The 60,948-nt window shown below is 44.0% G+C and overlaps 1 protein-coding gene across 1 annotated transcript; it reads right to left on the bottom strand.

The window, feature by feature from the left end:
• Positions 1-2,408: 2,408 nt before the first annotated feature.
• Positions 2,409-16,982, bottom strand: FAM180A (family with sequence similarity 180 member A). The gene is made up of 3 exons (XM_028746903.2): positions 16,712-16,982; positions 4,152-4,252; positions 2,409-2,842 (listed from the first exon to the last, which is right to left on the bottom strand). The coding sequence occupies exons 1-3, from the start codon at positions 16,785-16,787 to the stop codon at positions 2,486-2,488; spliced, it is 534 nt and encodes a 177-aa protein (XP_028602736.1). The 5' UTR covers positions 16,788-16,982; the 3' UTR covers positions 2,409-2,485.
• Between the last annotated feature and the right edge of the window lie 43,966 nt (positions 16,983-60,948).

Genomic DNA, 60,948 nt, shown 5'->3' with positions numbered 1-60,948 from the left:
TCTGAAAGAAATAAAGTATTTAACTGTTTTATTTTATTCCAGAATTGGATGCAAATTGCAGGCACAGTTCCCACTTCTGAAGGAACAAATACTGCCAAATTTCTGACAGGTAGCTACAGCACTTCTCCTACAAGGTCAGACTTCCATTATCAGGTGGGAAAACAAAAAAATTGATTGGGGCAATCCATTTGAGAAATGGGGATACAAGGACAGTTAAGCAACCTGTCAAAGTTCAGACAGATAGGTCCAGGGGCTATCATACTAGGTGATTTTATCTTGTTATAACAAAATGGAAAAGTCAGCTTTTTTCCTCCCCACTCCCCACTTCCTAGAAGTATCCCTCTTGAAGAAAAAGAGAGGGCATTATGATTTCTGATGGTTTGTTAGGAAAAGGGATTATTTTCTTAGACCCCAGTAGTCTAACTCTACTGCTTATGCCCTGTTCTTGCAGCCAGAATATGGAGGAGAAAGGCAGACCGCATGTTTACTTCAACATTCCTCCTCCAAATCACTGACAGTGAAGTGCGCTGGGAAAATAATTCACTGATTAAAAGATAATCAAAATGTCCATCAAAATGAAAGATCCCCCATCTCCCCTCTCCTATATATTCCCTCTCCTCTCAAGTGCTAGACATTTTACCATTCAACTTGATTTCATTTTTCAGGAAAGGAAGGTCATGCACAGAACTTTTGGGGCATGGGGGAACCGAGGCAACAGAACTACTTCCCTGGGGATTCCCTAATTCACCTGTTAATAGCCTGATGTAACTCAGGAGCATGATATTGTGACCTGAATCACACCAATTTGCCTCATTACCTGAGGTGCACACAGAGCCAATGCATAACCCTGCTGAAAAGCTAATGAATTCATCAATGAGAATTTTATTGAATGGGTATTTTCTCCACTGTGGATCCCAAACATTCACCAGTTTTCAAGTCAGGGAAAAAAAAAACAAGGCTGCCATTCTATGCACACTTATGAGGGGCAAAGACCCATAAAATACAACAGGATGATCCTGAATAGACATGCTTAAAAATGTCCTGCAATGCTGCTTGCACAAACAACTCTGAGGCCTTTTGACCCTGGATGTATGTGTATCAAAGCAACTGCCACACTTTGTATGAACATTCACATAAACCTAGAGGGAGTAACAAGAGGGAATATCAAAGAACCAATGATTCATTCACTTAGAGTAAAATGAAGGTACCCTAAAAGTTAGGATCAGATTAACTGAACTCGATGTATAAGTCTATGGACATTAATTTTCCCTATACAGATTTTGCATGGTTTATACTGATTCCACTCGCCAATGAGTGGGAGAGAAAATGGTGTTTTGGGCTTTGTGGCTACCATAGTATCTGAAAGCAAAGGTGCATGTTGCTTCCCAGAGAAATATCCTTGGTTCTTTATATAAATTAATGTCAGCTGGGATGGACAGATGGATTGCATCTGTCCATTTTGGTTTCACCCACTTTCTCACCCAATTTCAAGGGCAGTTTGGTGCATCATTTCAGAAAATGTGAACCAGGTAGGCTTGCATTAAAATAAGAAACAAACTGAAGCAGGCCTAGCCTGGGATGGGACTCCAGGATGTTAGCACTCTACAGAGAAGTAATATGTGAATAAGGTTGGGGAGGGAACAAGGAAACAGGGCAATATTCCCTTCTCTCCTGTGCCCTCCCCATTTGGTCACTGATTGTCAGACAAAGAAAATGAAAACAACAAAAAATTCCTTCCAGTAGCACCTTAAAGACCAACTAAGTTAGTTCTTGGTATGAAGTATCTTCAGATACTTCTTCAGATATTGGTATCTGAAGAAGTGTACATGCACACGAAAGCTCATACCAAGAACTAACTTAGTTGGTCTTTAAGGTGCTACTGGAAGGAATTTTTTTTTGTTTTGACTATGGCAGACCAACACGGCTACCTATCTGTAAAAGAAAATGAAGTGTGTCTGGGGGTTGAGGTCAGCTTGCAAGGAGAGTTTTGGGAGTCAGCAGGCTGGCAGGACTGAGATGGTGTTTTGAGTCCTCAGACTGGCTCTGCAAAAAAAGAAGAAGAAGTAAGGTGGCTCATTTTTCCTTCTGGGAGAACTCCATTTTTCAAATGGTTTAATTTCCAAACTAATCTGAGCAGAGCTTTGGGGAAATCACTTATCTCCATGAAAGGCTGTGGAAAACTCTGCATTCACTGTGCTTCATACAAAATTCGGATTATTTAAAGGAGAAAAGAATAAGAAAGGAGGATTCTTAACTCATTGGTTCCATTTCAGAAGCAGGCACAGGCACTTTGTAACTCCTAAAATCCAGGGAGAAATTCAGACAAGGAGAAATTTCAGAAGCACGTAAAAGATTTTTCAACAGGTGCCCTCTAGGAGGAGCTAGAGAATAAAGAATCTTTCCACGCCTGCAGTCCTAAACTTTTTATATATACAAAAACAAGGCAAAGAGGCAGATGTGCTTCCTATTAAAGTATATTTCTGGACTACAAAGTCCGTTGAGATGAGGACGTCTGGCTGGTTGAGAATGTCAAGTCGTGCTTCAGGGCCTTGTAGAGACCCACAAAGGATTCTGCCCACGTGTCTTTCTGGTGACCTTGGGACTGAGCTGCCCTATAGGCTGTGTAGACCATGGTCAACACTGTCCTCTCGAAATCTTCTTTCTTTAGCACCCCAGGGTGGCCCAGCAGCCTGGCATTCAGTCGGCGAATGTCCGTGATGCTTTTAGGGATGACGTCATTGCAGAGAGTGTCAAATGCAGTCGCCTTCCTCATCGAAGCCAGCTCCTCATCTTTGACAGAGATCTTCAGGTCGTCGTTGATCTGCAGCTCACTTAGAAGAAGCTGGGGCAGAAACACACAGAGGAGGAATGAGGCGAAGTTGTCCCAAAAGATGGCAGGGCAACCGTATTTTGGAGTGGTACCTTCCAAACAAAACTCAGCTCATTTTGCTGTTTGGGAGAACCCAGCCAGCCTCCCACAGGAACAATGCATAACATTTAGGTTAAATTTAGATTGTTTTTATTGGAACATAAAGCAGGCAAAGGGGCTGATTAGTTTAAAAATAAAATGGCAGGAGGCAGGTCAGCAGCCCTTACAGCTGTAGTCCATCACTCAGCTGTGTCTGAGACCACGTTCTTCTGAAGCCAGCATCTAACCCACCATCTACTTGGTCTACGATTTCTGTTAAAATATTGCTCTGGGGCAGGGCCACGGAACCTGTGGCTTTCCACATGTTGTTGGACTTCAATTCCCATCAGCCCCTGCCAGCATAGCCAATAGCCAGGGATGCGTACCCATCAACATCTTGGAATCCCACTGTATTTGATTATATATTGTTCTTATATTCAACTACTAAAATATTCAAAACAACAACAACAACATCTTGGAATCCCAAGACGTGTGTCTTCCCACCCATGCTCCTGTATGAGTCACAGCACCCAAAATGGTTGCCGTGCTCTTGCGTGAGAAAATGGGATGTCCTGTTTTTTCTGGGACATTTGCAGGCTGTGCGGGATGATGGCTCCCCATTCCTGCTTTATGGTGACAACTTTAAGCATGTTTATTGGATTCAGCAATGAAGCTACGGATTGACAGTGACAACTCTACGCTTCTGTGATTCCTTGATTCTATATTTGATGTGGGAGAGAGCCTTTCCATATGCCTACTGTGATTAGGGAATCACAGTAAACTGATTCTTCCCTAATGCCCTAATGCCCGTAACTTTATTTCAGCGGCGTGGATGGCTGCTCTTAAACATGAGAGCAAAAGCCCACAAATAAATGCCATGACATCTCTCCGCCAGTAGCATAGAGCATAGTAGGGCAGAGGCAGTCACCTGCCCTCTGAACAGGTGAATCACGGCTGGTTACTGAGAGGAGGAGGATGGGTGAGACAGCAGGAAGGCAGCATGCTGCAAACACACTGGCGGGAGCACCAGGTTGGCTTTGCCAGTGCATTTGTGCTGTGCCACCTGCCCTGCCACCTCGCCCCTCCCCTTCATAAACAGCAGTGAGTCAACAAGTGTTTCTGTCCCACCAGGCTATTCAACACCACTCTGCATCAAGCTCCTTATTCTCTGTGCTGCCTTGAAGATATTGCTATATCTGGTATATTTCTACACAGAAAGATAGTTCTCTGGTGTATACTGAACCTCAAACAGAAGGTCCACATCATCCTGAGACTTCTGAAGCACTGGGTTGAGGAGAGCTGCCGAAGATCTCTTCACTCGCTGAGCGGATGGGAAGAGCATCGCTGGGGAGGAAGGGAGAGATAAGAAAGAAGCTGTTGCGCTCACTGTGCAGCTGCCCCTGCTACCCACCCCAGCCTGTCAGGGCTGCTGTTTTTCAGAGCTGCTGCTCATCGGGCAGAAATGCAGCCTTTCATTTAAACCATACCTTTTGAACTTCTGCCCGGCACTGATAATTATAATAAATCTGGTATCTGAGCTCTGAAAAGCCTTGGCTCAAACTGAAATAATTACTCCCTTTTAAAACATTCTGTTCCTTCCTTCTAACACCATATTCCAATACTTTTCTTCTTGTTCCAATGGGGAAGATTATTCAGTCTGAGGCCCAAATTCCCCTCTGAGCACAAGGCATTATGGGAGTTCAAGGACACATTCCTGCCAGGCAAAAACACTTGGGGTGTGTAACAAGAGGCATAGAGGGGTGTGCTTGAGGAGAGGGGGTGTGGCAGGTGGAGAATTCTGAGGGCCAGATGGAGAAGGCAGGGGGCCGCATTCAATCCATCCAGGCCTGAGGTTCCTCTGTGGGAATTTTCCAATGTTATCCTGATGACAGTGAAGAGTCTGAGGAGAAGCAGCAGCAAAACCCCACACCCACTGATGGAGGTTCTGATTCTGAATCTGAAACTGACTCAGATGGTTCAGAGGATTTCAAGAGTGCTAAGGCCTCTCTGCGACCCTCTGAAGGCTTTGATCGAGAATTGGAGGAACCACTGTTCACTACAGGCCACTTTTCTCCTAAGAAAGAAGAGGAGAGCCTTGAAGACTTACATCTAATTTGCAGGTCTGAAAGAGCCACAAAAGGTAGACCTCCAAAGAGATTTGCTGATGAATTTGCTAAAGCAGCTAAAGCTGTAACTGCTGTTAATAGCTCCAAGAAGGTATTTGAACCTTCAAACTTCCAAGAGATCCAGGCTTTGGACTCGAAGGATGCTGAGCCATGGTTAACTGCTAATGGGAGCACAGTAAGAACATATGAACATAATGTTCTGCTGGATCAGGCCAATGGCCCATCTAGTCTAGCATCTTGTGGCCAACCAGATACTTGTAGGAAGCCCACATGCAGGACCCGAGCGAAAGAGCACTCCATCTTCCACCCAGCGGTTTCAAACAGCTGGCATTCAGAAGCATGACTGCCTTTAAACATGGAGGCAGAGCGTGGCCATCAGAACTACTGGTTAACAACAACCTTATCCTCCATGAATTTCCCCAATCCTCTTTTAGAGCCATCCAAATTGATGGCCATCTCTCTCTCCTGTGGGAGATAAAGATTTTGCTCATTGTTTCAACCCTTTGGACCCACACTATGGGGGTGAGATCTTTAAATCAGAAGTCCTTTTTTATTATTCTTTATATATCTGGTTGGCCACTGAGAAAACAGGGTGCTGGACTGGAAAGAATTGAGGCTGGTCAATGTCCATCCGTCCCCCACACCGTGTCATCCTCACAATGGCCCTGTGAGGAAGGGGTTGCAATCCAGGCCTCCATTCCTCCTCCTCCTCCTCCTCCTCCTCCATTCCTTTTAGGTTCTGCTCTCCTTTGCATTCCCTTCCCTCCTGCCTGAGCTGCAGCACCTTCCGCACAATGTTCTGCCTTGAAATCTTGAAGTGTTAATTGCTTAGTAATTAAAACTTCAATCACCCAGCAGTTACAATGTTTATTTGCTAAACAACCGCTGGCAGGGATCCAGGCTACAATGATCAAATTAATAACTTTTAAAGCACCGTTCTTTGGGGAACATAGCTCATGGAAAGGTCTGTTCCCGAGGGATAGATGAATTAATCCATTGCAAAACAACTAAGGGCTCACACAGATTTCCTTTCATGCCACCGTTTCCAGACCCTCCAAGTGTCTCTATTTTCCAGGGACAGTCCCTGATTTACAGTAGCCATCCCAGTTTCTGATTTGATCCTGGAATTGTTGGGTATTCCCTGGCTCTCTAATTATTTATGGCTTTTATTTTATTGCTGCTGGTGATCTTGAAAACCTCACGTCCTTCCATCCCAGGCCACTGGGCACGCTAAGACTTCTATCTCCTCCCATTTATGCATGTGGTTTCTTGTTTCGTTAGCTTGCTCTTCCTTAGGCTTTACTCAGTAAATGCATCATCACCAATTGCCAGTGATTCATTTTGCAAATCGTGCTAAAACAAAAAGGGTCTTGAGATGGAGAAAGATGTACCGACAATATTCGGTGCAGTGTTTACAAAACCACACAGAAACTTTTCTGCTGACTCGGCTTCCCCCTACACCAACGCAGAGCTGTGACACTTGTTCCGTATCAGAGAATAGGATGGCAGGATTAATGCGATTTGCCATCTCCATCTTCTCCCCCTGGAGGAGTTTATGTAAAACAATTATTTCATCTCAACATGCACTAATTTATTTTAATGATGCCTCCGACTCACATCATGTACAGTAATTGTGACTGCTTGGGAGACAGGAGATCCCTGATCCAGCATAGGACTGGATTTCAAAATACACCGAATTAGGAAACTCTCAGCCCAATTAATGCTCTGCTTTGCTTTGGACCACATCAATGAGTCCAAGAGGGGGGGGTCTTGCTGTCTGGGCAGCCCAGGACCTCCACACATGATGCCCAAGATTGCGTCCCAGATAGGTCACTTCAGTGCTGGTCACTTTAGTGCTGCTATTGCAGCAAAATAAATGTAGGAGGCAGCAGTTACTTTGACTTGCAATGGCTTTCTGGGATCTCCAGCATATAGACTTTCCCATCACCAGCTGCTAATCCCTATGTTAATTGGGGAGGGCAGGGACTGAACCTGGCTGTGCCCCACTGCTTCCTGGTGGTTTTCTTACTGTTCTAATATTTTAACCAGATGTGTGACCCTCCAGGTGTTGTTGAACAACCTCCTTCAGTCATGCTATCTGGAACTGATGGGGTTTGGAGTTCAAGAGCATCCAGATATCCATAGGTTCCACATCCTTACTATAAGGAATGTCTGCCTGTAGGCAGATCGAACAAGCCCGCTAAAGTAGGGATGGGGAACCAGTGGTTACCCTTACACTGGTGGACTAGAACTTCCATCAATCCCATCCAACATGGCCAATGACCAGGGCTGATAGGATTTAGAGTCAGGTGTGGCTTGCACAATAAGTTAGACCAGCTCTGCTGGTTCTGGTTTGTTTCTTTTTACTATGGAAGGAGGTGGTCAGTGGGTGAAGGCATGGTGGGTGCTTTCAATTCGGAAACAAGCCAGCACTTCATCCTGCTGCAGCCACTGCCAGCCCGCTGCTGTGCTGTGCACCGTGTGAATCCTCAAATGGCCCTGGGAAATTGCTTAATTCAAAGTGCATTGGCTTTGCTGCCTGCCAGGCACACAGCGAAAGAAGACAAGCAGTGGGAAACCAGCATGGAAGAGGATAACTGGCCACTCTTCCTGGTGGGCATCACATGGAGATGCTGGTTGCATCAGACAGTACTTTCAGGTGGGGACTGTTGACATGGCCTCCACTATTTGTGTTGGCACGGTGACAGAATCTGACCATTGCAAATTCCAATGCGAACTGCTTTTAACTGCACCTCCTGAAGGAGAATATAAGCATCCACTGGATTTTCCACATCTCTAAATGTTGCAGTATGGCATCCCAAAATACATCCATCCCCCCTTTTTTTTCAGTATTTAAGGAATTTTTATTAAAGCAAGAATCTTATAATCCAAATTATGGTTCTTTGCTCAGCTATCAATTCCTACTGTTAAAGGACAGTTGCTTTTCACTCCCATGGGGAAGATAAATCTACCTTCCACTCTCGGCACTAGGTCGTCAGCACCCTGACCGTGATCTCACTGGTATTATGTCATAGATTATAGGCATTTTCCTGGGGTGCCTCTAGACTGTCACTATTCTGCAGGAAGGATTCATCCACACACCAAAATTTTAGTTTTCCACATTCAAAATAGATCAAATTGCTCTCTTGCTCTAGCACAACAAATCCACTTTCAAAAAGAATCAGGCTTCTTTGCAGTTTGGAGAGTGACAGGGGCATGCACTGAAAAGTGTGGAATGACTGAATGACCAGCAGGCATAAACACCTTGCAAGCAAATCAAAATGAATGAAGGACAAATGCTCATTGCTATATAACCACTCAGCAAACAAATCAGAACAAATGCTCAATAAATACTGCATATAATCTCATCTCTGCTTAAGCTTTGCACAAGCAAATCGGAATGAATGCTCAATGAACAGGGTGTCTGGAGCGGGAAGCTAGTCATATATTTTAAAAAGGCCATTGTTTTGCTTAGAAGTTAATGCTTCTAAGAAACAGAATGCAAGCACTGGTCCTGACTAGCAAAAATGTGTTTATATGTCTGCTGATGCTGCCAGGGCAGGATTTTGGGGGCACAAGCCCAGGAACCCAGTCAGCAGAATGGGCAAGAGGGTCCGCTGAATGCAACAGGACTTGTGTGCCACATTTTGAAGGAAGTGATGAAATGCAGCAGTGGCCAGGGACTATGGGAGCTGTAGTCCAGCACAATCTGGAGGGCCATAGTTTCCCCATCCCTAATCTAAAGAGAGGCCATTAAGCCCAGAGTCTCAAATTACCTACTGTATTTTTTGCTCTATAATATGCACTTTTTCCCTCCTAAAAAGTAAGGGGAAATGTGTGTGCGTCTTATGGAGTGAATGCAGGCTGTGCAACAATCACTGAAGCCAGAAGAGCAAGAGGGATCGGTGCGCAGCGATCCCTCTTGCTCTTCTGACTTTAGGGATAGCCACGCAAAGCCTCTTGAGCACAGCCGGAGCGCTCCTCCCTCTTCACTCAAGAGGCTTTGCGTTGCTTTCTTGTTTCTTGTTTTCCTCCTCTAAAAACTAGGTGTGTCTTATGGTTGGGTGCGTCTTATAGAGCAAAAAATACGGTAAGTACACCTAAGTTGCTATTAGATGAAGTGATCATGCAATATCCTTTCAAAGGACGGAGAATGGAAGAGGGAGGGAGAGAATTATCCCACATACTTCCCAAATTCAACCACAGCTGCAATTTGTAGAATGCTTTGAAATCTGAAGATGCAGATTTAAAGATGAGGCCCCAACTCCACTCACCTGGGCATAAACCCGACTGAATTACGTAGGATTGTGCTGCAAATCCTTTGAAACAGCACAGATGTATGCAAAATTGTTTCGCTGTAAAGAATTCATTCCAAGCAGGAGGAAACACTTGACGTCATGGGGCAGTTTGGCTCAGCAGATGAGCCCCACCGTCATGGAATTAAGGGTGGGGTGCCCCCATTTTCCAGGAAGTCTAGAAAGGAAAACCAGACTCCACCAAATGATCTCTTCAGAGAACATGACATAAAGCCAGACTCCAGACAGAGAACAAGCATCTCTCCAAATCTCATTACAATGTTCTCTGCTCTTTTCCTCTTAAAGAAGGTGAGGCCCTGGCAATGAGCCTAATGGCTAAGAGCCCTCAGGCTCTCGTGCGTCTGGCAAAAATTGCCCTTAGGTGGGTTTGAGAAAGGGAGTGGTCAGCAGGCTAGGCTATTGCGGGTGGAATCACTCCCTCTTCTCCCTCTAGAAGGAGGAGCAGCAGATTTTATGCTGCAAAAGGAGTCTACTGTCTCCTGCTTATATGAATTCAGCTCTTTCATAATCTTAGAAAGCAGTACTCTTATTTAAAAATGAATCGGAATAATAGCTGGTCTGTGGAACTTCACTGAGTGCCAATTCTAGCTAGGCATGATTTGTTTTTATTCTTGGGGCAGAGCTGTGGAAAAGATAATCATAACCTCAGGCAAGCCAAAAGTGTGACCCTGTAGACAAGAAGCTTCTGTAAGTGTCTGTGAATATTTGCATTTATGTGGAATTAGAGGTATTGGGTTTGATCCAGACTGATCTGGGGTTAGATCCAGACTAAAAGTGCAGGCCTAACTCTGTCCACTCAGAGGTATTTCCTACTGAATTCAGTGGGATGGGTGATCTTATTCCCAGGTGCTTTTAAAGCAGAGATTGGATGGCCATCTGTCATGGATGCTTTAGTTGAGATTTCTGCATTGCAGGGGGTTGGGCTAGATGACCCTCAGGGTCCTCAACAACTCTAAACATTTATGATTCTATAGTTCAGGTAGGGATGAGTAAATCTGACAATCATCTTGCCACATAAAGATGGGCAAATCTGGCAATTTAGGTTGCTCCCTGTCTCTTCTTTTTCCAATCTTAAATTCAATCCTCCACATTTCCACATCAGTTTGCAATTAAAAAAAAGCCTTTGTGAAAATTCATCTGCACTTTAGTGCAAACCTAGTCCAAATATACACTGCTTTGACTGCATTTTTGCCTAATGTAACCTTTTTGCAAAGCTTCAGGATACTTGAACCAGCCGAATGGTTGGTTGGGATAGAGATGGCCTGAGAAAAAACAGCTTGAGATTTTATTCCTTTTCCTAGGGACACTGAGAAGGAGGCTAAAACCTTGACATTTGGCAACCCTCGCCAGGATTGGCAGACAAGTCGTTCCAAAAATATCTACCACATCTCTGTGGTTATTTCATGCTGCACTTATTTACAATGAACCCTAAATGTTAATAATTAGCTGGCTTTGCCGTGTGCAAGCAACCCATTTTTTCAGATGTCGCTGACCGCATAGTCCTCATTCCATGGAGAATGCTGCATATGGCTCATTACAGACATCTGTCCTTAATATATCCTGCCCTGATTCAACTGACAATGGATAATTATTGTTCGTTTACAGCTTCTTGGGGAGGGGGGGAGCCACACAGAGGAAGAAATACATTTTTTTAAGTGTTCAGATTAGTGCTGCACCAAATTTTGGCCACTAAAAATATGGGGGATAATAATATCCCACCCATCCCTTCCCCACACTGCACTGCAACCAAGCCATGGTGTCTCATTGATTCAGCAACAAGCTTGGAATAAAGAAGGACACTGCACTTTGAGAAGGACGTAGAGCAGGGGCTGATGGGAGAGGTAATCCAATAACATCTGGGGGTCACAAGCTCCCCATATTTGATGTAGAAAAAGTGGTCCAAAGAAGGTCAGCAAAGATGGAAATTGGAAAGTAAGTCTTGTGAAGAAAAGAGGTAAAGGAACTCAGTATGTTTAACCTGGAGAAGTGGAGCAGGGTAAGGCAGAACTGTTAGAATTCCTGCTCCATGATTGCAGTCATGGGATTGTTGTCTTTCACATGACTGTATATGTTTTGACTCCACAGAGTGGGAAGTGACGGAGACAGGATACTTGTGTTACTGTGTTCTGTGAAGTGGGACAATTGTCCTTTGTTCTTTCTCTAGCTGTCTGATGCTAGAGAGAGAGGGAACCATGTTGCAGTGCTCTCTGTGTGTTTATATGTAAATAAAGTAGATTAGCCAAAATGCTGAGTTGCTGAGGTCTGTCATGCAATGCTGTGAAGACTCTACGGATCCCTAAGTGTGCCGGTGTCGGTTGGCATCGGTCGCTGTGATTTTTGGGCTGAAGAAAGCTTTTGAAGCTCCTGAACGAAAGACCAGGAAGGAGAGAACATGCCAGTTGGGCATATGTCTCTGCCAGGGTCCTACTTGAGTGTAGGCACTTTGGATACCTGAATCATAGAATCATAGAGTTGGAAGGGATCCCTAAGGATCTAGTCCCAACCCTCCAAAGGATTACACCTAGAAAGAGGGCAAAGACTTGTTTGTTCTCCGTTGCCCCAAGGAACAGAGCGTGATCTAAGGAGCTTAAATTCCAGGATGACAGATTTCAGCTGAACAATAAGATAACAGCAAAAAGCAGTATGGACAATGGAATCAATTACTCACTGGTAGGGATGGGGGGGTTGCATTGAAAGGGGAACCTGCCAAATTTCTCAGAAACAATGTGTGAACACAGCTATGCCAGATCTGCATTCTCTGAGACACAGCTATCCTTTAAAGTTCACGGGGGAAAGTGCATACAAAAATGTTTATATTAGGAGAAATTTGCATGGAAAAGGTGAAGGATTTTCATAAGGACTAAATCTGCCCCCCACCCACCCCACAAAGTGATATGGAAGTGCGGAGAACTGAATTTTGAGATTGGAATAATGAAAAACCGAGGGGGAAATGAAGTTGACAGAGTCGCCCATCTCTAGCTAGCGAGTGAGTGAGTGTGTGGACTCTCTCACTGGAGGTCTTCAAGTGGAATGGCGCTGGGCAGCGGCTGTGGTCCTCTAGATGTTATTGGACTCCAACTTTCACAAGTCCTAACCATCACAACCAATGGACAAGAATGATGGAAGTTGCCATCTTGTGACACCTAAAGGGTGTCATCTCTCTATCTCTGGGTTTCCCGCAACAAGCAGGGAGTTGGACTAGTTGACCTACGATACCCCATAAAACTGTATAATTCTATGGACAGATTTGTTTCAAAATATCCAAATCAGGCAAAGGCTTTCTCTCTTTTAATTTTAAAAAAATTACAAATTAAACTTGTCCTGTAAGCCAAAGTTCTCTCAAAAACCTGTGGATTTTGGGGCAGTCCCAACAATCTTGGCTAAGAAGTGTTTTTCTTCTCCATTACAGACAGTGCAATCAAAGCAAAGACAGACCCAGTGCCAAATAACAGCGGAGAGATCAAACAGGTTAGGACATTATTACAGACTTCTTTTTGTTCATTTTAGCCACAATGACCTCGAAGTAACCCATGAACTTAACTTTCCCTATTTCCTAGGGGTGCTTAAAGGACTCCTGGTAAAATGCCATCTGGAATATGCTAATTTACAAGCATAGATGCCTTTGGGCACCTTAAGGAAACTGGGGTCTCTGTGGCCTTGAAGTTTGCAGCGTGATCAGTTGCCCTGTAAGCAACATTTTACTTTAAAAAGTGGGGAAGGGCAAGAAAATTGGGTCCTGGCCACCCCTTAACAATGCCCCAACTATTAATCACCAGCAAAACGAACCAGATATTGCCATATTCCATACCAAGCTCTAAACATTTCCAGGGAGCTTTTTCGAACGCGGTGGAACATTTTGATCCCAGCAGAAACGAAAAGGGAAACTCCCGTTAGTTAAATATCCAGTTCTCTAAGGGGGATCTGAGGACACAGAAGCACATCCAGCTGAAACTCATCTGCTTCCCAATCTACGTCTCCGGATGTGCCTTTTCATGCAGACGGGGTCAGGCATTCCTATTTGGGGCCATTGGTTCTTGCACATGAGTAGAGATGGATCCGGCCCCCTGTATATGAGCAAGATGATTATTGCAAGTGCTCGTCTGCCTGCCTCCATAAGCAGTGCAACACACAAATAAGTTACCATGCTTTTTTTAAAAAATGATGCTCACAAATCCTCAATAACCCTAAGAAATGAACGTGTACAGTACCCCAACACTGGGAGTGATATGGAGTGACAATTGAAGGGGTCCTGCTAATATTCCTTAGAGACAAGCAAGTCAAAAGGGAGGCTTTTAGCCCCTGCCACTGAACGAGAGGCCCATTGTGCTTGCCAGATGGTGGCACAGTGGTTAAAGTGTTGAACTAGGACTTGGGAGACCAGGGTTCAAATTACCACACTGCCAAGAAGCTCGCTGGGTGACCCTGGGCCTGTCACTCTCAGGCTAACCTACCTCACAGGGTTGTTGTGAGGATAAAATGGGGAGGAAGAAAATTAAGCATTCCCCCTTGAGCTTTTTGGAGAAAAGGTGAGATATGAATGTATTAAAAATAAAAAATAAAGAATATAGTTTAGCACCATGCAGGAGGGCAACTGCCAAGTGCACCACAACTCTTGTGAAGGCCACTTATGCCATCACTGCTGTGTACTCAGGAAGGGAAGTGGAATCTCAGTTCCAGGGGCCAAATGTGGCCCTTGGGAGTCCCCCCAGCTCACACACATCACTGCCCCGAGTCTGCATCCTCCTTGAGATTGTGGAGAGCGGTTGGCCTGACCAGCCCGTGACTCCGGATTCTGATCCTGCTTTTGGCTTAACTGGGTGGCATACCCTCCAACATCTTGCTGATCAAAACCAGGATGCTCATATTTTTTTTGCCCCCCTAGTTCTTGCAGGAGCCAGCTGACTTGCACCAGAGCGCTGGACCAAAAACCTGGGACATTCCGGGATCCAATCAGAAGCCAGGATGGCTTCTGTAATTCTGAGATGTCCGGCTCAAGTTGAGATGGTTGAGGGGTACGGGATGGTGTGGTGGGTGGGTGTGGAAACCAGCCTGTGATACAAAGGGGAAACTGACCTTTGTCACCCTGCCCACTTTTGCATCTGGCCCCACCCACCACTGGCATGGTTCCCTGGAAAAATACCCAGAAAGGAATGCAGCCCTTAGGCTGAAAATGGTTTCCCATCCCTGCACTCAAGTGTGAGAGCCCCAACTGCTGGATCTCCTTCCTCCGTTCAGAATTCCTTGGCACAAAAACTGGCTGTCTACCAGTGAGTCACCAGAAGAGCCATTGATGGAGCCAAAGCTAACCAGGCTAGCCCCCAGCAGGCTCTCCAAATTGGTTCATGGCCACCCAACTGGCGTGGAGAACCTGACTCATGTGTGTTAAGCAGCATGGCTCCTGCATATCACTTATTCACCTTCTACACATGTGTCTGGCCTGACTGATTTCTGGATAACCTAGAAAGGAATGTAGATCTCTGGGTTGCTACAGATTTATTTTTTTACAGGTATGTGATGGTAACAACCCAGGCTGAACCTGGATTAAGTAAAAAGTTCTCATTCCAACATCTCCACTTTTAATAGTAAAAAAGTTTTATCCATTTTTAAACTCCCATTGGCTTTTAAAATTCCCAGAAGGAGTCCAGAAGCTTTCTATGCTATAGTTGATCATTTTAAGGTGTGACGTATCTGTGCCATGAGAAATTGTTATGTGGTAGATGAATGGACGCACAGAGGCAGGGCTGGGGAGGTTGCACACCATAACCATTTTGGCTACCTGGAGCAAATGTCTTTGGCACTATGCTATCACCTTCAGAAGTAAGTCAACTTTTCTTATTGGAACTGATAGCAACAAGCAACACAGCAGGATAAGCTTTGAGAAGCATTGAATGATTCTGTTGGTTTGCAGGCATACAATGCATTCTGTACCACCACTTTGCATGTAAGCATTCTGGGGCAGATTCATGTCCCACCTGATCCCAGTTATACAGGACTGCAGGACTGCAGCAGCATCCTAATAATATGTCAATCAACCTTCCCCCCCACTACTCCATGCAGTATGTTCTGCAAATAATGGTCATTTGCGACTGAGGCAGGTGGGAGTTTTAGTCCACAGTATCTGGAGGGCACCAGGTTGAGAAAAATGGAAGGCCATGTCAGGGGAGTTGTATGGCTCTATCCCAATTTAGCCTTGCCTTTTTTCTGCGCTCACACCTAGGTGGTTACATCTCCACTTTCAATAGTGAAAAAGTATTATCCATTTTTAAACTCCATTTTAAAATTCCCAGAAGAACTCCAGAAGCTTTCTGGAGTCCTCCTTTGGGACAGCCCAAGTATATCAGCAAGTGAATGTATTAGATGGAGTACAAGGTTTGCCACACCAGCACAGTGTTTGCAACCAGAACCCGCAACAGGAGCCAATCTAGAGTATTGCTCTGGTGTCATCAAATGGGGCAATGCTACAGTCGATCATTTTAAGGTGCAATGTATCAGTGCCATTGCCTGCCTTTCTGTGCTCACACCTAGGTGGTGACATAGGATGAAGCTATAGGGAAGTTGCTTCTAAGCTGCTGCGGTAATATATGAATAGAGGTGGATAAATAATGTATACTCCTGTTTTAAGAAATGCTGCTACTTAGCTTTCCTAAGATGAGATGAGGCCCAGAGCTGGGTTTAAAGGCACGTGGCACAGAGACCCCTTGCGGAAGCTAAGCAGTTCTGGCTCTGGTTTTGAAAGCTTCTTTGAGATCAATAAAAGAATGGTGATATACATATAATAAATATACATATAATAAATATTGGTGGCAGCCGGGTGCGTGTGAAGTTAAGCTGAAATAAAAGAGGCATGCCAACATTTCTTTAAAAGAGGAATCAACCATTCTTCCTTAATTTCCCTTTACATTGCGAGAAAAAGCAGAGCTCAAGATAGGATTCCACCGCAATGTGTTTAAAATCAGCTCAAATGCACAGCTGCATGTGGTTGAGTGTAGCAAAAAAATTCAGTTCAGGTCTTTGGCTTGCAGGGTTTCTGTTTGTGTGAACAGAGTCCATGTAAAAACATATGAGACCAATTAGTAGTGTTCGTTTACAGGACTGAATTCCAGATAGGGACCCTGTGGTTTCAATGTCCACCTTTTACAGCTGGAAGAGAATCTATGTTAAAGTCAATTTTTTGCAAGAAAGAAAACAGGGGGCTGTTTTATGAAGTGGATGGGAATAGACGAACATAAGCAAACAAGCAAATACGCAGACCACTCTCAAGAGCTGGCAGAGGGAGATGGGGAGAGGGAGCCCTCAATTGATCTCTCCTGTGCAACACCTCTGTTTCTCTGCTGTAAGCAATTTATATTTATAACTCTTACCTCGGTTCCACCTGGGAGGCACAGTGGCATGAGCATTGTAATATAACAATAGCAGCAGCACCGTCTTCAAGTGCATCCTTGATTGTCCAAAAATAGTGCCCTAGCTGTGCCTATAGGTTAGGCCTTTCTTCCCAACCTTCTCCTTGTATCTGTAACAGCCAGCAAATTCTTCTCCTCTTCCCTCCTGGTAGCAGGAAAAACTTGCTGAGCGCAATTTTTTTCCTGACAAACTAGCGGCACCTCGCCTTAAACCAAGTCTCTTTGGGATCAGGGAATTCATTTGCACAGTCGGGCTCTGTTTTATATCCACATCTGGAATGACTCATGACGCATGTGAGTTTGCTGGCAGCTGTGGGGGTATATAAATATCATTACATTTTTGTATTTCAGTTCCATTCAGTAGTCAGGCCAGTTGGAATTTCCCTGTGTCAACAGACACAAGTAGCTGTATTAAGGAGCACTATTAAATCTTTAGGGTTGCAGTCTGCTATACGCGTGTCCTCGTGATCAAAGCCTGAGCTCTTGGAGTGACACATTGGATGCATAAATGAGGGAGTGGGTCGTGCTCATTGAGAGAATGTTCTGTTTTTCTCGGTGCCAATTTATTTTACAGAGAACATTGGAAAAGACTTCAGCCAATCAGGTCGCTACTGGGTGGAAGGTGTGTAGAAGTCAGTCCTTGACTTGGATTGATGCTCTTGTAAAACAATATTTAATAACAAACCGGACACATTTATGGAAGATATAGTGAGCTTTTAGTGAGACCACATTCATATTCTCACAGCATGCAGTTTGAAGAATGAGCATGATCCAGCCAAAGTTAAGTGCTTTTAAGGTTTGCTGTTTTTGATGGCACATCTCTAAGCAAGGCTTAATGCTCTCCCATTGAATTCATAGCACCCTCCAGATTTTTGGGTGTGTGTGTTGAACTACAATTTCCATTGTAGTTCTGTCCATTGGCCATGCTGACTAGGAATAACGGGAACTGTATTCCAACAACTTTTGGTGGGCACTTCATTGGTCACCCAGGGCTAGATTGCTCCAAATCTTAAGTGCCATTATAAAAATGGATTTAGACACCCCCTGCAGATTTTTGGCGAATTCTATAGGAAATAATAAACCTCCATTCTCTAGTTCACTCTTCCTCAGCCTCTGATGGTGCAGCATCTCTGAGAACCCAGTCTGCCATCTTGATGTCGTTCACAGCACCATGATTGGCAAGGCCTTCTGACTCCCTATTCTCGAACAACAGCAACAAACCAAAACTCCCCGCACCTTCTCCCCCAGATTAGATTGCTGGGGAAAGTATACTGTTTACTGTCCTGATCACAAATTCCCTGGGCGAGTATGTATTCAGAGGCACCCTCACCCTTCCTTCTTAATAAGAACCGTCAAGTGGAGTAGACCCACTGAAATTAATAGCCAAGAGTAATGTTGCTCCATTAATTTCAGTGAGTTTACTCTGAGTAGCAGTTAGTCGAATGCAACCAAACTGAGCCACAATTTTGCACTTGGCTCTGGTTGGTGGGCCTCATGGTTCTAGTAAGAGCCAAAGCAGATGCCACAAATCTGAACTGTGTCGGTGCCTACTCCTGGTCTGCCATCCTTCTACAGAGATTCAGCTGAGGAGGGTGCCCTATGCTGGCTACTGAGAAGTGTTGTGCTGCTGCTGTTGTCCCAAGCAGCAGTCTAGCTACATTTTCCCTCTGTTAAAAAACAGGGGCGGAAAGGGGAAGCCACCACTGCTCACCACTATTTCATTTAGCACAGGCATAGGCAAACTCCGGCCCTCCAGATGTTTGGGACTACAATTCCCATCATCCCTAGCTAACAGGACCAGTGGTCAGGGGTGGTGGGAATTGTAGTCCCAAATATCTGGAGGGCCAGAGTTTGCCTGTGCCTGATTTAGCACTTATGTACCATTTAAGATAAAAACACCGAAACACCATACAGTATAAGAATATACCACAATAATCAATATAAAATTTAATCAGTGGAACATACAGCTGAGGTCACCCCATCTTTCCCTCCAAGCAGCTCAAGGTGCAATGCATGGTTCTCCCCATTTTCATTTTCACCTCACAAGAATCCTGTGAGCTAGACGAAGTGATAGTGACTGGCCCAAGGTCACCCCATGAGCTTCACAGCTGAGTGAGGAGCTGAACCCTAGTCTCCCAGGTCCTAGTTGGGTCCTCTAACACTATGCTGTGGGTATCTGGCATTCACACAGAAAATGCCTTGTACATGAAAAAAGCTCCTGCCTTCACCAAGCCTCCAGCACATGCTGCGCACGTAGCTTGATCGGTGTTGGCAGCACCATGTAAACAGGCGAAACCATCCTTGGGCCAAGAGCTACTTTGGAAACACCCTCTGGTGAATGAGCCTTCAGTCTCTTGATGCAGCCGTTGCCTGGCTACTCTGCTTAGCATATAGTCTCGCGGCACTGTTCTATTTGGGGAATCCTCAACGAGGTGTGTACATTTTAATGAAGGAAATGCAGCTCTGGAAGCATGAAGTCATCACAGCTAAAAATACAAGAAGGGGAACGTTTCCCTTTGCATGGAGCCAGTGTAAATATACGTGTGTGAATGCATCAATGGTCCCAGCAAGCCACGTGATGCTAGTGTAGTTCGTTCCAGATCACACCCATAAGACATACCTTTTAAGAACCATCAGCTTAAAAATGGTCCGTAGGCACTTGGTGTAGTTCTATGGCTGCAGTTAACCAGGTTTGGCTCTTCTACTTTCCTGGATGCCACTTTGAGCTCCTTGCAAATAGGATCGCTTTTATTTATATTAAGTCAGACTATTTGCCTGTTTTGGTCCAGCATTGCCTATTCCCCGGGGTCTTAGGCAGAGGTCTTTCTCATCAATTGCTACCTGATCTCTCTCTCTTTTTAACTTGAGACACTGAGGGTTGAATCTTGGACCTTCTACTTGCAAAAATTACCTGCTCCACCACTGAGCTATGGCCTCTCCTCCTCATCTTCTTGGAGCCCTTGGGAAACAAGCAAGGCACCCTCCTTAGTTATGAGGAAAGCAACAACGCTTGCAATAAGTTACCTGAACCAATCGGGGGCAATAGACAGAAAGGTGGCCTATCCTTTTCTTGTAGATTCTTCCTTAAAGAACTACTTGTTGATATGTGGCCTTCTCAGGCTTCCTTCCTTCCTACTTCTTCTCCAAGTCCATTAGTGTTAGCAAGCGTTAGTGTTAACCTCTTGACTCCATATTGGCCACCTGTAAGCTTATGCACAGAATGACTTTGTTTGCCATGAGGAATAGACCTTATTTATTCTTTCAGCCAACACTCTTACTAGACTCTCTATTTCTGCACTCCACTGTGATGACATATACCAAACGCCAGCATTCTTTACCTGTTGCTTTTCAGAAGCGAGTGTGTCTTTGTTCTTTTGTCAGAACAAGTGGGTAGGTTGGTACACTGGTGTACTTGGTCATAGATGAATTTCATTTCCAGTTCATGTCTCCAGGATCATCTGCCATTTTCAATTTCAGCTGCTTCCCATTGTGTCTCCATGCCTCCAATGTGTTCTCAGTTGCATTCTTTAATCAAAGGCCCCGTGCTCTTATCCACACGCAAAAGTTCTTAAATATCTTAATGGCATGAACTTGCACTCAATCATGTGCATTCCCAGTCAAGTTGCATCATGGGCTTTGTGGTTTTAAGGCTGCATAAACAATAGTTAGCAGTGCCTTGGAAGGAAGCCTCTAATTCTTCAATTCCTCTGTGGCTCTTTTATTTCTAAGTATAGACCACTTTGGAGTGTCAGTGTAACTGGAACACATTTAATAGTACCAGCTACTTGTACATAAGAAAGTACACACCTAAATCCAGGCTGACAGTCTCTTGGATGCTGGTGATAAATTTTTGAGCTCCCCCCAGGAGTCCCTTCTTTAAGAGGTTTGATCCAACCTCCCAAAGACAGAACTCATCTCTGCTTAGCACACTGAACTCTTTCCCAGATGTCTGGAAATTTGGGAGCTATCCTGTGAGCTGACCAAGTTACAGAAGCAAAAAAACAGTCATTTGCTTGTTGGAAAGCTGGATAGGTTGTTTGGAGTACAAACAACCTTCTCCTAGTTCAAGAAGGTTTATCCTGATATGGAACAAACCCAGACCCTTTCAAATTTAGGCCTGGTCCATATTGGGGTTTACCTGTCATTGCTGCCAGACTGCTTCTCTCAAATCCATCTGGAGGCCAAGACACCAGTAGGGAATTAGAAAGGTGTCTTTGGAAACTGGTGGGATAACTCTCCCTCCCTGGTAACTAGATTGCTGTTTCAGCATCACTAAAGGGCTACTATGGAAGGACAGATCATGAAGCTGAGGCTCCAATATTTTGGCCACTTCATGAGAAGAGAAGACTCCCTGGAAAAGACCCTGATGTTGGGAAAGATGGAGGGCACAAGGAGAAGAGGACAACAGAGGACGAGATGGTTGGATAGTGTTCTCGAAGCTACCAGCATGAGTTTGACCAAACTGTGGGAGGCAGTGGAAGACAGAAGTGCCTGGCGTGCTCTGGTCCATGGGGTCATGAAGAGTCGGACACGACTAAGTGACTCAACAACAACAAAAGGGCTACTAACCCTGATGGCCTGCCTTTATCGTTGGAGGCAGCATCTTTCTGAATACCATTTGCTGGAAACTGCAGGAGGGGTCCTGCATATGGGCTTCCCATAGGCATCTGACTGGCCATTGTGAGAACAAGATACTAGACTAGATGTGCTACTGGCTTGATCCAGAAGGCTCTTTCTATGTTCCTAGCAGTGTTCAGTCATCAGAGAACCTGGGAAAGGTAGTTCTCTAAGGCATCTCAGTCTAGACCAGCTTTCTCAGCCTTGGGTCCCTACAACTCCCATGAACCCTAGTCGGCATGGACAGTGGCCAGGGATGATGGGAACTGTACTTCAAGAACTTCAAGAACCCAAGGTTAAGAAAGGCTGATCTAGACTAAGGTCTTATATTATGCACCCAGATGCTTCCTGGTTACTCTCACATCTGGGATGCTATCCGTGAGATTACTCAGTGCATTCCCTTCAGTAAAATGGTTTTGTTTAGGCTCGACATGACCTCAGAGCCCTATTATTCACTGGAATGTTCTGACCAGTCCTTTATTCCTCCTGAAAAAAGTTGAGGACTCTTCTTACTATAGGGAACTGCCACTTACCAAGCACAGTGTTTGCCGCTTTTAAGTTACAGAAGCCCTAACGATTCTGCTCCTCTAATCATGGAGTTAACTTCAGTCCTCTTATCAGTTAAGCACATTCTCCACTTGAAATCAGTTTCCCTTTTCCATGGTGGTTCATGGGTCTGGTATGCTTCTGTCTCTAGGCATCAAGGTCAGTTGCTCTCAGCTGTGTGTTCAGCCTCCTCCAGCTGACCCTCTCCTTATATGCTGCTGGGGGAGAACAGAGCAATGACATGTCTCAGACAGCATCTCATACTATCTCGGCATGAGAGGAGGAGGAGGAGGAGGGAGATCTCACATGGGTTTCACAGAGAGACTTTGCTGCTTCCTGCTGCTGCCCCGAATGTTTTCGCACACAATATTGAAACAAGGAAGCCCGCTATGTAGGAGATCTCTTCCTGCATGGCTATGCCCCTGCCGAATGGGACACTGGAAGGGTTTGTGCCTTAGGGAGAGTGCTGGTGGGGAAGATTGGGCCTCCAGATCAAAAGCCCGCTATGCCTTATTTAGATGGTTAAGAGCTATAGCAAAGGTGTCTTGGTCAGATTGTGCCACTGTACAATTCTGGACTCACATTTTCATTCAACAACAGAACATAGGAAGCTGCCTTATGCTGAGTTAGTCTGTTGGTCCATCAAACTCAATACCGTACTGACTGGCAGCAAATGCCCAGGGTTTCAAGCAGGGGACATCTGAAGTTGCTGGATACTGAACCTGAGACCTAAAACCGGGCATAATCTCCAGGTGCTACCTTGGACAAGGTGTTTCTTCTAGCTCTACCAGTGTCAAATGTAAGCTGGGTGTGGTGCAAAGCATCACTGAATTCTCAGGAATGCAGGCTGCTGAAAAAAGGGGTCAGTTGCCCCTAACCATCATTAAACTTAACTATGGCTTTATCTGGGTCAGATATGGTTGGTACTGTGCTAGTTACATCACTCTGATTAGAGGGTATGCTTGTCTGAATGACTTTCAGGAAAACATACAACCCAAGTGGTTGGACAATCAAGTAGACTCCAGAGACTTCTTACAAAAGCCAAATGGTCAGCTGAACATAAGAACATCCCCAGTGGATCAGGACCAATGTCTGCATAGTCTAGTCCAGCTTCTTGATCTCACAGTGGCCAGCCAGATGCCTATGGGTTAGTTGGTTCGTTGGCAGCTGTCTGTCTCAGGAGTCCCTCTGGGGGTGAAGTCAAACTGTTGGAAAGTTGCGGCACCTGCTGTGGCAGTAGAGACTGATACAGGAGAGACATGTTTAGTTGTAGCTGGGGCAGATGAAGGTGTCTGATTTTGTTGCTGCAGATGCACCATTGCATTTCCTCTCTCTGCGCTCCCTACAATCAAATCATTTATGACAGGCTTCCTCAAACTCGGCCCTCCAGATGTTTTGAGACTACAATTCCCAACATCCCTGACCATTGGTCCTGCTAGGTAGGGATCATGGGAGCTGTAGGCCAAAAACATCTGGAGGGCCGAGTTTGGGGAAGCCTGATTTATGATAATGACTTTGCAAAGCTGGGGAGAGAAAACACTAAGGCCCAGGGGCCAAATGCACCCCTCTGGGCTTCTCTCACTGGCCCTTTGAGCTCTCTCATAGAATCATAGAATTGTAGAGTTGGAGGTGACCCCAAAGCTCATCAAGTCCAGCTCCCTGCAATGCTGGAATTTCAGCGAAAGCATCCATGACAGATGGCCGTCCAACTTGAGCTTAAAAACATCCAAGGAAGGAGAGTCCACTACCTCCCACAGGAGACCATTCTCGAAGCCTCCTTCCTAAGCTACTCATCCTCTCCAGCGGCCACAACTTTCACTGGTCTTGATCCTCCTCTGCACCTCTCAAGCGATTTGACATACTGAAATGTGTTATTGAGTTGCATTAATGCCTCTTGCTTGCCTGGAAGGCTGGAGAGGTGTGTGTGAGGAGTGGAAGCCCTCCTACACCACCCACTGCCTCTGGAAGACTAGAAAATGCAGACCTTGGGATGAAATATGTTCCCAGCCTCTGAGGTTAAGCCAGGACTCAAACCCAAGACTCCTGCGTTTTTGCACTGGCTTGATTAGCTGCACCTCTTCCAGCAGCATCAGCTTGGCTGAATCAACAACGGGAAGAGGATCCCCACCCCCTCCAGATGCCTTTAATCAGCCCAAAGGCAACTTTTCACCCCTTAAAAGGATGGCTCACAGACTTCCAAGGAAAAGTTACTTGAAAAACAGATGATTGGCAGCTGAATCTCGTTAGTAACCAGGGGCTCTTGGTTGTTGTTGTTTTTGGTCTCGGCCTAAAGTTGCTCGCAGTAAGTGTTTATATGTTGAGGGAGAAGCTCGTACAGTGGTACCTCGGGTTACAGACGCTTCAGGTTACAGACGCTTCAGGTTAGAGACTCCGCTAACCTAGAAAGAACTTTGCTTCAGGATGAGAACAGAAATTGTGCGGTGGTGGCACAGCGGCAGCAGGAGGCCCCATTAGCTAAAGTGGTACCTCAGGTTAAGAACAGTTTCAGGTTAAGAATGGACATTCAGAACGAATTAAGTTCTTATCCCGAGGTACTTCTGTACAAGAACTCCTAAGAAGCTGAAGGGATCGGAACGCCCTTTGAACATTTCTTGTTTTGTATCCTTGTTGGGACAGTTCTTCAATATGTAGGGAGGATTCTTCAAAGCACCTTGATGGCCCACAAACTCCAGTTAGCTGGGAGTGTCTGTGCAGTGGTCACACATATGTCAGCCAGGTTGCCATCACTGGGAAGTGGAACATAGGAATGCAGGATGCTGCCTTATGTGGTGGCAAACAATTGGTCTATCTAGCTCTGTATCGTCTACACTGACTAGCAGTGGCTCTCCATGGGTTCAGGCAGGACATCCGGTTGGGAAAGTCTGGCTAAGTCACGGACTGCCGCTTGCATCTTGCATCCTGTGAAGATCACTCCCGTCTCTGTATCCACTGGGACGATGGCAGTCCCCCTTGTTTTTGTGTATGGAGGTTTCTAAGTTCTGAAGTGCAAATCTGCTACTTGGGATCCTCCACAGCCCCCTAGCAAGAATCCAGTGGCCAAGAACCAATCCAAACTTTGAGGCCACAACCCATCACTAAATAAAAGGGAAGGCTGCCAGGGATATTATGGAGGGAACATGTTCCAAAACAAATCAGACGATAGCTCTGTGCCACAAAATGCTGCTAGAATCATAAAGGAAGGTCAACAATGTGAAGAATTTCCTGCCTTGCAGCTTGCAAAGTCAACAACCAGCACTCCAAATGTTCACAGATGAAGGATTTATGATTAATTCTTCAGAAGAGCACCAGCATGTCTTTTCAGTAAATGCTATCAAGCAGGGTTTTTTTTATTTATTTAAAAGAATCCAAAGAAAGGAGGTCGGACCCTTAAAAGTGAATGGGATTTGATACTGTAAAGACATACTAAGTGGTGCCTTTTTTGTAGCAGTGAAACCAGGTTGAACAGCAGCAGCAGCCTGTAGCCAGATTATCAACAATTAGGTTGGTTAGTTTGACTTTTTCAGCCTCAAGGGGAAAACAACAACAACAACAGATGCTAAGTGTGAGGATGGGGAAGATGGTGCCAGGGTTGAAGCAAATGCCTTGAATAGTATTGCCAACAGGGTGTTTCACAGAGCTCAGAAACAGCATGGTGGCTGCTCCAGAGAATTTACAGTCTACACTAGATTGAGATTGTTCTGTTATACACCCAAATAAACCGCGGTCACGCTCTCGGCATAGAGCAGTAATTCTTCAGAGGGTTTACCAGGGCATGCTAGTTTGCCACAAGAAAATTTGATTGACTGGTTGATTGAATTTATAGCTCACCTTTTTCTCCCACGAGTCCACAGTGGCCTAAATGGTTCACCCCTTCCTCATTTAATACCAACAGCAACTCCATGAAGGATGTTAGGCTGAGAGGTGGTGATGGGCCCAAGGTCACCCAGCGAGCTTCATGGCTGGGTGGAAATTGGAACCTTGATTTCCCAAGTCCTAGTCTGACACTCTAACCACTACACCACAATGGCTCTCAGTTACATGTACTGTAATGATTTGGGTCTTCCAGAAGCCTGAAACCAATTGCAGAGATATATGTAAATGCTTGAAGCTATGTATTTCAACTGTATGTGCATATGTACAAATACAAACCATACAGTCTAGAATACGAGCAGCAAATCCTTTGCACAGCCTTACTGGGGAAAAGCTGGTCCTTTGTGGAACTTGAAATATGTGTGGCTTAGTGTGCTCACTCTAACACAGGGTTGGGCAACCTGTGGCTACCATGACTAATGGTCAAGGTCAAGGATGGTAGGGTTTCAACAACACCGAGATGGCCACAGGTTCTCTATCTCTGCTCTAAGGTTACCATAACATTTTCAGGAGCTATACATTAAACTCTCAGAGAAGATTTACTCATTTGGGCATTGGTTAGAAGAGTGAATGAACGAGTTCATTGGGTGTTGCTGCGCATTTTTTTGGCAGGACACTAAAATACCATTCACATTTCTGGGGTGTGTCTGCATGATCATTTTTCTTAATATACATTCTCTCTCTCTCCTCTCCCAGCTTTTTCCAGTCTGGCCTTTCCAAAGCAATGGAAAGAGGAGAAAATACCTGCCTTGTTTTTGTCCCTGCATTAAGCACATACATAGCTTGATGGAACACTGCTAACGTCCACACCCTTTGTGGTAGCTAAAGGCATCCTTGAACATGTCAAACATGGAAGGACACATCTTGTCTGACCTGCCTCGCCTTCTCTGCTGCTTCTTTTCATTTTTGATCTTTTCTGTGCATGCTTTCAGCACCCATCTCGGATTTAGACGTTCTGCTGAAATGACAGCATTTCAATATTAGATTTTGGCTCATGGGTGATGTGGCAGGCAGGACTGGGTGGGTTCTGCTGTTCTCCACAACTGTACTCTGCAAGTTCAGGATGTGATATTTAAGGAGAGAATGCAGTGTCCTTTCATGCTCTCATTTAACCATAAAACATAATACCATAAAACAAAATAAAATGCATTTTTTTAAAAAAAATAAAACTAATTGTGAGAAGTGGCCATATTTTAGTGGCTAAGCACATACTTTGCATGCAGAAGATCACAGGTTCAATCCCGGTAATCTCAAGGAAGGATTGGGAATGTTATCTGCCTGGAACCCAAGGGCCAGGCAGAGAGATGTATAGAGACATCTAATTTGTGTGCCTAAGGTTCCCTACCCCATCCTAGATGTCAGAATTTAAGAAGAGTTACATCTTGCTCTGTTTTCATCAGCATCCAAACAGCAGGCATGATGGCTGCTCTGCCTTTCACTTTCTTACAACTGTTTGCACAAACCTTTCCTTGGAAGCAAGTGAAGAAGAATTAAAGCTACAACGTTCCGTCTTCTACCTTTCAAGAATGGATGTCTATATTTTATTTAAAGGGGGGGGCAGAGAACGCGAGAGAGGGATTACGCTACAGCAGATGCCAGCTATTCTGAAAGTGAGATTAACTATAAACATTAGCAAACCGAGAAAGGAAAGGGAATTTAACATAATCCTTTTTGAAATTATAAATTAAAGAAGGATGATCCCTTCTTTCCTCCCTCCCATTCTATTTCATCTCCTATCTTGCCTTCTTATTTTTATTTTGACAGTAAGCCCAGCGGAAAACACCAGCAGCTGAGCTACTTCTCCATTGCAAGAGGGTGGAGGAGCCCAGCATTTAGAAGGGCACTTTGCAAGATTCACAGGTTATGCATCCAAAACAATGGGTTCTTTTGTCCCGTCCTTGCCATGAAGAACGTGTCTATTCTCCTGTCTTTAATAGCTAGAAATGGGAAAGAACTTGAGAGATAAAATAGGCACAAGCATATGTTCCGGCAAGATAATACTTCTGAAGTTCCAATTTTCTCCCAGACAAACTATGGACTGCTGTCACTGAAGCCTTTTATACAGCACAAGAGCTCTTACTGATGGGAACAACCTACTGGGAGGACGGCGTAAATGGAGCTGATCAACCAAGAGAAAATGATGCTACTTCAGAGTAGAGTGCTGGGGACACAAGGAGAAGGCTGAAATAAAGAGCCTGTGCTCTCCCAAGCTGCAAAATGGAATAAAGCAAAGCAAAAGCACGCAGGTTGCATATGAATTTGCACTACGCGGAAGTACCTTTTTTTTTTAAAAAAAAAAAAAGAAATAAATCTGAATTTGTCCTTACCATGGAAAAGCCAACAGCACCTTGTTAAGGGTGTTGGGAATTGTAGCTCTATGAAAGGTGAACTACAGTTCCCAGACTTCTTTGGGAGGAAGCCATGCGCTTTAAATGTATAGAGTGTATACAGCCCAGGAAAGTGCATATGGGACAGCAGCCTTGGTGTCCAGCCATAGAGAATATTCAATAATAGCAGTCATAGGTGCTAACACAATCATTTTAGCCTAGCTAAATGTTTTAACGTATGTGGCAGGACAGGAAACCCATTGTCTCTATTCAGACCCCAATGAATGGACCCAAACTCAATTATTAAAACTAGTGGAAATTAAGATTTGGAAAATGCACATCTCCTTTAAAATGGCTGGTGTGGAATCATTTTGAGCAATAATAATACATTGGTATGTTTTAAATGGTTTATATATGTATGTGATTTAATTCTATCAATGTTTAATTGTATTTTAATGATCAGTTTTTCTCTTTTTAGCAGTTCTTGTTTTTATTTGTAAGTTGCCTTACAAATCAGGGAGAAAGGTGGGGAGAAAGTAAATAAATATATAATAATTATAATAATTATAATTTTAGGGGAGGGGATATTCCTGCTCAGACCACCCAAAGAACATTTTTTTTGCAATCTACTGTAAACCTCTGAAACAACTGGATTCCACAAACATGTTATAATTCACAATGAATACGTCGCATTTCCTGAACTTCAGCAGTTTTGTTTAGCTGGAAAACATGAGTTGCCCTTTGTCATTCAGGATGCCGGAGAACAAATGACTGCAGCAAAATTTATCTTATCCCTCTGACAAGAAGTCACCTTAAAGTGCACTCTGGTGAGACAAGACCATGGGGAAGAGAATGAATTATTTGTCTGTTGTCTGGAACTTTGTAAACTCCCTAAATTTTAGTGCTCACAATGAGTAGGAAGAATGCACTTGTTTAAAAACTAATTAAGAAGCCCATATAAAGGCGGTTTCACTCCTTTATTTTCTGGAGGGCTCATTTTCTCTCTGCACAGGGCTCCCTACAACATGTGCTAAGCATCAGTATGAAGGAAGCTGCCTTACTGAGTCAGAGCTTTGGTTCATCTCAATCAGGATTCTCCACAGAACTGCTAGGAAAATCTCTGGCCCTCCAGATGTGGCGGAACTTTCATCATCCCTGGCTGAGGCTGCTGAGAGTTGCAGTGCATTGACACCTGAATTTATCTTAATGCTGCCAACGTTTTCAAATGTACACAATTCCCCCCCATATATTCAATAAACATTTTCCAATCTTCTTTAAACATACGTTCTTTTTGTTCTCTTATTCTATACGTTAGGTCCGCACGCTGTGCATATTATTATTCCAGTTGCCATTCTTCTTTGGTTGGGACCTTGTTTGTTTTCCATTTTTGGGCTAACAAAACACAGGCCACAGTAGTGGCATACAGTGGTACCTCGGGTTACAGATGCTTCAGGTTACAGACTCCGCTAACCCAGAAATAGTACCTCGGGTTAAGAATTTTACTTCAGGATGAGAACAGAAATTGGGCGGTGGCAGTGCGGCGGTTGCAGGAGGCCCATTAGCTAAAGTGGTACCTCAGGTTAAGAACAGTTTCAGGTTAAGAACTGGCCTCCATAACGAATTAAGTTCTTAACCCGAGGTACCACTGTACATAAATAACCCTTTTTTGACACCTGGGAATTATCCCTAACAGAAAGGACTCTGGGTGTTGTTGTTTTTTGGAAAACATTTTTTTCAATTCATTATAAATTATTTCCCAATACTCTTTTTACCCTTTTACAGGTCTACCACATATGAAACCAGGGGTTTAGGCAGGAGTCTCTTTCAGAGGATTGAACCTGGGACCATCTGAATGTGAAGTAGTTGCTCTACCCCTGAGCTGCTTCCCCTCCCAAAGCAGGATGTGATGTCACAGCAGTGAAGAAAAGCAATAGCACATATTGAGAAAACTTCATGCGGCAGCTGCTTTGACAGGTACAAGTATCCACTATCAGCCCCACCAGGAAAGGACTGGTAGCAAAGGCTGGCATGATCGAGGCCCACACTCCAGTAAGGGGCCCACCAGTGGCGTAGCGTGGGTTGTCAGCACCCAGGGCAAGGCAAGTAATTTGCGCCCCCTAACCCATGGATTTGCGCCCCCTAACCTGTGGATTTGCCCTAACCCCAGATGTTGCGCCCGGTGCGGCCGGCCCCCCCTGCACCCCCCACGCTACGCCACTGGGACCCACTGCCAACTATTACAGAAGTCTCCTGGCCCTGCTCCTGCTCTTCCCTCTTGCTGTTGCTGCATGTTTAGCTGTCATCTCTGAGCAAGAAAGCAGGCACAGTAAAAAAGAGAAATAATAATAACCTCCACTTTTCTTCAGTGGTGTAGCAAGGTCAGGTGGTAACCGGTGCGAAAAATTTCTTGTCACCCCTCTCCACATTGAAATTTTAATTTTTTTTTACCTTGTTCTGCCCCTGCGCCCACCTTGCTCTGCCCCTTTTCTTATCCTGCTTTCCCCAAGAAGTATTGCTGCTTGAATCCAGAAAAAAGACCGCAAGTGACTTGGCAGCATCCCCTCCAATGTGAAAATGATTTGCCTGGTTTTATGAGCTTGGACTTGCGGACTCGAATTGTCAAAGACTTGGAGGAGCTAGCGAAGGTCCTTCCTGCCACGATCATTTTTTGGTCACAGCTCCTGGCAAGGCGCACATGGCGCAAGAGTTCATGCCCAGCTGCTACAGACAGAGCCAGAAGGCGTGTTGATCGCACTGCTTCTCGGAGGTGCTTGCTTTGGGTGGCAGTGCTGATTCCACACCCATCAATTACTTTCAGAAATGTGGCCCTGTTTAGGGTGGATGGTGTGCCCCTGTCGGATGGCGGTAGTGATGTATGGCTCACTGGAACTGTAAAAAGTTTTTTAGATTTGTTGTGGGAGTGAGGGTATTGGCAGTGAGCGATTGGCTTGTGTGGCAGTTAGGCATTGGCTTATGGTGAATGGGGGAAGGAAGGTCAGCCTTCGCCTGCCCCTCCATTTTCAAAGGTATTCCATTAAAGGTTCCTGTCCGAAGTCCGCTTGAGGGTGAGGGCCATGTCAGGCCTCTGGGAACACCAGGGGAGATGCAGGCGGGTTCCCCCGAAGCAATTTCCCTTTCAGTGGTTTACCCTTACAGACTTCTTGCAAAGGGGGCAGAAGTCAGCTATAGTCTTGCCAATGCCTAAGCCAATACTGCTCTCACTCCTATAATCAATAAAGTTGTGGCCAAAATTTTGCCCAAAAACCTTAAACAAAATATCTGTGTCTGTGTGAATTTATTTGCCCTAATGGGGGGTTGGCTTGAGGGTCTTGCCACGCAACTCCGAAAACCATCCTGGCTTCTGATTTCATCCCAGAATGTCTCTATTTCCCTCACCAGTGCTGCCACCGCTGCTGAGCTTGGAGAAGAGGATGAGCCGGCACTTCTCCCCTAGCAGCGGTGGCAAGGGAACATTCTGTGGCCTCTCCATGGCCTCTCCATGGCTTCCACTTCCACTTCCCTTGGGCAGCTCATAGTGGATGCTGTTTAGCAGGTGAGGAGAAATGCTGCCATGGCCCAGCTCCACATGATGCACCGGTTTTGAGATGCAGGCAGAGGGCAGGGCCCTCTTGATCTTTTTCATGCTTTGTGCAACTACAACTACCATATTTTTTGCTGTATAAGACTCACTTTTTCCCTCCTAAAAAGTAAGGGGAAATGTGTGTGCGTCTTATGGAGCGAATGCAGGCTGCGCAGCTATTCCAGAAGCCAGAACAGCAAGAGGGATCGCTACTTTCGCAGCAATCCCTCTTGCTGTTCTGGCTTCTGGGATTCAGAATATTTTTTTTTCTTGTTTTCCTCCTCCAGTCTTGTGGTCTGGTGCATCTTATAGAGCAAAAAATACAGTAATCTTGCCCCTTTCTAAATTTCTTTTTATGGGTGTGTGTGTTTTTCTTTTTTGTAAATTAGAAGACTTACAAAACGATTTAGAAGAAGAAAATAAAATAACATTGGGATTGAAGTCCGGATTTCTCTGGACGGTGGAGGGCATGTGTTCTGTTCCCCATTGGTGTGGTGCTGGTGAGACTTGTCCATCTTATGATAGGAAATGCTCTGCTGGAGGCAGGGGCAACAAAAGGGCGGTCAAGGTGGGTCAATTGTTGGGGAGTGAGAAATGGCCCTATTTTCATCTGAGGAATGTTGGAGGGTATGGAGAAGAAAGTGGGCCAACTATGGGATGAGAGACATTGAACGCATGTTGCCCAAGAGCACAAGGCAGTGGACATATAGGATCAGTTTTCCTTCTTCTAGATGGGCAACCTTCCCAGGTTGATGAGCCCCATCTCATCATCATCATCATCATCATCATCACCATCTGCTAACAAGTACTAAAACCCAGCAGCAAGCATTTAGTGTCACTAAAAGTGGTAACAACAATATTATTGAACACAGAAGTGAAAATCTCCAGTGCGAGTCCCAAGTTTTCATCTTTACATGCCCTTTTATTTAAGAACCCAGTGTGAAGACATCCATTTCCAGTTGCTTGGAAACCTTCTGCCTGGGGATCGCTAAATGAAGTCTGGCCTCTGACCCAAAGAGAACCTTGTCAAAGCAACAGCGGAAGCACCTCGCTGCTGAAAAGACTTTCAACGGACAGCATAGCAGCATTTCATCTGGTGTTTGCTCAGCGCCCCTAAACACATTTTAATCTCTCACATTAGTTAACAGCTGGGCTATGCAAAGGAGCCAAAGGCCATCTTTTATTTACACTGCATCCCCATTAAAGGAGAAGTTGAACTTTGGCGCACATTTCTAGTATATTAGGACTGGTGAAATAATGCTGGCGATTTAATTTGTTTGTTTGTTTAAAAGAGGGAAGAGTTTAGCGGCGAGTCAAGGCAATTTGCTAAGCAAACTCTGCAGCAGGGGGTGGGTGGTTGGAAAGCCTTGTAAAACGTGTCTTGAACAAGGTTCAAGGGAAGATCATCCTAAACAAGACCAAATAGGGCTTTATTTTTATTTTTTCCATACATCTTAACTGTACTTGATCCAATTTTAGTAACATTGTTAAGTGACTTCCTCAAATCCCCCTGGCTGAATTTCAATGTATATCATTGTAACAGTTTTCCAAAACCAATTTTCTCATAAAATTAACTTAATCACTTAACATCTTACTTTCTTTTCATATTATTCTCTAACATCACATAATTAAATCCTAAGCCTATCTAGTATTTGCAAGTTTTTCCAATTAAGTTATCTTAGCATATTTAACTAAATAGTCTTTGAATTTCATCCATTCCTTCTAGTACTCCTCCTCCTTCTGGTCGCAGACTCTTCCAGTCAGGTCGGCTAGCTCCGAAAAGTCCATCATCTTCATCTGCCATTCCTCCACTGTCGGGACTTCTTGTGATTTCCAATTCTTAGCTAACAAAATTCTAGCTGCAGTTGTGGCATACAAAAACAATCTAACATCTTTTTCTGGCAATTCCAAACCTACTATTCCAAGGAGAAAGGCCTCTGATTTCTTAATAAATGTATATTTCAACATTTTTTCCAATTCATTATAAATCTTCTCCCAGAAGTCTTTTACCTTGGGACAGGTCCACCACATATGATAAAAGGTACCCTCTTTTTCTTTACATTTCCAGCATAGATTGTCACTATTATGATATATCTTTGCTAGTTTTAAAGGAGTCAAGTACCATCTATACATCATTTTCATAATATTTTCCTTTAACACCGTACATACAGTGAACTTGATCCCTTTCCTTCACAACCTTTCCCAGTCTTCAAACATTATATTATATCCCACATCTCTTGCCCAGTCTATCATCACAGATTTAACTTGTTCATCCTTTGTATGCCATTCCAACAATAAATTATACATTTTCGACAGATTTTTAACTTTAGAGTCCAACAGCTCTGTTTCCAACTTAGTTTTTTCTGAGGCAAAACCATTTTTCTTATCTAATTTATACAGTTCATTAATCTGGTGGTAATGTAGCCAAATTATTTTATCTTTAATTTGATCAAATGGTTTTAATCCTTAAACCTTAATGGTTATATCCTTCTTTATCTTCCAGTAACAGATCAGAGTATCTCAACCACTTGGTTTCCATGTTTGATTTTTCTGGGCCTTTGCCTCCATTGGCGAAAGCCATTGGGTGTTTTCCTCTCTAAGAGATCTTTATATTTTATCCAAACATTATATAAAGATTTTCTAATTACCTGATTTTTAAAACCATTATGGGCCTTTACCTTGCCATACCATAAATAAGCATGCCATCCAAACAGTTTGTCAAATCCCTCTAAGTCTAAAACATCAGCATCATCTAGTTGTATCCATTCCTTAACCCAGCAAAGAGCTGCTGCTTCAAAATAAATCTTCAAATCTGGCAGGGAGAATCCCCCTCTTTCTTTTGAATCCGTTAGTAATTTATATTTAATTCTGGGGTGTTTTCCCCTGCCAGATAAATCTAGATAAAGCTTTCTGCATTCTTTAAAACATTTCACATTATCAATAATTGGGAGGGCTTGAAACAAAAACAACATCTTTGGCAATACATTTTTCTTAATCACAGAAATCCAGCCCATTAATGACAATTTTAAATTCGACCATATCTCTAAATCTCTCTTAATTTCATTCCATAATTTCTCATAATTATCTTTATATAAATTCAAAATTTTCACCAACAGATTAACCTCCAGATATTGAACTTTTTTCACAAAGAGTAGGCCCGTCTTTTCTTGTAGTGATTTCCTTTCCTCATTGTCCAGATCTTTCTCTAATACTTTGGTTTTGCTCTTATTTAGCTTAAATCCTGCTACCTGTCCGAACTCCTGTATCGTCTCCAGTGCTTTTACTGCACTGGAGTCTGGATCTTTTAATGTCAACACCAAATCATCTGCAAAACTTTTAATTTATACTGTTTGGATCCTACTACTATACCTTTAATTTGTTCATCTTTCCTTATCATCCTTGACAAGACCTCTAGGACTGAAATAAAAAGCAGGGGGGAAAGTGGGCACCCTTGCCTGGTACCCTTCTCAATTCTAATTTCCTCTGATACCACATTATTTACTATGATTTTAGCTTTTTGTTCATGATAGATCGCATTAATACCATTTAAAAACTCTTGACCAACCCCAATACTTTCTAAATTTTATGTTATAAAACTCCAAGATACATTATCAAAGGCCTTCTCCGCATCAATAAACATTAACATTGCTTTGCAATTTTTTCTTGCTTCCAACTTTTCCAAAATATCTACAATATTCCTAATATTATCTTTCATATGTCTTCCAGGCAGAAAACCTGCCTGGTCCTTATGGGATATATTCTGATATAACCTTCTTCCGCCTGTCGGCCAATATATTAGCAAAAATTTTATAATCCACATTAAGCAGAGAGATTGGTCTATAATTTTTTACATTTGATCTATCTTGATCTAAGACCAAATAGGGTTTTATGCTCTTTTGACCAGGGGCTGGGCTGCTTGCATATTTTGATCAATACCTTATCAAAGTCAAAGCTAACTGAGAACAATCCTCTTACGTCCATGCAGTCCTCCTTGTAAAGTTGCCAAGCTGAGACCTGAAAAGCATGCATCTCTAGTTACATCTCTCAATGAAGGGAAGTCAGCAGAGGTCTTTCCCACTACCCAGTCCTTTTTAACTGGTAGTGACAGGGCTTGAACCTGGGACCTTCTACATGAAAGCAGGTGCTTGACCACAGAGCTATGGTCCCTCAGCTATCTTTCTGCATTGGCCGTGCAGTATACCTGAGCCTCAGTCAGTATGAGAGAAGGCAGACCACGACTGGGGTGAGGGGGACAATTGGGCCCTTGGGACCCTAGCATTAGGAATAATTAACTATTATCTTGACCCATGTAGGACTGGGCCTTAAATGGGTTGGCAGCTCTAGATATAACATACTCCCTCACAGTCCGTTGAAACCATTATGATCAAGAGACAATACTGCTGTGGCTGTACCATCTGTGTGCCATTGGCACCATCAGAGCATTTAAGAGAGCAATCGCCATGACTGTTTTACAACGTGTGAATATCCCTACAGAGTCTCATGAATCATTGGATTCTGAGCATTTCTCAGAAGCTCCAGAAGATGTTCCCATTTGGTCTAGCTGGTACCAGATGTGGATATGATGGTAGGGAGCTATTTGGTTTGTTTGTTTGTTTGTTTGTTTGTTTGTTTGTTTGTTGCACTTATATCCCACCTTCCATCTGCCATGGAACCCCATGTGGCAAGCAGGCAGTTCTCTTTGTGGTCAGCCAGCCACTGACCAGACCCACGTAGCTTCAGCAAGGTGATGGCCCTATGTTCCTTCAAGCCATAACCTGAGACCAGCTTACGGTTTCTAAAATGAAGCCTCGCAGAAGCAGATAAGATGCACGAATTTTGTACAAATCAATACTGCTTCTCCCCTACCCTCTCTACATTTATGTTTACCCTATCCCCCAACAAAATGGCTGTTGGATTTATTTTAGCAACCGGCAGACTCTTTGAAATGAACATCGTGGCAAGTTTCAAAGAAACACAAGGGAGAGCATGGCAAATATGCCACAATCTGTTTGCTTCTGGCAGCCAAAGCTATTTATATTATGGTAGCGCTGTGTCCCCTCAAGCGCTCTTTTACTTCTTGTGTCTTAAATGGAAGCTGCCGAGTCCCCCTCTGGCCTGCTGCTTTGCTCTTTGATATGGCAGAAAGACTGAGATTCTGAACGGAGCCTTTTCCTTTTTCTTCTTCCAAATCTCTCTGGTAAGTCCCATCCGCATTCCATAGTCTCGTCATTCCCATATTTCATTTAAAGTGCGGCTTTATCTAGATAATAGAAAGCGGCGAAAGGAATCTCTGCGCAGTGAAGAAAGATTCAAATGCCACTTAGGCTTCTCTTGTCATAATGCTTATTTCAGAGTAGCTCTTTTAGGGACGCGAGACATTCAGAAGTACTGCCAGCCCTCGGGGTAGGTTGGGGAGCTTTCTTCAGCTCAAGGTCTGCATTCCTTACTGGGCAACCTTCTGTGAGAGAGGCTAGTTTCTACACATGCTCACATACCTGCCTCATCCAGGTAAGCACATTCTGATACCCTCCAACATTTCTCCAATGAAAATAGGAACGTCCTATTACATAATATAATAATGTTGTTACAGTCGTGCCTTGGTTCTTGAATGCCTTGGTACTCATACGTTTTGACTCCTGAACGCCAAAAACCCTAAAGTAAGTGTTCTGGTTTCTGAACGTTCTTTGGAAACCAAACGTCCAATGCTGTTTCTGTGGCTTCCGACTGAGTGCAGGAAACTCCTGCAGCCAATCAGAATCCACGCCTTGGTTTTTGAATGGTTCCAGGAATCAGATGGACTCCCAGCATGGATTAAGTTTGACAACCAAGGTACCACTGTATTTATATCCCACCCACCTGACTGGTTTGACTCAGCCAATCTAGGTGGCTTCCAACATATATAAAAACATAATAAAACATTAAACATTAAAAAAAAAATACTTCCCTATACAGGGCTGCCTTCAGATGTCTTCTAAAAGTTGTATCATCTCCTTGGCTCTGGGATCACATAACTCCATACCCTCTGATGAAAATAGGGATGTCCTAAGGAAATGTGGGACATTCTGGGATCAAATCAGAAACTGGTACGGCTTCTGTAAATCTGTCCCTGGAAAATAGGGGCACTTGGAGGGTTTGCATTCCAGCCATGCAAAAGCACTCAAGGAGGGTGCATGTGGACATGGTTTGGGCCTGGAAAGAGCATCAAGGGCCAGATAAACAGGCCTGGAAGCCCACATTGGATCTCTGGCTTACTTAAGAATGTAAGAAGAGCCTTGTTGGAACAACAGGCCAATGACCCATCTAGTCAATCATCTTGTTCTCACAGTGGCCAACCAGACACCTGTGGGAAGCTTACAAGCAGGACCTGAGTGTGATAGCAACCAGTGAGGTAGGGCACTGTTGCTCTCCCAGCTTCCCAACTGGTGCTTACTGGGAGAGAGGAGTGAGGCACAGAGGGCTTGATCTGGTGTGGCATGTGATGGCATAGTCAATCCAATGCTTTTGGATTGGATTGGGGGTGTTGTTGGGGGAGATTTGCTGTTATTGATACTATTTTTGTGTGTCTTTATTTTAGATCTTACAGTTTACTGTATTTTTCCGTGTATAACACGACCCCATGTATAAGTTGACCCCTATTTTGGGGAGCCCAAAATTACTCTTCCTAAGCCGAGAAGAGCAAGCAAGCAGCCTCCTCGCTGACATTCCCTGCTCCCGCCATGGCTCCAGCCCTCACTTACTTACCATATTAACCCGTGTATAAGACGACCCCCAATTTATCACTAGAAAGTTTCAGGGGGAGAAAGGTTGTCTTGTACATGGAAAAATATGGCATGTGGAGATTCTTCAATTTGGTTGTGGTTTCACTTTTTGTTTATGACTTCTTTTGCTTCATTGCAATTATGAACTGTTTTCACGGTGTGAGCTGCCTTGAGCATAGTTTGAACTATGGAAAGGTGACATGCAAATAAAATGATGTCTGTATGTATAATAATAATAATAATAATAATAATAATAATTTATTATTTATATCCCACCCATCTGGCTGGGCTTCCCCAGCCACTCTGGGCAGCTTCCAATTTTTTTTTTTTTAAAAAAACTTAATACATCAAACATTAAAAGCTTCCCTGAACAGGGCTGCCTTCAGATGTCTTCTAAGAGTCTGGTAGTTGTTGTTCTCTTTGACATTTGGTGGGAGGGCGTTCCACAGGGAGGGTGCCACTGCCGAGAAGGCCCTGTATGTGCTCCCATTGCCAGGAACCACACTGGGCCTCACCTTTCCCCTCTCTCTTGACAAGCACTAGTGACCTATTATGTTGGGAAGCTGGGAGGGCAATGGTGCTACACTGGCAACATCTTACCAGCTACTACACTTCTTACTTTTGATTTCCAGCAATTCAGAAGTTTGCTGCCTCTGACCGTGGATGGCATAGTAGCCATTATTATCCTCACCCTCCATGAATCTGTCTAATTCCCCTTTAAAGGCATCTAAGTTGGTGGTTTAGCTATGCGCTGTGTGAAGAGGGACTTTCTTTTGTCTGTCCCGAATCTTCCAACATTCAGCTTCATTGCATGTCCACAAGTTCTAGGCTGAATCTAGACATATATAAAAATCACTGTGAAAATGTTTTTTTTTTTTAAATTTTTAAAAAAATATATATGGAATTTCCCATTAGCTCACCATCGCCATCTAGTGTTACATTTGCATTATGCACTTAAAACACACTCAAAACGTTATATTTGCAGATGTATAGCTGAGTCCCTAGCTTTATGAGGGAGAAAAACTTTTCTGTATCCACTTTCTCCACAGCATGCAGAATTTTATACATTTCTATCATGTCACTTCTTAATCTATTAATAGATTGATCTGTAATTAGTTTATTATCGATTAAAGTTTGCACTTCTTGGAACTGGGAAAATTAACAGCTGAAATATTTAAGCCAGAAGTTATGGGAATCGCTCTTGTCTTGGGTAGGGTAGCTGTTAGCATATCAGCATCACACCAGCTGCAGTTATTTTAGTGTCAGCACATAAACAAGACAAAATTGTAATCTACAGTGAGCAGAAGATATCACTGCACCAGGAACGGCAAAACTTTATTATGATCTAAAACATTTATACGAAAAGTGTTGCTAAGAGTTTAAAATGCAGCCTTAATTGAGAAATGCAAAATCAGCTATTCACATGCATTTTTTGTGTTACAGTATTTATCCCGTCTGCCACAATACCATAATCTCCAGATGTTAACGCGTATTTTGATCATAAGAGAAACAAGAAATATGAGCTTTGCAAACTTCTGTCACAAACCAGCATATGGTCACAATCCTTTAACTACTTAGAAGCTTGTTAAGTCACACCAAAGAAAATAAGAGCAGCTGATAAATAGGTCCCCAAGTCTCCTAACGTGTATCTATTTAAAAGTAGGAACATCTGTAAAAATTAAGTTTGAACTTGTGAAGGAGCAAGTTGGTCTAAGACTTTCTCATAATTCTGAATAGTGCCACAACTGATTTCCAAGATAATAAAGCAAAGAAGGGCTGCCTAATGAATGCCTGTATGGCAATAATTAGTGAAGGTGTCAAAATATGGAATTGGGGAAGAAACAATAAATGCCCTTCAGTTAAGAAAATAATGAGCTACTATGAGCCAAACTCAAATCTTCACAGTCCTTAGTCCTCTTTCTTAGTGGGCCACCCTCACACCAGCCTGATAATTCAGGGTTCTAGAATCAGAGTTAGGAATCCATGCAGGATTCTGAGCTATTCAGAAATCAAACACAAGTAGAGCAGAATCCCCATTGCAGAAGTTCTGCTTGAAAGCATGGAGACCTGCAGAGACAGGCCTCTGAGAACACAATGGAGGGGCAGGACCAAAGATTGACACCACCTGACAATTGGAATTGCATGAGAGGGAATGATTGAATAGGGCTTATAAAGAATGAACGTTACATTCTACCACATTTGGTGGGCGTGCAAGAAAACAAATGCATTGTGGGAAATGATTTACAGTGAGTTGGAAAAAGGGGTTTGGGGAAAAACCAGAGGCTTTTCTACTAGGTATTTTAGCTGCAGAGATTCTGAAGGAGCAGAAATGACTATTTTTGTACGCAACGACAGCAGCGCAAATACTAGTGGCCCAGAGATGGAAAGACGATAAAGTTCTAACCAGAGACTAATGGCTGATGAAGATGATGGACCATGCCAAAATGGTGAAATTGACTGGGGAAATCAGGAACCAGGAAGAGAAGAACTTTAAGATGGAATGGGACAAACTTACAATATGCTTAAGAGAACACTGTAAACGACTAAAAACTTTGGCAGGATTTGAGTAATGCTTGTAATACACGAAGAACTATTGGTAAAAAATGATTATTTGTTTAAAAAAATAGAGGAAATAAGGGAAGCAGTTGGAAAAAAAAGATTGATAATGGTGACCATGGAAGGGTGGAGGGGAGTCAAAGGACTCAGGGAATCCTAAATGATTATGTTGATGTGTAATGTTTGAATTCAAATTTGTTACGTAAAGCCCAATAAAAATATATTTTAAAAAATAATAATCAAGAATGAACATTGCATTCTTCTGTATAATGAAACATTTGTGATGATAGAAGATGGCTGAAGCTCACTAGAACATAACGGGATTGTGTTAATGCTATAAGCAAGCCGTAACTAATTTTCTCCAGAGTAGAAAACAGTAGTTTTCGCCTTGTGATAATAAAACCCAGATGAGAGAACATGCCAATTGTGTGCCCGCTTCTTGAATGCCTTAAATAATTTGGTATGATCTGAGCAGCTTTGGTACTCATTTTGAAAGTTATTCACATATTTTAAAAAGTTCAGTAGTCTGACACTCTTGGCATAATCTCAAAAATCAATTTGAACTTCTATTTTCTTTTATCATTATTCATGTAAAATTAATTCAACGGCACCAAATCCAAGAGCAAGCTAATCATTTTTGTTCTGTCTGATCAAACATTTTCTTTATAGCTTTTTTAATGAGTTTAGATAAATCTGCTTATTTACCGATGGGCTGATTAGTTAATTTATAGCATACCTTATTCATTTTTCTCGTATGGAAGGAGTAGCGATTTTCTAGTTTCTTCGCAATATTCAAAGGGTTACCTGGGGTGAGCTCTTCCTTTGACAAATGAAACAGGTAAGGAAAGCTGGAGCAGCATCTCAGGTTGCAATAAGAAGAAGAAGATGAAGAGTTTGGATTTGATATCCCGCTTGATCACTACCCGAAGGAGTCTCAAAGCGGCTAACATTCTCCTTTCCCTTCCTCCCCCACAACAAACACTCTGTGAGGTGAGTGGGGCTGAGAGACTTCAGAGAAGTGTGACTAGCCGAAGGTCACCCAGCAGCTGCATGTGGAGGAGTGGAGACACGAACCTGGTTCCCCAGATTACGAGTCCACCGCTCTTAAGCACTACACCACACTGGCTCTCAACGAGGCTTGCTCGTTGGTAAATTCAAGATGATATTGCAAAAATGTGTTCTGGAGAGCAATCCTGATGCTCTGATGTTGCATGATGGAGGATATGATAGGAGGACTCATCAGTCATAGGGGGGTGGAGCTGTCTACAACTGAAGACGCCCCTGCTGTGCCCACAGAGAACTTGGCAAGATGGACAATTTGGCAAGACTAACCACAGTTTTTGCCCCAGCCAGAATTATCTGGCAGGCTTCTAGATGTGGTAGTAGCTCCTGATCCTACTTAGAATTGCTCTGTTTGAGTGCAGGTCTATGCATGGCTATCCAGAAGGAGAGAGGTATGAATATCCGTTTCTCAGCATTCACCCAAGCTTAAATTTAGTTCACCACATTGGCAAGTAAGATGTGATGTTTTAAGGATTGCTTGGCTGGTGAGGAATGCTTGCCCTGTTCCCATCCACCCCCTGAAATGTCACTACGTTTTACAAAGAAAGGCTTTTCCCCATTCAGATAAGAGTCTTCAGTCTTCTCGATATGTTTTGCTTGTTTTATGAGTGGAAGCAGAAAATAAAAATGTAAAAAGATACCTTGCCGACTCTATAGCTGATTCAAATAGTCAGGGAACAGTTACAGCTCTTCTATATGGAGATCATTGTGTGTGTGTGTGTGTGTGTGTGTGTGTGTGTGTGTGTGTGTTTCTCTGACAGTAAACCTGTGACTCTACTAGTGGGGTGGCATGCAGAAATTTAAAAGATGCGGCTTGTCCTCATCACTGCATTGTCATGCTGGGAAAATCTGGGCCTGTTAAAACTGCTTCCTGTGATGCAGTTACTAATTTATCAAGAGGCATAGGAGCCCTGCCACGCTTCCAAAAGATGACAACTGTGATAGGAATTTTATGGTCTTAGATATATGGCAATGTTCATAACCACACGTACATAGATCAGCACAGGAAAGCCAACCTGGAACCATTTTGATTCCTAAACTGACCAAATCCTTTCTCTGCAAGGTTAAACTGGAAAAGCCTCCCCGTTGTCTCTTTCCTCACAAATCCTGTCTCAAGGATATGTCTGTTTGAATAAGGTGTGAGCCTGTGACCTGGCCCAGGAAATAAGTATTTTACCACTACAAAAGAATGCCCAGGCTCCCCAGGCAATCCAATCAAGTAACTTGCCAGACAGGAGATAAACTGTGACACGAGAAAAACAACATTTAAATTTCTGTGATGTAGGTGGGATGTATCTGAGGGGTGGTCTTAGGATACACCCCTTCTGTGATGTATGCATGTTTCTGGGGGTGGTCTTGATCTAGAGAATGGGAATTTCAAAAGTCTTTATAAGGTCTTGCACACCATTTTCTGGGTCCTCCTCCTCTCCTGCGTGTGAGGGAGTACCCTGTTGCAACAGATGAATAAAGATCAAGCTTACTAGCTGCTTTGCTTCTCAATATTCTCTGGTTGGCCTCTGTTATTTTCTCCTACCAATAGGGAACCTATGTAAGGACTCTATATGGGCTCTTGGATACCCCATAAGGGAAAAGGGCATATTTTTATTTACAACACAACCATGTGACTTTATTATATCAGACACTGATTCCACATTTGCAATCCTTAGGCAACTGCCAAGGGCTACAAGGCTGCCCCCACTGCTGGTGTCTGTCCCCTGTTCCCCCTTTATTTATTTTATTTTCCTGCTCAGGGACTCCAAGGCAGCTGGATCTACCCATCTTTTTAAAATTCACAGTCCTGCTCCTGTCTTAGCATTGCTCTGGGGCATTGTGGGAAATTCAAGTGTGGCAGATGATCTATGTTTATCCATGCGAGTTTGCGATGAGATGTTTGTTTAATGTTTCTGTTTTGGATTTCACATATTTCATGAGGCTAGTTTAGCCTGAGGAAAGCAGGAGATTAGCAAATGTTAAGTTGTCACGGGTGAGGCAGTTTTGGGCGCGCACAGCAACTGTTGCTAAGGGGTTTGGAATGCTGGGAAAGTTGGGGAATCTAGTCAGAGAGGGCAAAGAGATGGAGGGTTTGTTGTGAATGTATGGAGTGCATCTGGTGAAGCACTATGGCATCATGCAGGGTGCGCTATTGGTATCACGTGTTGCACCAGCCCCTCATGCGCCCATGTGAAAATGACTCACAGTGCAGAACTTATCACCTCAGAAGCAGAGAAACAGCTTCTAGCCTAACATTCTAGGGGATGATTTTTCAAGCTTGTTGAGGGGTTACGCCTTGATCCCTTGGCCACCATTCCTCTGAGTGGCTGTTACAGATTTGGGAGCTGTTTTGAATTAACACCTTGATAAAAAAAAGATTCAGGCTGCTGGCGTACGCTCTAGACTTAAGTTCAGCAGGTATTCAAAACAAGATAGTGTTTTGCTAGCTACGAAGACCGGGACAAAGGCAATGTTTGGAACATTCCAGTTATTGCTGATGGCCAAGACAAAGATCCAGATGACATTGTGAGATGTTGAAGAAAGTGTCAAAGGGTTTGTTTTTCTGCTCGTCTGTAGACAGTGTTTTGCATTCTCAGCTGCCATTCTAGATATGATGCTTGCCCCTTGCAAAGCTGTAAAGCAGAGAGTTGTGGCATCTGGTGCTGATTTTGCCAGTCGCCTTTTGCCCACTCATGCTGCAAGCAGGATTTCTGTTTTGATCCACAACAAATAGGTAAAGGAAGGTATGCTGGCACCAGTAGTATGGGGCTGTGTGAGAACTGTACCTTTGGAGCACAGTCTTTCCCTCAAAGAATTCTGGGCACTGCAGTTTGTTTAGGGTTGCTGGAATTGTAACACTGAGGGGTAAACTACAGGGTCCAGAATTCTTTGGCAGAGAGAATAAGAATGGAATGTGTTTTAAAGGTATAGTTGCTGCTGCTGTTATTGTTAGACTATATACTGCCCTATACCTGGAGGTCTCAGGGCAGTTCACAGAACAAAATCAAGATATAAAACCATTATAATTTGTTTAAGAGACCACTGTAAGCAGATGAAAACATTAGCAGGATTTTAATCTCACTTGTAATGTAACAAATTCTATGGACAATATAAAGGTAAAGGTAAAGGTACCCCTGCCCATACGGGCCAGTCGTGACCGACTCTGGGGTTGCGCGCCCATCTCGCTTAAGAGGCCGGGGGCCAGCGCTGTCTGGAGACACTTCCGGGTCACGTGGCCAGCGTGACAAAGCTGCTCTGGCGAGCCTGCACCAGCACAGCACACGGAAACGCCGTTGGACAATATAGATAGATATAAAACATAGACTATGGAATTACATGCAGTTGGAAATGTTGACAATAGGACCCATGGAGGGGATGGGGGGGGAGGTCTTGAGATTCAGAGAAATCTCATTTTATTAATATGTATTTGGTATTGTAATTAATTTACATTTGTAAAATCAAATAAAAATGATTTCAAAATATAAAACCAGAAAATACATAATCAAAATAAAAAGACCAACCCAATAACCCCCCCCCAAAGAACCACATTTTGCAAGGGCATAGGATGTACATGACCTGGAAGTGCTGTCTTTCTGATTGCCAGGTGGACAGGTAGCAAGGCCTTTGGTTTGTGATACCCACTAATATATATTTGATCAAGTCTAGGAATAAGAAACCTGGTTCCCCACAGATCCTTGCCTTGTGCTCTTGTGATGCTTGCCTTGTCTTCTTCACACAGTGCATAGATAATGATGAAACTTCCTCACGCAGGAGGCACTGATGGCCGTCAACCTAGATGGCTGTAAAAGAGGAGAAGACAATTTCATGGAGGAGAGGACTGTTGTTGTTGTTTAGTCGTTTAGTCGTGTCCGACTCTTCGTGACCCCTTGGACCAGAGCATGCCAGGCACTTCTGAGTTCCACTGCCTCCCGCAGTTTGGCCAAACTCCTGTAAGCTACTCCTGTAGCTTCGCGAACACTGTCCAACCATCTCGTCCTCTGTCGTCCCCTTCTCCTTGTGCCCTCCATCTTTTCCAACATCTGGGTCATGTTTACATATCATGTTTACATCGATTCAAAAACCAGCAGTGGGAATGTCAGGTTAACCACTAGTGTGTATACAGCCTAAGTACTTGGAAAGCGTAAATTGAAAGGTTTTACGTTTTTCCAAGCTGAAAAGTGAAGTCTCACCCCAACTTCTCCAGCTGTTAAAAAGTTCCAAATCCTAAATCTATCCCTCCCAAGCTGAAGACTTGGGAGAGAGAAATTGGAACAGTGTCTCTTTTTGTCCTCAGGAAACCTACTGCAGAAAACAATCTCCGCCGATCTCCCTTTCCGCACAGTACACAATAGCTCATAGTCAGGAAAAGGCACATCATTATCAGTGCTGTGCTCTGAGGAATGCCTCCTACAGTGTGGCGCTGGCTGGTGAGAACTGATGGGAATGAAAACAAGGCTGCCTCCTTTTTTTCTCACACCAAGATCAACTGCTGATCATACATTTGCAAGTAAAATAAAAAGAAAAATCCTCACACACCAAACATTCCCAGTTCATCTTCTTACCTTCACTTTGCTGTGCAGTATTACAGTAGTACCTCGGGTTAAGAACTTAATTCATTCCGGAGCTCCGTTCTTAACCTGAAACTGTTCTTAACCTGAAGCACCACTTTAGCTAATGGGGCCTCCCGCTGCCGCCACACCGCCAGAGCACGATTTCTGTTCTCATCCTGAAGCAAAGTTCGTAACCCGAGGTACTATTTCTGGGTTAGCGGAGTCTGTAACCTGAAGCGTCTGTAACCCAAGGTACCACTGTATTATTATTATCATTATTATTAGTTAATTTTGTATACCATCCCTCATATCATAGATCTCAGAGCAGTTCACAACATAAAAATACGAGATATAAACACAGAATACATTCACAAAACAAAACAAAACAAAACAAAACAACAATCCCCTTCCCCATTTCCTGGTTTCCACACAATTCTCCTTTTGTCAGGTAAAGGTGCATAGTTTTGTCCCCAGCCTAAAATCCCTCAGGTCAAAATTCACTGTAGTTCAAACCCTGGAGCTTGAGACATTCATAGCTGAGTATTACCAGTGGGACGCGGGTGGCGCTGTGGGTAAAAGCCTCAGCGCCTAGGGCTTGCTGATCGAAAGGTCGGCGGCTCGAATCCCCGCGGCGGGGTGCGCTCCCGTTGCTCGGTCCCAGCGCCTGCCAACCTAGCAGTTCAAAAGCACCTCCGAGTGCAAGTAGATAAATAGGGACCGCTTACTAGCGGGAAGGTAAACGGCGTTTCCGTGTGCGGCTCTGGCTCGCCAGAGCAGCGATGTCACGCTGGCCACGTGACCCGGAAGTGTCTCCAGACAGCGCTGGCCCTCGGCCTCCTGAGTGAGATGGGCGCACAACCCTAGAGTCTGTCAAGACTGGCCCGTACGGGCAGGGGTACCTTTACCTTTACTTATTACCAGTGGGTAGGTGATAGTGACATTTAGGCCATACCAGGTGAAGACCTAATCCTAATTCATAGGAACACAGCATACACAAGGTCAGATTATTTGTCTACCTAGGCTGGTCTAAGGCACAGGTCATTCCCATCATCTGCTACCACCTTCCACCTGATATTTGAAGATGGCTATCATCGTATCTCCTCTCAGTCTCCTCTTATCCAGGCTGAAGATGCCCAACTCCCTCAACCGTTCCTAGTAGGACTTGGTTTCCAGATGATCCTTGGTCATCTTGGTTGCCCTCCTCCACGCACGTTCCAGCTTGTATATCCTTCTTAAATTGTGGCGCCCAGAACTGGACACAGGATTCCAGGTGTGGCCTGAGACTAGAAAGGGCTAGAGAAGATTAAAGCCCTAGATCAGGGATGGAGAACCTTCAGATGTTGTTGCACTCCAACTCCCACCCATCTCACTTAGTGTGGTCAGTAGTCGTGGATGGGGGGAGCTGTAGTTCAGCCCTTTCCTTGTCCCAGACAACATCCACCAGTCACTGTATGCTGTGCTAGGTAGCCCAACTATCTGGCCTGGGGGAAAGGCAGCTTTTTGTGCTCTTGAAAAATAAATATCCTACTGAAAACCTTGTTCTTTAGGCATTACATCCCCAAATATATATTCTTCAAATCCACATGGAAAGGGAGTGTGACTTTGACATGTTATTGCTGCTTAGAGGAGGTCTGTCAGTGCTGTCAAGTTCTGTGCTGAGTTCTGTACATTTTTCTAATAGGCAAGGTTATAAAAATAAATTCCCTCGAAAGGATTTTAATGTTGACTGATACCCGCAACCTGCAATTATTCTCAATGCATTTTGCGCAACATAATTAAATGTTAACCTGGGGGCAAGCAGATCAAATGAGGCATGCGACAGAATAAATCAGAAGGCTGAGGTTCTTTGTCCTCCACGAGATGGCACACTTTTCTTAGGTTAACAGGAGAGTATGGATGGAAGCTGGTCACTTGCTCTGTTAGAAACATTACATGCTTAACATGACTTTTGTTGAGTTATTTCACAGCTGCATTGGAAAGCCAGATCCTCGCGGAATGTGCTGTAGTTGGAGGAGCCCAAAAACTAAATGATGCACTCCTGCAGTCCGTGGGAATGGTCATAAGGATCCATTTGAACTTACCTCATCTTTGTCCTGCATGGGCTACTGTCACAAAGGCAGGGGTGACAGACATCACCCCTCATTTCACCTCCCTGGAGTTTTCCTCCACAGAGCTACAATTCCCAGAGTTCCCTGGGAACAGGGGTCTCCTAACAATTCTTGGCACCCTTAGCAAACTACAGTTCCCAGGATTCTTTGGGGGGAAGCCATGACCGTTTAAATGGTATGAGAATGTGAAGTACAGATAGGGCCATTGCCTTTGTTTATTCAAGCTTGCTACTTGATCGGTTTTTCACAGCGCAATCTTATGCAAGTACCAATCCTATACCCACTGAGTGTCCTATACCCTTGGAAATGTATGCCCACTTACCTGGGAGTGAGCCCCACTGAACTCAATAGAATTTACTTCCTTGTGGGCATGTATAGGACTGAACCATAAGAATGCTGCATTCAAAAATATAACAATCCTCAAGAATACCTTGCCTTCAGGACTATTTGCGTTGCTCAAAATGTTTAGAAAGTAAAGCACAGATAAGTTGAATTCCATTAGGAACAAAGGAACAATGATCTATGGAAGAAATCAATCCTTGAAGTTACTGGAAACTATGACTGAAAATGTGATTGAATACTTTAATCATTCTGATTCACCCTAAATAAAGGTTTGAAAATTATATTCAATTGAATTCAAGAAATAAGAATGGGAAGGCTCACTTAAGCATCTTAGATAATTTCTCTAATTGCTCATAATTGCAGATGAAGGTAAAATTGCTCATTTATTAATCTGTTATGACAGTTTGCTACTGAAGTCCTTGCAGTAAATTTCTTGAAAAATATTTATTCCCGAGTTGGTAGTGGTATAACTGCCTTGCTCTAATCCACCATCTGGGATTTAAGGGAAGAGTTTACAAATCAGATGATCAGGTTTCTACAGGGCTGGATTTAGGTTTGATGAGGCCCTAAGCTACTGAAGGTAATGGGGCCGTTTATATGTCCAGCTGTCCTTTGTCAACAACAAATTGTAGCTATTTTTTGTGTTGAATATATGCTATATGCTAATTTATGAACCTAATTTCTGGATGCTGGTGGCACTGTGGTCTAAACCACTGAGCCTCTTGGGCTTGTGATCAGAAGGTCAGCAGTTTGAATCCCCATGACAGGGCGAGCGCCCATTGCTCTGTCCCAGCTCCTGCCAACCTAGCAGTTCAAAAGCATGCCAGTGCGAGTAGATAAATAGGTACCGCTGTGGCGGGAAGGTAAGCAGTGTTTCTATGCACTCTGGCTTCTGTCACAGTGTCCTGTTGAGCCACAAGCGGTTTGGTCATGCTGGCCACATGACCCGGAAAGCTGTCTGTGGACAAATGCCGGCTCTCTCAGCCTGAAAGCGAGATGAGCTCTGCAACCCCATAGTTGCCTTTGACTGGACTTAACCATCCAGGGGTCCTTTACCTTTTTACCTTTACCTTTATGGACCTAATAGGTATCTAAAACCTATTGTACATAACAAAATATGTATTTTATCAAAGTAATTGTTGAACTGAAATACAATTAAGAAGTATATTAATAGTGAAATACAATTAAGAAGAAGTATATTAATAGTGAAATAATTATTAAGCTCTAACTTAAAATGATTTTTTATTCATAACAAACTTAATAACGCAAACACTTTTTTCCTTTAATTTTTTTTGGGGGCCCCCAAGAGTAAATCCGGCACTGGGTTTCTAACCAGGTTTGAGAATGACTTCAGCATGGAAGACTCCTACTACTTTCTTGTTGTTCTCTCTCCACTTTTGTGAGAAGGTGCTTCCATGTCCACACTGCACAAAGCATCATTTGTAATGTAGCAATTTTAGTTGCATTTACACCCACCATATTTCATCCATACCAGGGGGGAGAGCATGGTGGAACATGCCTGTCCCATTCATGCTTAGACATTCCCCTTTCCACTCACAGCTCCATCTTTCTAAGCATATGCACAATCACGGAGCACATTTTTAAATCCTTCATCCACAGGAGGCCTGTCTCTTTCTGCACGGCTGGGATCAGGAGTTCCTCAGGGATTTAAAACCAAAGTACCCATATGCCCAACAAGGAAATAAAACCCTATCCCTGAAAATGCTAAGACAACACGCTCCCCGCAAATAATATAAAACAATACAAGCTGGGAAGCAAAGTTTTCCTGTTATTTCTACTGCTATTTCAGGTCTAAGTGGGAAGAAGGAGAAACTTTGCATGGAAACCATTTTCTGGGGAGCTGTACACAGAAATCAAGTTGGTCCTTGCCCAAGAAGAAGAAGGATGTTTGACTGCCTTTCGTTGTTATGCAGGTTTTGTTTCCCTTATCCCTGATGAGTCTCCATTTGGCTGCAGCGTTTATGCAGTTAGTGTAATAACCACAGATTTCAGAATGATAAAGCTCATGCGCTTCTGTGTGACTGATGTCCACTGCCACCCCTTTTACCTTGAAGGAGATTAGCATCCCTTTAGAATGCAAGCGGAAAGACAAGATTGCAAGAACCTGCTTGAGAGTGGAAAAAAGAAACTTCCCAGGGTCTGGCTTCTCTCTAGATTCTCCTACTTTGCCAACATGGATATACTTTAACAGACATTTAAGTGAACATATGCACATGTTATACAGATCAGCTGCCTCTTTTTGTCCTCTTTTGTGTGATGCACTCTTTTTTTGTAATGTGTGAGTGGCCCCCCCTGCATTTCTGAAAGGGTTTTCACACCTTCTTCCACTGGCAGAGCAGCAGGACAATTAGCCATTTGACAGGGTGAGGTTGCAGCCTCAAGCAGCTGATTTGGGGTGTTACGAAAGGGCAGAAAATGGTTATATTATATTATGATTGTTTATTAAATTTTTACTGTTGGGGCGACGCACTTGTGGGATTTTCTGCCTCATGTCCAGCACTAATAAGAATAAGGATAAGAATAATTTTATTATGTGTACCCTGCCCACCTGACTGGGCTGTCCCAGCCACTCTGGGAGGCCTCCAGCATATACAAAAACATCATAAAACATTAAAAGCTGCCTTCAGATGTCTTCTAAAGGTTGCACAGTTCCTTATCTCCTTGACATCTGATGGGAGGGCGTTCCACAGGGTGGGTGCCACTACCAAGAAGGCCCTCTGCCTGGTTCACTGTAACCTCACTTCTCACCATAAGGGAACCACTAGAAGGCCCTTGGAGCTGGACCTCCATGTCTGGGCTGAATGACAGTCACTTGGCTGGCCTTGAATACTACAGTGGTACCTCAGTTTCTGAACTTAATCTGTTCCAGAAGTCCGTTCTTAAACCGAAACTGTTCTTAAACCGAGGTGCGTTTTCCCTAATGAGGCCTCCTGCTGCCGGTGCTCTTCCACTGTTCGGATTCTGTTCTTAGACTGAGGTAAAGTTAGCAAACAAGGACACGACTTCTGGTTTCGCAGAGTTCGTAAACCGAATCGTTCATAAACAGGGCTGTTCTTAAACCGAGGTACCACTGCATGCACTTTTCTTAAACCGAGGTATAGGGGGAAGGGAAGTTCCACCTGCAGCAAAATGTCTTGGGTCAGTCCTTACAATTAGGAATGCTGAGGATTTATTTATTTATTTGGTGGGAGGGGGAGCAACTTTGTGTAGGTTCCAAAGCAGTGGTTAATTTCCAAAGAAACCTCAAACCTTCCAGCCAGGCATGACTCTGGTCTGGAACGTTATGTTATGTATACTTGTTTATTTGTGCATTGGAATGGGGAAAAACCTCTGTATGTGTATTGCTAAAGATTTAACATTGGAAAATTCCATTGAAACTAAGCTGGAGCAGCAGAGTACCTAAGAGGTTTATAATTAACCAAGAATGTATCTCTGCTGCTCTCTCGTGACATATTTAGCTTATATCATGTGGGATATTCAGTTGCGAATCTTCGTTTTGTGTGAGTTGGTCTTTGTTTTCTCTCTGAGGCACTGGAGAAGAAAGGATGTGCAAATGATTCTCTCCAGGAACACAGCCTCAAGCTTCTAATGGAGGCTGTGAGAGAGACAGAGCTTTGATTTCAGTTCCAGATAAAGCTATTTTGTATTTCTAAGATGCAGTACCTGTGCTTGGATAAGCACATAATATTATGCAACTATTTGGATGTAACACTGTTGTTGAAAGTGTCTGTTTTGAAACAAGTTCTGTTAGTAAAGCTTTTGAATCATATTTTTTGACTGGACAGCTTTTATTCATACTATTGCTTCCAATAACAGAAATATGGAAGCCATTTCTCCTCAGTCTAGATAAGAGAGCACAGCTATGTTAGGCAGTAGAGAGGGAAAGCCACTCCACACATGATAAAAGCACTCTGAGCCTTAGAGACATGGAGTATTCTTATGAGGTTAAGCTTAACAAAGGCAGGCTTAGTCAAATTAAATCCTCCTCCCACTAGAGCAAAGGGATTTTAATTAGGTTCTTTTTTGGGTGATGTATTTCCTCTTTTTGGACCTAATGTTTACTCGAAAGGAAGCTCCATTATGGTCAATGGACCTTACTTCAAGGGAAATGTAGATAAAATTTCAACCACAGAAGAACATATTGTTACATGCCACCCCAACTTCCACAATTCCATGGGTCCCAGGCCTGGAAATTAGGCACAGCAAAGACTGTGGTGCCCTTAGGATATATGGTTTATTTACTCATACAGTGAAACCTTGGTTCCCGTACAGCTTAGTTGACGAACAAATCAGCTCCCGAATGCCGCAAACCCGAAAGTAAGTGTTCTGTTTTGCAAACGTCTTTCGGAAGCTGAATATCCGTTTCGGCTGTTGGCATTGTTTCCAGGGCCAAATAGCCAATAAGAAGCCATGGCTTGGTTTTCGAACGTTTTGGAAGTCGAATGGACTTCCAGAACGGATTGAGTTCGAGAACCAATGGTAACACAGTATATACAACCTGAGCCTACTGTGGAGGGACTCACGACATTCACACCCTAAAAAGGTCTTGTTCCTCTCAAAGCCCTCAGTATTGGATCCAATCAGAAACCCAACATGCTTCTCTGATGCTCTGCAGCTGGCAGCATTTTGAACACCGCCCTGTTTCCCCCCAGCTCACATCACAGGAAACCTCTAAAATTCTACTCCAGAGGTTCTTGTCTTTCTAACTAATTCTGAGTTGAGAGAGGGCCCCTTCCCATTTGCCCTCTGGCTCACAGAGAGTCCCTTTGGCCCAGCTAAGGACCCATCTTAACAGCCATCCCTGGGCCGGCTCCTGGCTTGTCTTTTTAAATGTGCAATTCAATGTCTTGCGCCCAGGAATTAGAAGAGTCCCACCATAAACCTAAAACAATATTGAAATGTTCCAGAGTCAAATGCTCTTCCTATTTTCATCACCCACTTCCTGTATATCTGACCACTGGGAATTAACATTTAGAGGAGGTTAATGGATACTGGCAGATTTCATCTGGCTTCTGCTGGTGCTGTTATTATGAGGCGGATTTTATTATGGCTGTGTTTCATTTCACGGCAAAGTTTCTTTTTAATGCATTTGTTCTATATTGCTGTACTCCCGGGCACCTTGAGCGACCTTACAAGGAAGAGCTGCAGTTTTATAAAGCTAAAAATAAGTAAGTAAAACAAATAAACTCCATCTGTAAGTCTGCTTTCCAGAACTAGGGATGCAAATTCAACATAGGGAAGCAATCTTTCAAACTCCACCAGCAAGATAAATGGTCTAAATCAGCAAATAATCTGCTCTTGTCTCCTTGTCTAGGACAGTAGCCAACTCTGAGATGAAATGTGGCAAGACATGACAAAAGTCCTACTTGGACGATATTCCCTCATGTGAATAACATGACCTTATTCCCCTTGCATGGGTGGCAGGGGGAAAATCCAATGGGGTTGTGGGGGCGGGCCTACTTGATGGTGCTCCCCCCTTCCCCTCTTTTGATTGGCTGCATAGGGGAAAGTGTGGAGCCCCATCCACTGGCCCCACCCTTACATCTCCACTGGCTCTTTCCCCTGCCATCCATGCAAGGCAGGAAGGTCTAACAAGGGAATCCTGACCTTTGGCTGTTGGTTCCCCCTGTGATGCAGAACGCTGTGCAACCTCCTACTTCAGGTGTCCTCAAGATGTTACTGGACTGCAATTCCCATCAGCCCCAGCCAGTCTGGCCAATAGCCATTGTGTTCCAACAATATTTGGAGGGCACCACACTGACTACCCCTGCTCTACTATCCTCTCTGGGTGGTTCTTTCTCTTCCCCTTTTTCTCACTGTAGGTTCCAGTCTCTTTTATTTCTAGATCTGTTACATCTCCTCCAATCTCCCTCCCAATCTCCCTAGACCAAACCCTTCCCCCCACCTTTCAATATATTTTTATTATTTGCCTCCTTAAACAACATTTTCAACGTTACAACATTACAATATCAAACACGAAACCTCTCTGCTCTGTCAAGCATATGACTTCCCTCCTTCCCTTCAGTAGGTTTTCCATTTCTACTCCAATCATGCAATTTACATCTTTAACCTATTGTCCACATTGTAGGATTTATTTCAATCCAGCTAGTGTCTTCAAGTTTTTACAGTTGTTATTCAAATATGCAATAAATTTACTCCAGTCCCTTTGGAATTTCTGATCGTCCTGGTCTCAAATCCTGCAAGTCAGCCTGGCCAGTTCTGCAAAGTCCATCACCTTCGCCTGCCACTCAGCAATGGTAGGTACCTCCTGTAACTTCCACTTTTGGGCCAATAAAGTTCTCACTGCAACTGTGGCATACACAAATAATCTTTGATCTATCTTTGTAATTTCCTCTCTCATCAAACCTAGCAAAAATGCTTCTGGTTTTGGGGGGGAAGGTGTATCTAAACATCTTCTTTAGTTCATTATAGATCAATTCCCATAATGTTTTTACTTTGTCAAAGGTCCACCACATATGATAAAAGTTGCTGTCTGATTCTTTACATTTCCAGCATGTTTTATCTCTCATTCTATACATTTTAGCTAACTTTACTGGTGTCAAATATCATCTGTGCATCATCTTCATTACATTTTCTTTTAATGCCATACATGCTGTAAATTCTAAATTTTCATTCCACAATCTTATCCATGAATCAAACTCAATGTTATACCCAAAATCTAGTGCCCATTTATTATAACTTCTTTCACTTCCTTGTCTTTAGTAAACCATTCTAACAACAAATTGCACATCTTGGATAATAATTTACTTTTGCCTTCCAACAGCTCAATTTGGAATCTTGATTTTTTATTTTCAAAACCAACCTTCCTCTTATCTACATTAAATATATCATTCACTTGATGATATGGCAACCGACCTGTAAATAAACCTTCAATTTGATCATATGGCTTAAGTTTTCGACCTTGCTTGGTTTCCATCAAAATCTTTTCATATGTAGCCCATCTTCCCTCCATATTTGATTTTTTAACTGTCGGCACCTCAATGAGTGAAATCCACCATGGTGTTTTCTTTTCCTATAAATTTTTATTTCTTTCCCATACTTCATATGGGAAACTCTTTAGGCCCCTGCAATAGCTCCTTAGGAGGGGAAGGGCTGTGTCCTAGGCGTCCCACAGAGCTGTCCAAGGTTTCAGCAGGCATCAACAGTAGATCCTGGATGGGTACTGAGACCCAGCAGCAGACCAAGGATGCTGATACAAGGCCTGACACACCCTGCTGGCAAAATGTCGTCTTCTGAAACAATAATTTCATCGCTGGATATGCATCACTCAAGCATCCACCTGAGTTAATCAGCAACACAGGGCAATTCTAGATGAGAGCTTAATTTGCAAGCAGGTCACTGTGATATCTCAAGGGATCAAAGGGATGGGAGAAGAAGAAGAAGAAGAGTTTGGATTTGATATCCTGCTTTAGCACTACCTTAAGGAGTCTCAAAGCGGCTAACATTCTCCTTTCCTTTCCTCCCCCACAACAAACACTCTGTGAGGTGAGTGGGGCTGAGAGACTTCAGAGAAGTGTGACTGGCCCAAGGTCACCCGGCAGCTGCATGTGGAGGAGTGGAGATGCGAACCCTGTTCACCAGATTACGAGTCTACCACTCTTAACTACTACACCACACTGGCAAGTGCCCTGTGAGGAAAGGTTGAAGTGTTTGGGACTTTTTAGTTTAGAGAAATGGTCAGTAGACATGATGTGATAGACATGTGTAAAATGATGGTGCGTGGCACAGAGAAAGCAGATACAGAAAAGTTTTCCTCCCTCTCTCATAACACTAGAGCTTGTGGACATCCAATGATGGTGACTGTGACTCTTGGAAGATTCAGGACAGAAAAAAGAAAACACTTCTTCATGCATCACATAGTAAAACTATGGAACTCCCTCGCCCAGGAGGCAGTGAAGGCCACCAACTTGGATAGCTTTAAAGAACAATGGGCAAATTGGACAAATTCAAGGAGTGACCAAAAATGGCCAAACGGTGGTTTGCAAAAATAAGGTAATATAAAAACATAACACATAATCAATAGAAACATTAAAATAATTTGCATGAGTTGCATCGTTAATGACAGGATTGTTTGCAACAGGCTTTTTTTAATTGATCAGATTTTCTCTGAAAAGTGCAAATCTGGGAGATGCGTTGTTGTTTTGGATGTGTGGACGCTGCAAAAAGCTTGCATTCATGAGGACCATTGGTCTCTCCCCTCCCCCCAAATAAAATACTCATCTCATTCCCCCTTCCACTTCTGCGTACAGCCTTTATGATAAAGAGCCAGGGCTTTTAAGGCCTTCGAAGACCCAGAGCCGAAATGAAAAATCACTTCATATCTTGGAAGAGAGACAGAGAGAAAGTTCAACTTCTTCTCCAGGCCCTTATTCATCATTTGGCTGAAATATTTAAAATAAATATGAACTCAGAAAGAGAGAGAGAGAATGTTTCCAGAGCAGAAGGGCATTCGGCTGTCTGGGGGAAATGAAGGGCAATCTTGGGAGATTAGGAGAATGCCAATGATGAAAACAGAAGACAGAAACAGAGAAGAGGAATGGCTGCGGATCTTAAAACTTGCTGACAAATTATCCTGCATCAATGCCATTTCTCTTTTCCCCGAGAGTTACGAGAGTTACATTCCTGAAAGCCTGTTAGAAGACATTATTCCTATCAAGCAAAGGACACTGTGCAACCATGCTAATGAAGAGGAAAGAAAGAAAAAAGAAGGAGCGAGCTCAGAATTCAAGGAATTTCATTCCAGCCCAACTGAGAAGTGCGCACCAGGCCAGAATCAAAGGTGTCTTTCTTTCAAATCAGGAGTGGATATCGTTGAAGGAATGTTAATCAGCTTGGGGCTTACAGGAGAAACAGAGGCCTTGAACACTCTCGGGGGAGCGAAAGGCTTTTTTTGGCATTCACCACTGGTAAAGCCATGTGGTAGAAGGGGGGCGGGTCTGTGACATAGTTGTAATGTGGGAGATGGAGAAAGGAAGGGGTGTTTTAAGGCAGATGACTTAAAGGTGGGAGACGGGTGCTGAAGTCTTCTCCTCCCAATTGTGCAGTCCCTTCACAGGATGATCTTCTCCAGTGCTATTTTTCTAGAAATAGAGATGCCAGAACTCACCATGAACACCTCCCTTGTTCTCTTATAACGGCAATGGCGGCACTCTGAGAGGTGCCAAAACTGAGTTCTGGTGAGTTCTAGCTGAAAAAACCCCATGATTTTCTCCCAGCTGGACTCTGAAACAGTGAGAAAGCTCTGTCAGGAGAAAGGCAGCTGGAAGGAAGTACATAAGAACCCTGCTGTGTTCAGGCCAAAGGCCTATCTAGTCCAGCATCATGTTCTCATGGTGGCCAGGTATTTGCCAAAGGAAGACCACAAGCAGGACCTGAGGGCCACAGCACTCTCCTTGTTTGTGATAACCAAGATCCGGTATCTGGAGGCAAACGTGTCTTGTGAAGAAATGTCTGAAGTATTTTTAAAATGTTTCGGGGAGGGGAAAGACCTAAGGGAAGGAAGACCACAAAACAGTCCAATGAGGACTGAACAGAATGCTGTCTGACTGCTGAAGGGAAAAACCAGAAAGCCAGCAAAGGCTTGAGGTGGTGGTGGGGGGGGACAGATAGAGTGGAATATCCTGGAAGAGCATGTGGCTTCTTTCTCTACCCTTCTCAAAGGAAGTTGTCAGGGACTGAACCTGGCACGCTTTGCTAGGTAAGGGCCACTGGCCTAGAACAGATCTGTGAGAAAAGACCAAAGGTCCATCTAACCAAGCATTTGGTCTCCAAGAGTGGTCAACCAGATGTTTGTTGGAAGCTGAATGTGATGGCCTGGGACTTCAGTTCGGACTTGGAACCAGAGGAGTCTCAGTCTGCACCAGATCCTTTGTCTCAGGTATCATCTGAACCAAATATTGGGCCTGGTCCTGAAGAGTTCCAGTCGTCATAGGTTCCCCTGCAACAAACACTGCTGGGCTGAGTCAGGGGCCTGAGCCTGCCCTGGCTCCAGATGTGGGGATTTCCTTGTTGCCTTCAGCTGGGCCATCACTTACAGCTGCTCCACTACCGGTTGGGTCAGGGGAGGCTGAGGTGGCCCCTGGGTCTAGTAACCCACCGACGTCTCCTGAGCTGCAGAGACTAAGGTCTGAGAGAAGGAGAGACCTGAATACTCACAAGAGGAGTGCTTGCCTTTGGGTGAAACAGGGAGGTGAGTTGTTGGGGATAAGGACCTCGACAAAGATAAAAGGCTGTCGGACCCCAGGTTGCGGGAGCAACATTGCTGTATGCTAGATCCTGCCTGAGATCCTGTACCTGTCCTTGCCTGGTTTCCTGCCTCATGTCCTGCCTTGGCCCTGTCGGACTGACTCCTAGTGGAACCTTCGGATTCTGGACCGGTCCTGGACCACGTTTCACGGGTTACCCCTGGGCCCAGCACACTGAAGAGCAGAGCATGGAGGCATGGAGCTGTCTCTGCAGTCGTCTGTTCCTGGTATCTGAGGCAGTGGCGTAGCGTGGGGGGTGCAGGGGGGGCCGGCCGCACCAGGCGCAATATCTGGGGTTAGGGCAAATCCACAGGTTAGGGGGCGCAAATCCACGGGTTAGGGGGTGCAAATCTACGGGTTAGGGGGCGCAAATTACTTGCCTTGCCCCGGGTGCTGACAACCCACGCTACGCCACTGATCTGAGGTATCTCCTTTGAACTCCATTTAAAGCTATCATGTGCCGTTGACACAGGGGAATGGTGGGAGGCACTAGCTGGGGGAACCCCCAAGGGAAGAAGGCTCAGAGCCCAGGGATTGGCGATGGGATGACATTGAGTGTTCAGAGGGTAAGAGAGAGCAGACTGGGAGGAGGAGGTGTCAGAAGCTAAAGCGGTAACAGGGTTACTGAGAAGGAGGAGGCTGTGGCAGGGGGCAGTCCAGAATCAGAGGCCAAAGCGGAGGCTGGAGAGGAGGGAGGCCAAGAGGCAGAAATTACTCAGGCTGGTGAAGAAGCCAGGGTGAGGAGCAGGAGAGGTATGAAGAGGGAGGAACAGAGTCAGGTGTGTTGGCATAGTCTCAGATTGTCTGGGAAGGAGCTTGGGGTGGAGGAGATTTAGGCAGCTGTGGGAAGGTGGGCACCTTCAGCCTCCACAACTGCCTCATAGGGACAAAAGACCTACTGAGAAGAGTTGCTGTGCTCATTAGGCCTGGCACTACTGAGCAGATCCTGTTTCTTCTAATAAAGAGTTAATTTTCCTTACTCCGCGTAATTTATTCCTGACACCCACTTCTGGCATCATGATTAAGAGCCAATTATAGACTTAGCTTGCTCGAATTTGTCTAATCCAGGGGCTGGGGAACCTGTACCCCTTCAGATGTCATTGGATGCCAACTCCCATCAGCCTCAACCAGCATGGCAAATGGTCAGGGACATCTGGAATCCCACAGGTTCCCCACTTCTGGTCCACAATATGCTGGTGACGGTTACAGCAGAGATTCCTCCCCCCTCCTGCCAGGCCACCAGCACCCCATGTAAGGCTGAGCGATTGTTGCTGTGTCTTTCAAATTGCAACTGAATGGAAACAATTGTTTTGCGACTTGCCGCGTCCCTGTTTTGCAAAACAGGCCATTTGAGAGAAGCCCACACCGAGAGGACACAACGCTGCTATTATTTGCTTTATTTTCCTATCTCCGACAAAAGCTGCCGCGTTGCCCTGACACTTAACCCCGGCTAAGAAGAAAAGGCTCGATCAGGATGTGTCAGGGATCATTAAAAATAATTTGATTCCAGCCCCCGTTGCTTCTCCTTCTGCCTTAAAAATGAGTGACAGCCTGACTGACAGCCGCGGCGGAGGAAGAGCAGAACTCGGGAGTGCCACCGCTCGC

Source organism: Podarcis muralis, chromosome 10 (assembly GCF_964188315.1).
Source record: "Podarcis muralis chromosome 10, rPodMur119.hap1.1, whole genome shotgun sequence".
Classification (NCBI taxonomy): Eukaryota; Metazoa; Chordata; class Lepidosauria; order Squamata; family Lacertidae; genus Podarcis; species Podarcis muralis.
The sequence above is the reverse complement of the archived record's forward strand: the minus strand, read 5'-3'. Positions and strand labels throughout refer to the sequence as shown.

Bases quoted from the DNA above. Each gene is read 5' to 3' on its own strand.
- FAM180A (XM_028746903.2), bottom strand. From the start codon at position 16,787: ATGCACTTGAAGACGGTGCTGCTGCTATTGTTATATTACAATGCTCAT. The intron at 4,253-16,711 runs GTAAGAGTTATA...CTTCCTCCCCAG, and splicing joins GCCTCCCAGGTGGAACCGAG to CGATGCTCTTCCCATCCGCT. The intron at 2,843-4,151 runs GTTCAGTATACA...TTTCTGCCCCAG, and splicing joins ATGTGGACCTTCTGTTTGAG to CTTCTTCTAAGTGAGCTGCA.